Below are 67027 nucleotides of genomic sequence, written 5' to 3' on the forward strand. Positions count from 1 at the left end.
AGCGGCGACGCGTCGCCGGTAATGAGTCGCCAGTACTGACTCGTCGCTATTGATCAATTTGTCGCCGCTAAAGATAATAGTCGCCGCTATTACTATGTCGCCGCTACTGACAATTCTCGCCGCTAATAATGTTGTCGCCGGTAATGAACTATGTCGCCGCTAATAGTGTCGCCGGCAAAAGTGTCGCCGGTAATGATAACTGTCGCCGGTAAAAGTGTCGCCGGTAATTTGTTTTTCAATTTTTTTTTTAAATAACGATTTTCGTTGCCGGTGATAATATCGCAGGTAAAAGTGTTGCCGGTGATAATATCGCAGGTAAAAGTGTCGCCGGTAATAACAATATTCGATTAAATATCAAAACCAATAGTGTCGACACTAATTACAAAACAAACATCCTATTAAATATCAAACATAATAGTGTCAAACAAACATCCTATTACAAACAAACATCCAATATACAATTAAATATCAAAAGTCATACTATCCGAGTAGCAAAACAACAAAATTTTTACATTCTACTAAGTAGCAAAACGAGACAACATATGCAAATAAAACCCATTCTTTACATACCCTCATCGCTGTTCCCATCGTTTCCTTGATTGTTTTGGGATTGAAAAAACGAATAAAGCTCATCCCTACATGCCGGGTCGGCGAGCATTGCACGAAGATTTTCCAACTACATAATTAATAACAATATATATAAAATTATAAGTTAGATCGTCAAACATAAACAAAGTACATTGCTATATTTTCCAACTACATAATTAATAACATAAACTATCAAAATACATTGTTATTTTTAAAGTAAGATAGAAAACCAAAGTACATTGCTATATTTTGCACTTGGGACAAAAACTAAATTACCAAACTTTTTAGCAAATAACCACCACAAAACCAAAACTACCAAATCAACATGCATTTTACGATGCTAAAGTAGATTGCTATTTTACCTGTGATGGTTGTGATGGTGGTTGTGATGGTTGCGAAGGCTGTGGAATCGTCGGGAGACCAGAAGGTTTGCGGCCAATGCCTCTAATGTGGCCACGTCGCTCTCCTAATACTTTCTCGAACGTAGCTCTTTCTTGAGTTGGCGTAAACTCACTTTCACCTTGAGTTTGTTCTAGCAGCTCTTCAACTAACCGATTCTGTAACTCCCAAAAGTGAGTAACAATTAAGTATAAATAAACATTTAAATATATGATAAAATTATAATTAAATACTTACATATTGCTGTTCCGATTCAGCAGTAACAAATACACCATTCTTATCGGTGTGAGCTTTGCGAAATGTTTCCACTCTCTTAAGGTTCTGTTTAAGTTTAAAAATTAGATTATATTTTAAATAAATAATTACATGTATCGTACGGTACCTTCTTATAGCAAGTACTGCTATACGAGCTCGAACCCCCACGATTCACAATTGTTTGCTTTTCACGGATTTTTTTGTTCCTTTCTGAAGCAATTTTGTGTTCGTCAGTTTGAAAATACTCAACTGTCTTCTCCCAGTTATCAACAAGCATACCATCCGGAGGATTTGCCAATGCTCTCGGGATATCTTCATACCCTCCGACCATGTTGAAATATTCTTTTGCGTCGGCTTTACGCTCTCGAAAACCTCTTAACAAGGCTGCTTGAAAACTCTCTGTCAATAAAGTAGCTTGTGCATCCTGGTACATTTGATTGAGATCAAACTTTGTCTACAATTAAAAAAAAAAAGTTAACCAAGTAAGAAACAATTATAGTTAAACCTATAAAATATATTTAAATAAATAATTACCGCTAAATGTTGTAATACAGTTTCCTTTATTTCAGGGGAAACTCTTTTCCAACTCCATTTGTCGAAAGGGACCATCTGCCACATTGTTTTCCCAACTTCTCGGGAAAACATGTCTCCCGCCTCTCCTACGGGATTAAATGTGATATCTCTATCAAATTGCATGGCTATTGGTTTCCCCTGGTTCTGCAAGATTGCTTTTTCAAGCTTTATATTTTTTGCTTTTCCTCGAGCTTTCCTTCGGGCACGTCCCTCAACTACAAATGTAATTAAAAATTATTAGAAACGACATTTAATTTATGATAATTGAACAAAAATAGTAAATAAAAATTCATTATAAGACTTACCGTCCTGCTCGTGCTGGCCAGGACCTCTACCACCTGGGAAAGGTGGGTCCTCAGCTCCGTCTCCCCCATGTCCACGACCCATGACAGCAGCCATGGTAAACATAAACAACAGCCACACTCTCATCATTTCCTGAAAAATTATAAGATATACAAATACAATTTTTATTATAGATACACATTACATAGGAATAAACATTTAGATAGGAATAAACATTTCCCAAGCAGAATGAAGAAAAAGCTAATCTCACTCAGACACATGAGGAAGAAGCAGCTCTGTTGTTGACAGTTTGAGGAGAAGAATCTGATGATTGGGTGTTACTCAATGAAGACAAAGTCTTTCTGGTATCAAAAGGAAATGAAGAAGACACGTGGTACCTAGACAATGGCGCAAGCAACCACATGACGGGGGTACGGGAATACTTTGCTGAGTTGGATGAAAATGTAACCGGTCTGGTACGTTTTGGAGATGGGTCCAGAGTTCAAATCAAAGGCAAAGGAACAATTTTGGTGGAATGCAAAAATAAGGAGCAATTGGTCATTCCTGAGGTATATTACATCCCTGCTTTCCGTAGTAATATACTTAGCTTAGGACAAATGACTGAGGAAGGTTATAGGTTTGAGATGTTGCATGAATTCCTACGCATGCATGATGAAAGGAACAGGTTAATAATGAAGGTACAATGATCAAAAAATCGCTTGTACAAGATAGTTCTACACACCACACAACCTGTTTGTCTTAGTTCAAGGTTAGATGACACATCATGGTTGTAGCATGCAAGATTGGGGCATGTGAATTCCGTGTTATTGAAGCAATGGTTGAGAAGGGGATGGTACAAGGAGTACCCAAAATTCATCATCCCACACAGGTGTGTGAGGGATGCTTGATCACCAAGCAGACACGCCAATCTTACCCACAAGAAGCACAATGGCAAGCTGGTAATCCATTGGAATTGGTGCATGCGGATCTCTGTGGTCCCATAACACCACAAACTTCCGCAAGAAATCGATATTTTCTTTTATTTGTCGATGATTACAGTAGGTACATGTGGGTGTTCATGATTAAAACCAAGGATGAGGTGTTTCAAACCTTCAAGAAATTCAAGATGCAAGTTGAAAGTGAAGGTCAATACAAACTAAAGGCGTTACGTATAGATCGTGGGGGTGAACTCACGTCTACACAATTCACAAATTACTGCAACAATGAGGGAATCAAAAGGCAGTTAACGTCTCCTTACTCACCTCAGCAAAACGGGGTAGTAGAACGATGTAACCGGACGATCCTTGGAGTTACTAGATCACTTTTGAAAGCCATGAGTGTCCCAGAAAGATTGTGGGGGGAAGCTGTTCGACATGCAGTTCAAATTCTAAACCGAGTTCCAACAAAAGGAGTGAAAGATATGACTCCATATGAAGGGATACACGGAAGAAAGCCAGCACTGGGACATTTTCAGGTCTTCGGATGTGTTGCGCATGCAAAGATCCCCTCAAATCAGCTGACAAAACTGAGCGACAACCCTAAAACTAATCAAATATGTGTAGCTAGGGAGTTGGTGTTTGAAGAAAACGTTAAATGGAATTGGGCTGAGGTCCAAGAGTTAGGGCCAATCCTAAGCAACACCTGGACAAAATTTCCAAGTGTGATAACTGAGCAAAATAATGTGGGTTTCAACGACCCAGTCCAAGATGAAAATCTGAGCCCTACATCACAACAGAATGAAAACGACCCGCAATCACCTCCATCACTCCCATCACAGCAGTACAGGTGGACCATCAAATACCCTTCGTTATGCAGGGAGTATAATGACTCCAACAACAGAAGAAAGTCCAGAAGTAGATAGGTCCACATACGACGACACACCTGTACGTGGGTTTAGGTTATTGTCAGATATATACCATGAAACCCAACATTTAGAAGATGAATCAGATGAACTGATGTACGCTGGTGAAGAACCAACGACGTTTGAAGAAGCAACAGGTAAACATGAATGGAGAGATGCAATGAAGAATGAACTGGAGTCAATAAAGAAAAACAATACATGGCGGCTGACGAACCTTCCAAAGGGTCAAAAAGCAATTGGATTGAAGTGGGTATTTAAGTTAAAAAATAATGCAGAAGGAAGAGTCACAAAACACAAGGCTAGAATTGTTGCAAAAGGGTATGTGCAACGGAAAGGCATCGATTTTGATGAAGTATTTGCACCGGTGGCTTGGTTGGAAACTATTCGAATGTTGTTGGCATTAGCAGCAAACGAAGGATGGAAAGTTCATCACTTGGATGTAAAATCTGCGATCTTAAATGGATTTTTACAGGAAGATGTCTATGTCTCTCAACCAGATGGGTTTGTCATTGCAGGAAAAGAGCATATGGTGTACAAGCTAAACAAAGCCCTGTATGGATTACGCCAGGCCCCGAGAGCCTGGAATGTGCGCCTTGATAAAACACTCAAGGAACTAGGGTTTCATAGATGCCCACAAGAATATGCAGTATACAAACGCCAAAAGCTTGACTCGGTACTGATAGTCGGTGTGTACGTAGATGATTTAATTGTAACAGGTACAAATGAAGAACAAGTAGCCGTTTTTAAGAAGCAAATGCAAAAGGTGTTTGATATGACTGACCTAGGAAAACTATCTTATTACCTTGGGATAGAGGTACTGCAAGACAACGAAATCATCACGATCAGTCAGTCCGTTTATGCAAAGAAGATACTACAAGCAACTGGAACGGGAGATTGCAACTCTGCAAAATATCCCATGGAACCAGGTTTTGGTTTAACAAAGGACGAGGGTGGTGTCCCGGTAAATGCTACTGAATACCGGAGTCTTATTGGTAGCTTACGCTACTTAACCCACACGAGACCAGACCTGGGGTACTCGGTTGGAGTAGTTAGCAGGTATATGGAGTCACCCAAAGAAAGTCATCTCAAAGCAGTGAAGCACATTCTCAGATACATAAAGGGTACAATCAAATATGGATTGGTGTACAGAAAAGGTGGAGATAGAAAGCTGGTTGGGTTCAGTGACAGTAGCAATGGCATGGATCTAGATGATCGAAAGGGTACAACATGAACAATATTCTATTTTTCTGGAAAACCCATCACATGGTCATCACAGAAAAGGTGGAGATAGAAAGCTGGTTGTGTCACTTTCCTCTTGTGAAGCTGAATTCATAGCAGCAACTATGGCGGCGTGCCAAGCACTGTGGTTGAGAAGCCTGCTAAAGGAATTGACTGGTTGGAAGCAAGAAAGAGTCAAGTTATATGTGGATAACAGTGCAGCAATAGCTCTCATGCAGAACCCTGTATTCCACGGAAGAAGCAAACATATTGACACAAGATACCATTTCATACGAGAATGCATTGAGAGAGAACAAATTGAAGTGGAGCACATCAGAGGAGAAGAGCAGAGAGCTGACCCCCTGACAAAAGCATTGCCAAGAGTTAAGTTCATTAAGATGAGAGATCTTCTGGGAATCGAGAGGCTTGAAGACACAATTCAGAATTAAGGGGGAAAATGTAGGTTCTGACTTGGTCATGTGCTGACCAAGTTTGGAGGAATAAGTGACTTAGTGGTCACCCGTTTTGTGGAGCACATGCAGATGCTAATTTTTCGCTTATTTAGTTACTTCCTTTCTTTTAAATTGATGTACGTTGTTCTCTTTTAATGAGTCAGTGAATAAAAGGATAAACAAGGAAGATTATTCCTCCATCTCTAAACTCTCTATACTGTGTGTTTGTGTGTTTATTGAAGAGTCTGAACCAACAGACTATTGCACCCACATCAAATATCTTTCGGATTTGCTTGAAAATCTGGACAATCCGATCCCGAAAAAGAATCTCGTCGCCTACACTATTAACGGCTTGTCACCAAAGTTTCACTATATCGCTACCACAATTCGTCACCGCAACCCCTTAACCACCTTCATGGAAACTCGTTCCATGTAACTTGTCAAAGAACAACATATGCTTCAGGATCAACAAAATCATGTGCCTCAAACTCATTCTGATTACTCTTCCTCTCCAATAATTCTTGCCACTAAAGGAACAACACAACAGTCAATCAATCGATATCGAGGTGATGGTCGTGGTGGAGGCCGGAATGGTCGTGGGGGTCGGGGAGGCAAAAACGGCGGTGGCCGTTTTGGTGGTGGTCAACGAAATCAACACTCGTCGGCACCCCATGGATGGGGGTTCGAATGGTATCCTCTACCGAATTCACAACATCAACAAGTAGGCCTATTGCCTACCCCTATCACGGGATCCTATCAACATGCGCCAACCCAAATGTCTGTTGGTGGGTCTATTCAAGCAAGCCTCCAACTGTTTAATTTTTTTGTCCTACCAGCTGGGTCCAGTCAACAAGAGCAGCAAGCTTTCATTAATCCTTCTCACCTTCATCAACATTCGTAGACTTTTCCCTCACTCTCAAATGTTCAGCAACCTACTGCCATTCCATAAGCATTTCAAACTACCTCAATGAGTGATCCCGACAATGGAGGATGGTATATGGACATTGACGCAACATTTAACCTACATACGGATGCCGGTATCCTTAACACAGTTCATGATAAAAATATATTCTCATCTGTTTTAATTGGAGACATATCTTTAATTCCTATAAGTAAAGTCGATAACTCCACTCTTCCACATCGAAACCTGTATCGCACTTTGTTCTTGAAAAACGTTTTGATCACTCCTCAAATCATTAAAAATCTTATTTATGTTTGTCGTTTTACTCATGAAAATAGATGCACTATTGAATTTGACCCGTTTGGTTTTTCTGTGAAAGATTTTCGCACCAAACAAACTCTCATGCGATTTGACAGCACATGTGACTTATATCCAATCACTACTCCAACACCTCAAGCTTTTCTTTCCACTACTCAACGTGTTTGGCATCAACGTCTCGGTCACCCCTACATCACATTTTCAAGCATGTAGTTGATAGTCATTTTATTCATTATTCTACTAATAAAATTTCAAGTCTTTGTGAACCTTGTCGGTTAGGCAAACGTTTTAAACTATCATTTAGTTTGTCCAATTCTGTCTCTCATTTTCCTTTTCATATTGTTCATTCGGATGTTTGGACATCACCGGTCATGAGTTGTAGTGGGCTTAAATGCTATGTTATCTTTCTTCATAATTATTCTCATTTTGTATGGATTTTGTAACATACCAAAAATACAACCTAAAATTTTTTGTTTTAATATTACTAAAAACCATAATATCAAATATTATATAATAAAACCATGAATCATATGTCTCAAAATGCCATAGAAAATGTATCAATTCAAAACTGAAGTAAATATCATATCAAAATATCTAAATAAAACTCCCAGGATAAAACTGTAGCTGTGGTGTGTGCCATGCCATCAACCCGAGCTCTTCCCCTTGCTAGCGGAAGTACCTGAAACCAAAACTGAAACTGTAAGCACAAAGCTTAGTGAGATCCCCCAGACAACCACATACCATTCATCAACATAATAAACACATACAACAATTACTGGGCCCCGCCCGACATCAGACCGAAGTCCGGAATAACTTGGGCCCTGCCCACTGCATCGGACCGATGTCCGGAGTAACTTGGGGCCTGCCGACTTCATCGGGCCCCACCCGGCATCAGACCGGAGTCCGGAGTGAACTGGATATAACATATCAAGAACATATAGCATAATCACATACTGTATCGGCTTGTCCGACATACTACACATAGAAACACATGCGTGAATCACAAAGACATCAAGCATACATACTACTGCTATCTGAACGGGCCGACATTGTGGCCGTAGACCCGTTCCTACTGGAAGAGAACTCAACTCGGAGAATTGACTGCTGAAAACCTACGTGAAAGATCCTTGATTGTTGTCGCGGCTACTCTCCGTCTATCATGACAAATCTAACACTTAATCAGAATGAGGATCCTTCTATGGGTAAAATGACTCTTCTACCCTTGCTATGGTGAGGGTCATAAGCATGGCCCCAAACCCTTTAATTCCTTCTAAGTTCACCAATGGCCCATAAAAGGCCCACTAATAGCCTAGTTATTCTACATTGGGCCTACTTCACATATGGTCCTACTTAAGCCCAAAACTACCCTTGGCGCATAATCTGACTCGTGTTGGCCCACTAAGACTCAAAGTCCAAAATACAGCCTACATCGAGGCCCAAATACTCAAAGTCCAATTGACTGGGTTACGCGGGGCATAATCCAAAGTACGCTTAGTGTAACTTCTTGATGGTGAGTACGTTGGGCGTACCATAATACCCTGTTAAGTCCTTTCTCTATTAAGTGCTTAATATTCCGATTCAGAAGCTACAAACTTAGATCCAAGTCTTATTCCATGCATTAAACCATAAAGTTGCTTACTTGATGGCTTACATGACTCACACAAGTTCAAAACTCTCAAAACATTAATCTATATCCAAGGAAGTAGCTAGATCTCATGCATGGATTCATGAAAGCTCTAAAGATTGAAACTTTATTCCTAAGAATGTGTTCTGAGCCTCAAGGATGGCAACCTAATCTCTAAAATGGATTCACAAGGTCAAGGTCCAACCTTTGGACCTAAAGAGGTCCAAAACTTCCATAACCATAGATCTAGATCATGAGGAAGAAATTTCAGTGCTTTATACCTTCCTCTGATGACGAAGAGTGAGTTTAGTCCAGATCTCTGAGCTCAAGCTTTTTCTCCAACCTTTGCCTTCCTTCTCCATAACTTTCTTTCACTAAAAACACTCATAAAATCAACTTCACACAAAGGAGAGGGTAAGAATGAGTTAGGGTTTTCTTGAAGGTGAGGAGGCTGATAAGAAACCAGGGAGTGAGGATATAATAGGGTTTATATAACTCTTAAACCCCGAAATTAGGGTTTAGTGCCTTATCGCGTACGCTGGCCATACCTTATGGTACGCTGGCCATACCTTATGGTACGCTGCGCGTATGCCTCCCACAACTTGCACATCCAATGACACTACGCCCCACGTACAACGGGTTATGCTCCGCGTACGACTTATGGGCAACCTACAACTCGGACCAAAAAGTCTAAAGGTCCAATACAAGATGTCAAATACAACATAGTCCAATTATAACTTAAGAAAATAAATTAATTAATACCTTGAAAGCCGATCGTTACAATTCTTCCCCACTTAAATCAGACTTCATCCTCGAAGTCTGCTGCTACTGAATCTGAAAACAACTTTGGATAATGCTCCCTCATCTCCTCCTCGGACTCCCACGTCCACTCTGAACCCTTTCGGTGCTGCCACTGCACCTTTACTAACTAAACTGTCTTGTTCCTCAAGGTCGTCGTCTTCCAATCTAAGATCGCAACTGGTCTCTCAATATAATTCAGGCTGCCATCAACCTGGATATCTTCCAAGGGTACAACTGCTGACTCATCCACCAAACACTTCCTCAACTGAGAAACATGGAAGGTGTTGTGGGTCTGGCTAAGCTCCGCTGGAAGATCCAATCGATAAGCAACTCGACCCACCTCGGCCAAAACCCTAAAAGGACCAATGAACCTGGGGCCCAACTTGCCCCTCTTCCGAAACCTGATAACACCCTTCTAGGGTGATACCTTCAGGAGGACCATATCGCCCACCTGAAACTCCAAGTTCGAACGACTCCTATCTGCGTAACTCTTTTGTTGACTCTGCGCAGTCTACAGTCTGCTACGAACCTGTTGGATCAACTCTGTGATCTTGAGCACCACCTCGGTGCTCCTGATGACTCATTGACCGACCTCACCTCAACAAATCGGGGTCCTACACTTCCTCCCATAGAGCATCTCGAAATGAGGGTGGTCAATACTAGCGTGGTAACTGTTGTTATACGAAAATTCCGATAATGGAGGATATGTATCCCAAGTGCCACCGAAATCTAAGAAACATGCCCGAAGCATGTCCTCGAGAGTCTGAATCGTCCTCTCGCTCTGCCCGTCCGTCTGAGGGTGGAAATTGGTGCTAAAATGAAGACGAGTCCCCATGTCGTCATGAAACCGCTTCCAAAACCTGGAAGTGAACCGGACGTCACGATCTGATACTACTGATACAGGCACTCCATGTCGTGCCGCTACCTCGCGCACATAAATATCGGCTAGCTTCTCAGCCGATATACTCTCCTGGATCGGTATGAAATGCGCTCTCTTGGTCAGCCGATCCACCATGACCCAAATCGAATCAACTCCACGTGTGGTCCTGGGAATCTTAGTAATGAAATCCATAGTGATATCCTCCCATTTCCACACGGGAATTTCTAATGGCTACATCTTGTCGTGGGGCCTCTGGTGCTCCACCTTGACCTTCCTGCAGGTCAGGCATCTCTCCACGTACCAAGCTACATCCCGCTTCATGCAGGGCCACCAATAATCAAGTCGAAGATCTCTGTACATCTTCGTCGCCCCTGGGTGGATGGAGAAACGAGACTTATGAGCCTCATCCATCAACACCTGCCGTACTCTACCCTAGTACGATACCCATACTCTCCCATGAAGGGTCAACAATCCTCGACTGTCATAGTCAAAAGAAGCTACTCGGCCCATAATTCTCTCACACTTCTGCCTCTCCTCCTTCAGTCCCTCAACCTGAGCCTTCCTAATTTGCTCCAACAAGGGAATAATCACCGTCATCCTTAAACAAATATCTCTAATCGGGGCTGCAATCGCCTTGCGGCTCAGGGCGTCGGCCACTACATTGGCCTTACCTAGATGATAAAGGATCTCACAATCATAATCCTTTACCACGTCTAACCATCTGCGCTGCCTCATGTTCAAATTCGGCTTATCCATGAAGTACCTCAAAATTTTGTGATCTGTGTAAATGGTAAAACGGACCCCATAGAGGTAATGTCTCCAAATCTTGAGGGCAAACACCACCACCCCCAGCTCTAAATCGTGCGTTGGATAATTAGCCTCGTGAGGCTTCAACTGTCTGGAGGCATACGTTATCACATGCCATTGCTGCATCAACACTGCTCCCATCCCTGTGATAAAAGCGTCACAATAGACTACAAAGTCATCCACTCCCTTTGGCAGGGTAAGAATCGGTACCTCACACAATCGATGTTAGAGGGTCTCAAATGCTGCCTGCTGCTTAGGCCCCCAGCGAAACACTACCGACTTCCTAGTCAGTCGGGTGAGCGGAACTGCTATCTTGGAGAAATCCTGAATGAATCTCCTATAGTACCCTACCAAACCTAGGAAGCTCTGAATCTCAGATGGAGACCTCGGGACCTCCCACTGCATCACGGCCTCTATCTTGGCTGGATTTACCGGTATACCCTTCTGGTTGACGATGTGCCCAAGGAACTGCACTTCGCGCAACCCGAACTCACACTTGGAGAACTTCGTGAAAAGTATCTCCCTCATCAAGGTCTCTAGCACCTCCCTCAGGTGCTCCTCGTGCTGCTCCTGAGTCTTGGAATATACCAAGATGTCGTCGACAAACACTATTACATACCGATCCAACATCGTCTTGCACACACAGTTCATGAGATCCATGAACATAGCTGGAGTGTTAGTGAGCCCAAACGGCATCACCAGAAACTCATAATGACCATAGCGGTTCCTACAAGCAGTCTTCTGCACATCTTTACCTCTAACCCGCATCTGATGACACCCGTAGTGCAAATCAATCTTTGAGAACCAAGATGCTCCCTGAAGCTGATCAAATAAGTCGTCTATCCTCGGAAGTGGGTAACGGTTCTTCACCATCACCTTATTCAACTCCCGGTAATCTACGCACATACGATGCGACCCATCCTTCTTCTTCACAAACAGGATCGGGGCTCCCCAGGGTGAACTACTCGGCCTGATAAAACCCTTGTCCAACAGCTCCTGCAACTGTGTAGACAACTCCTACATCTCTAGAGGAGCCAATTGATATGGTTCCTTGGCTATCGGAGCCATACCAGGGACTAAATCAATCCCGAACTCAACCTCTCTCTCCGGAGGTATCCAAGGCAAATCCTCTGGGAATACGTCAGGGTAGTCTCGCACTACTAGTACATCATCGACAGTCGCCTTTCCCTCCTCTCGGGCATCTAAAACATAGGTGACGAACCCCACGCAACCCTGCTAAAAGTAGCGCCTCACACTCACTGTTGAACAAAGAATCGGTCCGCGTTGTGGCCTCTCGCCCTGAATCACTAAATCTCCCCCATTGGGAGTGCGAACCCTCACTAACTGCAGTTCAAAATCAGTCATTGCCCCATTGGGGATCAGCCAATCCATGCCTACTACAACCTTGTTCCCTCGCAGAGGAATAGGAAATAGGCCTACCGAAAACTGCTCATCGAATAACCGAAGCGAACACCCCTTATGCACTCTCGCGACCATGTCGGTCCTGTCATCAACTATCTCAACTTCAAGTGGACAATCCAGCTTCCTGGAGCTTTGCTAAACCTCTTGCTAAGCGCAAGCGAAACAAATGATCGGGTATCCCCCTAATCAAACAAGATTGTAGCTGAAATGCCGTTCACTAAGAACGATCCTATATAAAACATATAACCATAAGAAACAATTCATAACAAATAAAGAGATGAAAGAAAGATACATACCCGTCACCACATCAGGAGTTGCCCGTGCCTCCTCTGCTGTCATCTGAAAAACTCTACTCTTCGCCACTGGCACCTCACTCCGGCTATGACGACCATTTGTAATCCTCAATGTTGTAGGGGCAGGTGCTACCACCTTCCCTGTTGCTATCAAACTCGGACACTGGGACTTTTTATGTCCCTTCTGATTGCAATGGAAGCACATCAGATCAGATGTTGTGGTGGTGGTAGTAGTTGTACAATCTCTGCTCATATGCCCGGTCCGGCTGCATTTGAAGCACCCATGACTCCCTGCTTTGCACGCCCCATCGTGCAATCTCCCATACTTGCCATACCAACCATGGCTCTGCAGTCCCCTGGACCTATGATCCGATACCTTGGTCCTTTTGCCCAAACTCCCCGTAGCAGAAGCCACCTTTGGCTTTCTCTTCTTCTCCATCTCCAGATCTATCTCCCTCTCACGAGCCCTTGCAATCATATCATCCAGCGTTTTACAGCTGGACCGGCTCACAAACTGGTGGATATCACTCCGCAACATCTCATGATATCGGGCCTTCTTCATTTCTTCATTAGTTACATACTGAGGAACGAGAAGAGGCCTCTTCCGAACTTGGCGGTAATCTCCGCCACTGTCTCTATAGTGTGAGTAAGATCCTGAAACTCCATGACTAACTGTTACATCTCAATAACTGGTGCAAACTCGGCTCTGAACCTGGTAGAAAAATCAGCCCAAGTCATCACATCAAGAGTTGCGTCATCCCCAATGACATGTACGATCTCCTCCCACCATTCTCGTGCCCTATCCTTCAGAAGACAGGATGCTAGTCTGACCTTGTCCCCCTCGAGACATCTGCTGGTGCAGAATGCATTGGTGACATCTGCCAACCATGTGGTACTCGCAATGGGCTCCCACGCCCCATGATAGTCAGGAGCTCCATAAGCTTTGAACTCCCTAAAAGTGAGTGTGCGCGACCCCATCATGGTCGCCACCTCAGCACGGAATGTGCTCAACCTCTCATCCATCAGCTCCAAAATACCCTCCTTGATCGAACCAAAGATCACAGGAGTCTGCTCAAGTATGATACGGGTAATCTCTGGAGAGAAAAACTCCCTCATCTGCTCATCCAAATGCTTGGCCCCCGAGCCTGATCCCGATCCTTTACTGGCACCTGAACTGCCGCCTGCTGGTCTAGGGCGTAAAACAACCATTCTGAAAACACATCATATCAAACGTTAGAACACTGATAAATCTCGAGGGATCGCTACTACTACAAGGTTCCTGCTCTCGCCTTTGCCTTCCTTGATTCAAGTACGGATCCTCTGCTTCCAGTAGTACGGGCCCATACTACCTTCGACATTTATCCGTACTTTCCTCAAGAACTACCTTGACTCCACCAAGTCGCTTCTACTACTACTGATCTCTGATATTCTCATCCTAGGCTTACCCTAGGGAAATCTCCAACCCAAACCAGTCCTCAGCTGCTGAAGGCCTCCTTGTAATGCCAATTAGCCATCACCTAAATACCATCACATGTGACGAGGCTCGGATAATCCTTCGAGTAAAATACTCGTCCCCACAACCGTTAGACTCAAACGAGAGCTGCGCAATAGGGCCAAATCCAACACTCTGAGATTATTCAACCCTGATCACATGTGACGTCACGTATTCACCTAATGGCTAACTCCCATCACTCAGAGTCCTACAAAGCACAAAGCAAGCAACATTCGGACACAGGAACTACTCAGCAAATCTATTCTCATAACGAGAAACTGTACTAGCATACAATGCTAGGCTCATACTATCAGGCATAACCTATACAGGCTATCCTACTAATGTCTACTCAATACTAGCATGCAATTCTCATAAGGCTGAAACACACAAAGTAGGCACATAAGGCATCATTCCTAGATCCTTAGTCCTATTCTAGCACGTTGTTCTACTGAAACTGAAACTGGTAATCATAACATAAACTTGTATGGGTGATTTGGGAGTTCTTACTTGAGCTCGACTGATCGCATGCACCACACCCTTTTCTCTTTTTAAGAAAACTCTTTTTCTTTCTAATTTATTTTTCAAAAATTCTTTTTCAAAATGTTTCTCTTTTAAAAATATTTTACCATTTCCTTCTTTTGAGTTCAGACACACCCGAAAGTGTGCCCGAATCCCTCAAACCAAGGCTTTGATACCAACTTGTAACATCCCAAAAGTACAACCTAAAACCTTTTGTTTTAATATTACTAAAAACCATAATATCAAATATTATATAATAAAACCATGAATCATATGTCTGAAAATGCCATAGAAAATGTATCAATTCAAAACTGAAGTAAATATCATATCAAAATATCTGAATAAAACTCCCAGGATAAAATTGCAGCTGTGGTGTGTGCCATGCCATCAACATGAGCTCTTCCCCTTGCTAGCAGAAGTACCTGAAACCAAAACTGAAACTGTAAGCACAAAGCTTAGTGAGCTCCCCCAGACTACCACATACCATTCACCAGCATAATAAACAGATACAACAATTATTGGGCCCCACTCACTGCATCGAACCCCGCCCAACATCAGACCGAAGTCCGGAATAACTTGGGCCTCGCCTTACATCGAACCAAAGTCCGCAGTAATTTGGGCCCCACCCACTGCATCGGGGCCCGCCCGGCATCGGACCGAAGTCCGGAGTAAATTGGTCCCGCCTACTGCATTGAGCCTCGCCCGGCATCAGACCGAAGTTCGAAGTGAACTGGATATAACATATCAAGAACATATAGCATAATCAAATATTGTATCGGCTTGCCCGACATACTACACATAGCAACACATGCTTGAATCACGAAGACATCAAGCATACATACTACTGCTATCTAAACGGGCCGGTATTGTGGTCGTAGACTCGTTCCTACTGCAAGAGAACTCACCTCGGAGAACTGATTGCTGAAAACCTACGTGAAAGATCCCTGACTGTTGTCCCGGATGCTCTACGGCTATCATGACAAATCAAACACTTAATCAAAATGAGGATCCTTCTATGGGTAAAATGAATCTTCTACCCCTGCAATGGTGTGGGTTATAAACATGGCCCCACACCCTTTAATTCCTTCTAAGTTCACCGATGGCCCATAAAAGGCCCACTAATGGCCCGGTTATTCTACATTGGTCCGACTTCACATATGGTCCTACTTAAGCCCAAAACTGCCCTTGGCCCATAATCTGACTCCTATTGGCCCGCTAAGACTCAAAGTCCAAAATACAGCCCACATCGAGGCCCAAATACTCAAAGTCCAACTGACTGGGTTACGCGGGGCGTACTCCAAAGTACACTTAGCGTAACTGCTTGACGGCGAGTACGTTGGGCGTACCTACACGTACGCTTAGTGTAATACCCTGTTAAGTCCTTTCTCTATTAAGTGCTTAATATTTCGAGTCAGAAGCTACAAACTTAGATCCAAGTCTTATTGCATACCTTAAACCATAAAGTTGCTTACTTGATGGCTTACATGACTCACACAAGTTCAAAACTCTCAAAACATTAATCTATATCCAAGGAAGTGGCTAGATCTCATGCATGGCTTCATGAAAGCTCCAAAGATTGAAACTTTATTGCTAAGAATGTGTTCTAAGCCTCAAGGATGGCAACCCAAGCTCTAAAACGGATTCACAAGGTCAAGGTCCAACCTTTGGACCTAAAGAGGTCCAAAACTTCCATAACCCTAGATTTGGATCATGAGGAAGAAAGTTCAGTGCTTTATACATTCCTTTGATGACAAAGAGTGAGTTTCATCCAGATCTCTAAGCTCAAGCTTCTTCTCCAACCTTTGCCTTCCTTCTCCATAACTTTCTTACACTAAAAACACTCACAAAAGCAACTTCACACAAAGAAGAGGGTAAGAACGAGTTAGGGTTTTCTTGAAGGTGAGGAGACTGATAAGAAACCAGGGAGTGAGGCTATAATGTGGTTTATATAACTCTTAAACCCCAAAATTAGCGTTTAGTGTCTGATCGCGTACGTTGGGCGTACCTTATGGTACGTTGCGTGTATGCCTCCCACAACCCGTGCATCCAATGACACTACGCCCTGTGTACAACGGGTTACACCCCACGTATGGCTTATGGGCAGCCTACAACTTGGCCCAAAAAGTCTAAAGGTCCAATGCAAGATGTCAAATCCAACATAGTCCAATTATAACTTAAGAAAATAAATTAATTAATACCTCGAAAGCCAGTCGTTACAGATTTACCCATTACGTGCCATATACGAGGTATTTTCTAAATTTATGCACTTTCGTGCTTTCGTTAAGAATCACTTCAACACTGATATTAATTTTTTTTAGGTGAATTTGATAATCACTAATTTCATAATCTTTGTGGTCAACATGGTATTAAAATGCGATTTTCTTATCCTTATACCTCTAAAAAAATGGAAAATCGGAACGTATGTTACGTACAATTAATAACATCGTTCGTACCCTTCTCCTTCATGCTCGTCTCCCTCCCACATATTGGGTTAAGGTATTACATATGGCAGAACATCTCTTAAATATCCTTCCCTCCTCTACTCTAAACAACAATACTCCCTTTATAAACTTTATAATAAACTCCCTGCTTACACTCATCTTCGTGTCTTCGGGTGTCTCTGTTTCCTAACATAGTCTACCCTCATAAACATTCACCTCGATCAACACCATGCATTTTTCTCGGATATCCTTCACACCACAAGGGGTATCGATGTCTTAATCTTCGTACCAAGAAAATCATTATTTCCCGCCATGTCATTTTTGATGAAACCGTTTTCCATTTGGATCCATGACCCTATCTTCCGCTCCCTTGTATTCCTTTCTTCAAAACATTTCTCCTATACATCACATCCCCTCACTCACTACTAAATCACATGCTATCTGCTCTCCAACTCTACCTGACTCTCCTGTCTTTGGTGACTCTTCTATTCTTGACGATGTCACTACCAATGATACTTAATCTACCAAACCTCCTGCTACTGATGGCGTCAATTGTGATGTCACTACCCCTGCTCCTCCTACTATCATGACATCTCCTCCTCCTCCTCCTATCTCTCAAACCCAATCTCAACATCCTATGCTCACTCGTTTAAAAAAGGGCATTAAGAAACCTATCAACAAACTCAACCTCCATGTTAATCACTCTTCTCCTACTCCTTGATCTTACTTACAGGAGTTTCAAGATCCCAACTGGCTAAATGCAATGCAAGAAGAATATTTTGCTCTTATTGCCAACAAAACTTAGGTTTTGGTGCCACGACCTACTGTTGCAAATGTTATTAATTACATATGGATTTTTAAAAGGAAGTTGAATGTAGATGGCTCTTTATCTCGATATAAATCACGTCTGGTTGCCAACAGCCATAGTCAGAGACCTGGCATCGACTGTAATAAGACTTTCAGTCTGGTGGTTAAGCCGACCACTATTCGTACTATCTTAAGTATTGTCGTCATGCATAAGTGGCCTATTAGACAGTTAGATGTGAAAAACGCTTTTCTTCACGAGCACCTTTAGGATACTGTTTATATACAACAACCACCTGGATTTTGGGACTCTTCTCGACCAGGTCATGTTTGATTCCTTAAGAGATCTTTGTACGGTCTCAAGAAAGCCCCAAGGGCATGGTTCCAGCTGTTTACTATGTTTATTTCACGTATTGGTTTTGTTAACAACATATATGATTCTTCCTTGTTTATTTATAGGCATGGCCCTTATATTGCTTATATATTATTATATGTTGACGATATTGCCCTTACCAGAAAATCATCTCAACTTCTGACACATATCATCTCGGTTCTTGGGTACGTGTTTTCCATGTCAGACCTTGGTGATCTTCATTATTTTTGTGGTATATCTGCTACCAGAATTGTTGATGGCTTATTTTTGTCTCAACACAAATAAGCAAATGAGATTCTTGAACATGCTTCTATGATAAACTATAAACCTGCTACTACTCATGCTGATTTGTCTACAAAATTCGACGGCTCAGGACCTCCTATCACCAATCCTACTCTATATCGCAGTTTAGTCGGTGCTCTCCAGTATCTTACATTTACTAGACCAGGCATCTCATATGTTGTTCAATAAATATGTATCTACATGCATGATCCCCGAGAGCCTCATTTCACTGATTTGAAACTTATTCATAGATATATTCGTGGTACTACACATCATGGCTTGCAACTCTTTAGTTCTCATTTGTGTGATTTATTTCCTATTCCAATGCATACTGGGTGGTTGTCCGGTCACTAGGCATTTGTTAGCATATTATTATAAGTATTTTATAATTGGTTATGTAGCCTATATGTGGCCTTGCTTATTGTTGGCCCACATAATGTATTATATATATATATATATATATATATATATATATATATATATATATATATATTAATTGTTTAATGAAAGAGGGTTTCATGGGAAAATTCATACGCTTACACAAATAACCATGGCTAACTATATAAATAACATAATTTGAAGGTACTCATATTTGTATTTAACCACTCCTCATTCTAATGACCATTTCACCAAAATAAATATTGATATGTTGTTCATCGATTCCTAAATTAATTGGATCGGATGGTCAAGTCACTAATCTTATGATTCTAAGTTATCTACCAGCAATGATAGCTCCCCTAGACTCGATCTATTAATTCCTAGTATAAAAACTCAATTAGTATGATCAGCCCTAGGGTTAGTGGCGACTTCTCAAATTGGTTAAACTAATAACTCAATCATGGATATTAAATCGGTACTATTATGCTTATCATATGGATACGATCGACCACTATTCCAATAAATTGCAGATGCAAAGTGGTATTCATTTGATGTTGCAATAGTAACATAATGAATTAGTGTTCACGAATTCCTAATATTCAATGTTCAATTTTCAAATTATCTTCAAGTGATGATAAGAGACTAAGTTCAGTTGATAGCTTCTCCTGATTTATTGATCTATTTCCTTAGCTATGGTTGTTTAAACAGAGCCTTTATAGAGACCTTAAAGTATAAAAATAGGCTACTAAAGTACATTAACTATTCCCATTTCTTTTTCAGCTTTTGGAAAACTTCTAACTTCAAAGTTTTAGTCATCATGGTTGTGATCTGCTCCTTAGTTATACATTACACTAACTTGACCTTTTCGCCTTGGCTAAATTCGATTTGTTCTCTAGTTCCACAGTGCCGTAACATGACTTTTTTGTCTTTGCAATTTCTCTTGTGAAAGAAACGTACTTTGATATGTTTACTCCCTCCGTGAAGTAGTAAGTTTATAGAAAGTTCTGTTTTAGAGGTATTATCATACATGATATTGGTATTGCCCCTTTGATCATGAGTTAATTCCATTACTCTCATTAACTCAACTTTGAGCAATAGCAGCAGTAACCATTACGAGATTAGTTTCAATAGTTGAAAGGGTAACAATCGGTTGCTTATTGGATATCTATGACAATGACACTGGTCATAACTTAACATGAATACATAACACATAATCGAGGTACTTCTGGCTACATCTTTGTCTCCTACGTAGTCTAAGGCCAACAAATCGAAATCCACTCCTTGTTTTCTTATAGAGGGTCCTTGTACCCGGTAGTCCTTTCAAGTTCCTTAATATTCATGAAGCTTGTAACACCCCACTTTTTGTATCAAAGTACACCTATTGACCTTTAAATCTCAATTTATCCAAAGTGAACTTTTATATACACAAGTTTATTCTAATAAATGCCTAAATTTAATATTATAGAAAAAAATAAACATGGTATGAGTCAGGTACTACGTTGATCATTAGTATAAAGGATCTTCTACACGCACTCTCATCTCCTCGTGAGCTAATCTTCCAAAGAGTTGATCCCTTCTTTTACTTTCTCATGTGGAATATATGACACAAAACAACGTATGCTATGTAGTTGCATGTTTTTGAAAATTATATAATTACATAAAAGGACATGTGAAATAGATACACCATTCTTTCAAAGGCAACCTATTTATTTGTTACCATAAATGCTAGTGGAAATAGCTTTTGGATTAGAGATTTTTTTTTTGTTATAAATCTAAATTAAAGCTTTAACTTCTTACTTTCAAATGGAATTTTTTTAATTCATTTTTTTTAAAAGCTAAAAACTCAAGTCCTATGTTTTAAGTTGGAGGGTCAAAACTCAAGAAGCATACTAAAACCCTTGCTCGAATCCCCCAAATGGATCAAATCGCCGCATCGGAGGAACAAATTGTACCAGAGAAATTGAGGCAAAAGCTCAACAAGGTTAATTCCGTTGTTCAATCCCAACTCCACGTTGTTCAGGACCATGTCAATTTCACCCTCCAGGTTTCAACTCTCTCTCTCTCTCTCTCTCTCTCTCTCTCTCTATATATATATATATATATATATATATATATATATATATATATATATATATATATAGAGAGAGAGAGAGAGAGAGAGAGAGAGCTAGGCTCAAGTATTCTAACTAATTATTGTGTGGATGTAGAAATCAATATAAGCCAATCATTTGAAAACCTAAATAAGGTAAATTTTTAATGTTATCTATTAATTAATTTTAGTAAATAAATAAATATTTAACTAATCCCTTTAATTTAGGCAAAATAATTTAAGAATTAATTAAATAAGGTAAAATTTCCATGTTATCTATTAATTAATTTTAGTAATCAAATATATTTGTTCAATAATTGTATATTTAATGATGTTATTTAGACTATTATTCTGTAAGAATATGTATGAATCTATATTTGCATTATAATTTTTGAATATATATATATATATATATATATATATATATATATATATATATATATATATATATATAAGGATCATGTTATATTTCAACTAAATGTTCAAAAATGTTGTTTTCTATAAGAAGTTACTTCAATCAAAATATGTATTCTATCATAATATAATCTGCATTTTCATAGAATATCATTCTAATAGAATTGCATTCTAAAAGAATAAAATCGAGTAAAAATAATAATTATGTTAGAATTAAATATGAATTAATTAAAAAAATCATAATTCGAAATTAAAAGAATCAATATCCCTTAAAATCCGAAATTTTCATTAATTAAACATTTGTTTCCTAATTTAAACATGTGTCCACTAATTCAAAGATAGGTAAATAATTACTTAAAATAACTAAAAGCATTGGTCTACATTCATCCTTACATCCTTACATCTACATCGATTGTGAAAACCAGATCTTCTTAGCATTAGGCATCTTGATTTGTAGTGAATTCAGAGATCACAAACATATGTTTTGTGGAATACAGGAACGATTGAATTGATCACTGATGGTATGCCAAGATAAGTTTGAGTCTGCAAAGATGCAACAGATGAGGACTGATGCAATAAAGGATATGGAATCATGTGTTAATCAGATAGTTGAAGAGCATGTCAAGGGATTGCCACATTTGGTTGCAAAATTGAAGGCTTCCCTCAACATCAATCCCATAAACGAGTGAATATGCATTTACAATCTGTATTTTTTTGTAGCAACTCATAGAATAGTATGCATGGAGAGGTAAAGAAGGATAGGCTAATATACATTTACAATTTGCTGATGGAACTTGAATAATTGGGCAAGTTTTATTCTTGCTTTACTAATACCCCTCAAGTTAGGGGTGTCAAATTAGGTAATCGTGTTGTGTTTTTATTTGACACACGACACTACAATTCTTTTATATAACACGAAAACGATGCAACATTGTTCTGTTCTTTTTTTACTAACACAAAAAAGAACCAATTAAAAAAAATGACAAATTTAACATAAAATAACGATTATGCATTAGTGTACTTGATTCATGATTAATCATAGAAAACATGAGAAACATGTGTTAATATCCTATCAAATTGTGAAAATAAACACAACTGGACCCACGTCTGTGCTTTTACACTAGACACAAATACAAACCCATGTGTCATATCATGAATTGAAATTGCAGCAATTAGTTTTGGATAACAGATTTAAAAAAGTAGCTAATGAGTTGTAAGAAAATTACTTGTCAAGGAGAAATGCAAATTACTTAAGAATCGTAAGTTTAGGATAATGATTTTTTTCTTAAGATCACATTATCGTTTTGAAACGTGAAATTTCATAAAAGACTTTACATTTTCAATCTTCACCTGAAAATCGGTTTTAACAAAGAAAACATTTGATAATTTGAATATTTTCATTTAAGTTGTTGTTTAGCTATTAATAATGGTTAGGTGTTAGAAATACGAATGTAATCTAATCTGAATGAAACAAGTTTAATCTAAAATGGTCCACTCCAAAATATGCCGATGTTCACTCCAAACAGACCAATATGATATACCCAAGGTTCCAAACAATTTAAGGCGTGACGGAAATGTCAAAGTCTCAAGTTTTATGAGCCATGATGAGACATATCGATTGGTACAATTATATAGACCAAAGAGTAAATTTAAGGGTGTGGAGTTAGTCATTAGAAACACATAATTATAGATCTATATCAAATATATCAAGTTTTTAGGGTTTATTATATCAACAACTAATAACAAAAGATTAACAAAAACACAATGGTTTGATGCCCGTTAAAAAAACGATAAAAATGTGCCGTATGAAAAACTCTTGCTATAATGTACCATCACGTGCCTTACTTTGTCTTGGCTTGCGCAATACCTCAAAGGTTTTCGAAATAGCGGGTTGACATGTTGTCATGACATACTTTTTAGAACATTTTATATATTTGATGTTGGTCACACAAAATTTAGTAGATAATAATAATAGCTTAAATGATAAAAATTATCATTGGGTATTCTTGGCTGAAAAAAAAAATTTAGATAGATGACTGAAAATACGTTTTTGAAATTTAAAGTGTTGTTGATTTTGAAAATATTACCCCATAATTTGATTTGGATTATATGAACATTGAACAAATCACCACTTCATTGTTCATATATATATATATATATATATATATATATATATATATATATATATATATATATATATATATATATATATATATATATATATATATTGTAATAAATGAAGGTTTTCTTGTCATATGTCACATTCTCATTCAATTTACCAAATGTCATTTTGTGGTTATTTAGAATTTATTTCTTTTCCAAATATCATTTTATGGGTTTTTCTATTTTAATAGTTTCCACATGATATTTTAATGTAATAATTATAATAAATATAGTAATAAATGAATATAAATTTCATTAATGGACTTACCTTTTTATTTTAAAATTCTTAAATTAAAGTTTATTAGTTTATTTTGTTTATTTATTGAAATTTAAAAGAAAAATCAATTTTAATAATTTATTATTTTTATTATTTTCTTATAAGTTCAAAGTTTTTAAATATTTAGACTTTTATATTTAATTTTTTTAATTAACTCATGTAATACATAGGTCTTACACATAGTACTCTGATAAATAAATATCTATTTGTCACATATCAATCTTTCATAAGTTTTAACACTTGTCATTTTGTGATATTTTTGAAATAAATAATATCTACATGTCAATTTGTAGGTTTTTTTTTTAATTTTTAAAATTAAAAAACGACATAATACATATAGTTATATAAGTAAAGTATCAAATGTAATAAATATTATCATAAAATGCAATAAATATGTTTTTCCTTCCTTATTTTAAAATTTAATTTTAAAAAATACTTAATGTTTAAATTTTGATATTTAATTTTTTACTTAACCCATTTAATACATGGGTCTCACACCTAATATATATATATATATATATATATATATATATATATATATATATATATATATATATATATATATATATATATATATATATATATATATATATTCAGATTCATTTGATACCATTCTAATTTTGTGAGACCGTAAGAACAAATCTAAAAATAATTTTAAAATGCAAAATAAATGGAAAAATCCAAAATTTTGTTTTTTAAATATTATTTTTGGAACTTGAATTAACTAAAAAATAAAAAAAAAACAATAAAAAAATTAAAAAAATTAAAAAAAAATCCCGTTTTTTTTTTTAAATACGTGAAATATTCTAAATAGAATATTACACTGACATATTCTAAAAAATAATTTTAAAATCCAAAATAAATGGGAAAATCTAAAAATTCTTTTTTTAAATATTATTTTCGGAACTTGAATTAACTAAAAAAAATATAAAAAATATAAAAAAATCTTTTTTTTTTTGAAAAATACATGAAATATTCTAAATAGAATATTACACTGTACATATTCTAAAAATAATTTTAAAATGCAAAATAAATGGAAAAATCAAAAAAATCTTTTTTTAAATATTATTTTCGGAACTTGAAATAACTAAAAAAAATAAAAAAAAATGCGTCTCACGGTCTCACAAAATTAGGCCGTCTCACATGAACTTAACCCTATATATATATATATATATATATATATATATATATATGTGTGTGTGTGTGTGTATATATATATATATGTGTATATATATATATATATATAGAGAGAGAGAGAGAGAAAGAGAGAGAGAGAGAAAATCAAATAAGAACCCAAAAAAATTAAAAACCCAAAAAACCATTATTTTTAGTAGTAACTCCTAGTGTAGACTCATAAAGATCTAATATGAGATCTACGACATATTCTCACTCAACAACTAGAAACCCTAACCATTTTCTCTCTCTATCAAAAATACGACAACCGTTTTTCCGGCCAACATTATCCCGTCGTGCACTGCCGCCTTACACTACATCTACATATATTTTCTCTAATTTCCGTTAAAAAACCACCAAATCTACCACCTTCTTTGATTTCTCCCCCATTTATCTCTTCATCTCCACAAAACTCTACCAAATCATATGCAAATATGATGTGTAATAGTTAGATCTACGTCGTCCTACTCCATATTCACTCGTAACCATTGTTTTCGTCCACCGCAAAAGACCTAACCACTGTTGATCTGAAAAATATAGTAGATCGAAAACACTTTGGCGAGATTGACAAACTTCAGACAGAATTTGACAAAGTTGCGACGAACATCCACCTAAAGCGTCGTTCGATCCACATCATATCTGTTATTGCTGTAATTTTTGTTGCCATTGGAGCATCACAAAGCTTAAATCTCAGATTTCATCATCGTAACATACAGGTGTTGATCTTACTTACTTTTACGCAAAAACTCGTTTTTTTTTATTTCTCGGATTTGTTTCAAACTTGTTATTTTGTTCATTAGATATGCTCTCGTCATCCCTTGATATATTTCTCCCAGATTTGTTCTCTGGTGGTATAGATTAAAAGGTGAAGTTATGGAATAAAAAAGATACATATAAGGTGTTTGATGAAATGTTACAATGAAGTTTTCTTTTAGAGTCTAAATAGTGAATATTGTAAATTAAGCTATGAATAAAATGTGCATGAAACTATGAATATAATCTAAATTAAACTGTGAATGAATGGATTAAATTGTGAAACGTGTAAACTAAATTGTGTTTTTTTTATAGTTTTTACTTTCTGTACTTTTATGTGCATTTTAAAAAACATGTAAATACTTTTTAATTTTCTGAATGTTTTGTCTGAAATTGTGAAAGGTGTATGATTGGATGAATTAAACTATAAATGACTCTACTATGTTGTGAATTTACTCTGAACGAGTTGTGATTATACTGTATTAAGTTGTGAATTTTATATGGATTTTATTTAAATTGTGAACGTGTAAATTAGTATGTTTATTGACTTTTGAATATAGTATTTATGTTTTGAATATGTCTTGGTGAAACATAAAAATTTTGTTTTTGTTGTTTATTAAAAAAAACTGTTACATCCTGTTTCAGATCGTTCGTGATTAGTGGGCTGCAACCCGGGCATGAGGAAGTCTCGGGGTTGCGACGAGTTGCTAGAAGCGTAGGGCATCTCGTCACCTTTTCATGGATATAAGGTTCATTGGAAACAGAGTTTTATCGAGGAAGTAATGGAAGTTTGATGTTTTGGCAGGATAAGTCCCTTATTTGAGAAAGGTGGCAGCCGAGTACGCTGGGCGTACGTGTGTGTACGCTTAGCGTACTGATGTGCATGATTTTTAAGCGGGGCCACCTAGTACGTTGGGCGTACTAGGCACTGAATGACAAACCCTAGTTAAGGGGTGTCCCTATATAAAGAATGAGATGGCCTCATTCCTAGCCACCATCCATAGATTGCAAACCCTCTTAAACCCTAAACCTTCGTTCATAGAGCTTGTGAGTGCATTTGAGAGCCTTTGGGTGATTTTGTGTGTTCTTGGAGTGAAGAAGAAGCTTTGGAGAAGGAGTGAGAGTCCAGACCCTTGGACCTGAGCGTATTTGAGTTGGGAGCTTCATATAGAGGTATAAAGCTTCAAGCTTTCTCACTCTTTTGAATTGTGCATCTTAGTAGAGTATTGTAGGGTTTTATCCCAAAATTTGGAGACTTTATGATATATTGAGCTCCAAAGACTTTGATCAGCCCCTTTGAGTGTATTTAGTGGTGCAATGTCATAAAAATCAAGACTTGGACGTTGGAATCAAGCCATGCATGAGATATGAGCATTTTGTGATAGAAAAAGTGAGAGTTTTGTGTGTTTGTGACCTTTTCAGCCATGCCAAGGCTTAAAGTCACTGGCTTTATGGAGTAAGAGCTATTAGGGAGTCCATATCTGTGATATGAGCCAAGGTCTTAATTGATTAAGACCAAATGAGTAGAAAGAGTGAATCTGGGAAGTATGTTGAACGTAATTCTAGTACGCCCCGCGTACTGACCCAGTGTCCCCGATGTCTAATCTTGATTCGTGAGTACGCTGAGTGTACCAAGGGAGGTACGCCCCGCGTAACCTCACTGTGGACTTTTGGGCTAAGTCTCATATTTGGGCCTTGAGTGTTGGCCCTGGAGTTTGGGCTTGTTGCAACAGAGTTTTGGACCAGAGGATTATATATGTGCTTTGGCCCTTGAGTTGGGCTTGCCATTTAGATTTGAGAGTTGGGCCTCGGGAGAGCCCATTTATTATTGGGCCTTAGTGAGCCCAATGAGTTTTAGGTTATTAATGAACTGGTTAGTGGACTACCTTTAGACCTAAGGAGTGAGTGTTTGGACTTAGTTCCTAATTGGGTTAATTGTGGGTTTGGCTCAGAGTTAGAGGTCGATGCGTAGCAGCAACGTTTATGGGGGATGTTCAGCATTCGAGGTAAGTCTTCTCACTATAATTACCATGAGTGGTATCTTTGTGTGACTGAGATGTCTTATGTGCTTATCTGTGTATTGTGATATTTTGCATTATGTCTTTGTGATTTATGTTGAGTATTATTATTATGAGCTTATTGAGTGAGGACTAGAGGGTCCACCCGAGTTTTGGGACCGGAGGGCCCCACTGAGACACATTGACCGCAACGTCTTATCGGAGTATAGCCATAAGAGGCTATTGGGATATGTGTGGTATTTTGGGGAACTCACTAAACTCCGTGCTTACCGTGCTATGTGATATGTGTTTCAAGTTTTTCTCAGTATCGCAGGAAGGCACCGGCTCGATTGTACACACCAGAGAAAGAGTTATGTTTTGAGGATCTTGGATTATTAATCAAACAATTATGGAGATGCGTTTTGTAAATTAAATAAATAAGATTTTTGTGAAATGTGTTATGAGAATTATGTGATTTAAAAATGAAAATTTTGTTTAAAAATTTACGGTGTTACAAAAACAAAAAGAAAAAAAGTAAGATTTTTATAATTGAATCGGATCATCATATTATTTGTAACATCCCAAAATTACAGGCCAAAAATTCCGTTTTAATTAAGTTATTACATAAAACCATCAGTATAAAAAAAATCATAATAATATCTCATGTCAAGACCCAAAGTGTCAATAACCAAAACATAGTATCGTAAAACCATATCAGAGTGAAATCCCAAAGACCCCGTGTGCGGAAAACATGGTGTTATGCGCTGCGATCAAGCCGACTCCTTTCCTTTAAAAACGAGTACCTGAAATCAAAACTGTAAACCATAAGCATCAAGCTTAGTGAGTTGCCCCATCATACCACATACCATATAATCACATAGCATACATACTGTCGGGCAATTCTGGGGAGCCCGTCCTACCCATGCCAAGCCATTTTGGGGTGCAGACCTACCCATGTCAAGCCATTATGGGGTACTGACCTACCCATGTCAAGTTGTTCTGGGGTGCTGACCTACCCATGTCAAGCTATTATGGGGTGCCGATCTACCCATGTCAAGCCATTCTGGGGTGCCAACCTACCCTCCGGTCTATCTCAACAGAACACAGGGACTATTTCACCCCTACTACTAACACATAATATCATATCATAATCATGTTGTCAGACATATCTGGGGTGTCCGACCTACCCATTGGTCCTAGCGACTGAATCGGGGACTAGTCCCCTTCTACTGATACTATCTCACATAACATAGCAACTAGCAAACTAGCATATCCACATATCTAGCAATCTAGCATACTCACATATCCAATAATAACAGACTAGACAATTATCAAAAAGATAATCATCCTAACTAACAATTACTAGTGGGCCAACCTTAGTGTCTTAGACCCACTTCTACTGGAAGGTAACTCACCTCTCACTACTGAAGTCCCGTAGACTCAACCCCACACTGCTGAAGTCCCGCAGACCCAACCTCAACTGCTGGATGACAGATTCCCAAACTGTCAATATCAAAACATCACCCAATTAATAATTGGGTTCCAACACATAACCATAAATACATACTTGGGTAAATACTACTTTACCCCTAACTCAGCTTTATTCAAGCCCGAGGCCCAATCCAAAGGCCTAAAAGTCAACTATGAGTCAAAGCCCAACATATGGCCCAATTTTCCAAATTAGGCCCAAACCTTTACAAGTTCTTACCATAAGGCCCAACCATTTATTCCAGTCCAACCTTTGACAGGCAAATGGACCAATATTATATAATCATTAAGGCCCGACTATGATCCATCTATGGCCTAATTTTCCAAATTGGGCCCAACTCCTCATATGGGCCTTACCTCAAAGCCCATTAATTATTCTAGTCCATTTTCTTGATCTTGGATGGCCCATTAATAACCCAATCATCAAGTCCCAATAAAAGGCCCAACAATAAACCCAAGTGAAATAAGGGTTTTCACATAAAATGACAATTAGGGTTAAGTGTTTCTTATTTAACCCATTAAGGACTTAATCTATTAAGTCCATCACTCTACATGATAAATCATATGGTATGATTGGGCTTAATACAAAATTTTATTCCCATGGCCCAAATATGGGTCCCGATAAGTCCAAGCCTATAAATCCAATATTATGGTTAATAAAACCCTAATTAGGTTTCCAACCCCATCTTAGCCAAATAGGACCAATTGATTTGTCTTTTGATTAATTAAGGTTCATTAGGCCCATTAAGGTTTCACTAGGCCCATTAAGCCTAATTGGGCCTATTAGGGTTTGTTAGTCCCTTTGTCCAAACATCCAAACAAGTCACGATCCAACAAGTCACATCGCTACCCGACACGGCGGAGGGTGGCGGCAGCCACCACCCTAAGGTGGTGGTTTTCAGTTTCTTTCCATTAATTAATTTGTAATTACACTTTAGAATGTTGAATCTAAAATAAACACACACCTACTAACACACACATACAAACGGTGGTGCATGGTGGCAGCCACCACCTCACGGTGGTGGTAGTGGCTATTCTAGGTTTTCCGGCCAAAATAGATCAGACACAACACACACATGACCGGAACACACACACACATGCTTCTGCTTGCAAACGGATTCAACCACTAATCTAGCGGTGTAAAACGGTGGTAGCGTACTCACGAATGGCGGTAGCAGCCACCATGGCCGACTGCCATGGTGGTTCTTTACAACTACACTCGACCAAAACCTCACAAGCACCATAAGGCCTTTAACAGTAGGTCCCAAAAACTAACGCAAGTAGAATCCCGGAGATGAGGAAGGTGCAACCTCCGACGGGAAACCCCAGCAGCGACGTCGTGGCGTCAATGGCGAAGGAGCGGCGGCGGAAGGCCCATGCACGCAACAGCGGTTGGATTTGGCGGTTCACATCGGCACCTCTGACTGCCCTGCTCCTCTTCTAATGTAGAACGAATTACTCCGGTGGTCTCCGACCTCAATCGCGACTGAAAGGTGGTGGAGAAAGGATGGTGGCGGTGGGGAGACATAACGTTGACAACTCTTCTTCTACAGTAACAGCAACAGCATTATGGTGGCGTCTGGTGGTTGAAGACCTCCACAGAGGTGGCATTTCCTTGATGATTCAGTGGCGATAAGGAAGCTGGAGGTAGAGGTCGGATAGAGGGGATACAAGATGGTGTTGGCGGCTAACTTCCCGTTCCTAGGGTTAGGGTTTTGAACCCTTAAATACCCGCTCCATCAAAATGTTTTCCATATTGACAATAACGGTCCCTCCCTTCACATTTTCTTTCAAAGCAAGGCCAATATTTACCATTTAAACCCTGAATCCATAAATTTCTTTCACAATAAGTCCATATTTACTAAACAGCCCCTATCTTCTAAAATCTTCACAAAACTAATCCAGAATTTACAACCCCCCCCCCCCCCCCCCTTTCTTGACAATTTCTTTTCAATTAAGGTCCAGAATTTATCCTTCAATCCTCAACTTCTAAGTCTATGACAATTAGCCCCTCGAGACCATCCATTGATATATAATTATTTATTTTAGGGCTACTATTCGCTCATTAATTTATTTATTTATCTAATAAATAAACGGGGTGTTACATTATTATTGTGAATTATTAGTTGTGGATATATTGTATTAAGTTATGAATTATATGTATTAAGTTGTGAATTATGTGTATCAAGTTGTGAATAAATTGAAAATTAAACTGTGAATAAACTGAATTAAATTGTTTTTACTGTATTAGATTGTGAATTCTATATAAATTTTTATATTAAATAGTAAACGAATGAATTGATTGTCCAAATAATATTCTAGATTTTTACTTCTATCTTCTAGGTTGTTATCGGTTGTAAAAGAAAAAAAAAATTTAGTAGGAGGGTATTAATTATGAGTGGGTGAAACCATGTCTCTCAAATTGTTTTCAATAAACATTTGCACAACTTTTTTTTCTTATGCTTAACAAGAAAGGACAAAGGAGAAGAAAAAGTTAATTTTGTTTCACCTTTCTTTTTCTTGGTTCAAGACATAATAAATATGACAAGAATAAATTATTGTTATAAGTTAAAGCTGCAAAAAGTTGTATTGTAGAAAGGTTGTTGGTGTTTAAATACAAATGTTTTTTTGCTTCACTACTACTTAATTCAAAAAGTTGTCTTGTAGAAAGGTTGTTGGTGTTTAAATAGGGAATAAGACTAATTAAGGTAATTAACTTTTCAGTTTGTTCACATGTAGGTAACTATCTTTTTTTTGTACACATCTAGGTAACAAACTTTTTGAAACTGTTCACATATGACCATTATGACCTACTGTAGCAGGCTACCTCCAGCTACAGTAGGTCATAATGGTTACATGTGAAGACTTTCAACAAGTTCGTTACCTATATGTGTACAAAAGAAAAATAGTTATCCAAATATGAACAAAACCAAAAGTAAGAATAAATTACACGAATGGTCCTTGTGGGTTGGGGGAATATATGCATTTGGTCCCTAACTTATTTTTTTAATTCGGATGGTCCCTACTGTTTTGTTTTGTTGCGTTTGGTCCATGTATTACCTAAAAAGACTAGTGTGTCCTTATTAATTTATTTATTTTAATTAATTTTCTTATTTATGTATTTTTTTTATATGTTTAAAAAAACTAATAGACCTCACATATCTATATCTTCTCACCATCCTATCTTTCATCATCCTAAACTTTTATTTCTTTTCCATATTTAATAACAACGAAGTCTTCACCATCTATTCTTTTTCGGTCCTTCAACTTCAGCGAACCAACACCACAACCCAATAAAGTGAAGAGATCGTGGGTTATGGTGTTTGTTCGTCAGAGTTGAAGGACAAAAAAAAAGGATGGTGAAGACTTTCATGTCACTAAAGATTGAAAAAAATAGAGGTTGAAGAAGATGTGAGATGGGATGGTGACCGGTGGCACCCAAATTAAATTTCTCAAATATGGTTTCAGATTTATGGTGAGGAGATACAGATATGTGAGATCTATTAATTTTTTTAAACATATAAAAAAACATAAATAAGAAAATTAATTAAAAAAATAAATTAATAAGGGCATAATAGTCTTTTTAGGTAAAACAGGGACTAAGCGCGCAACAAAAATAAACAGTAGAGACCATCTGAGTTAAAAAGAATAAGTTATGGACCAAATGCACAAATTTTCCTGTACAATAGGGACAATTCATGTAATTTACCCTTACTTTTGGTTTTTGTTCATATTTAGGTAATTATTTTTTTTTGTACACATCTAGGTAACGAACTTGATAAAACTGTTCACATATAACCATTATGACCTGCTGTAGCTAGATGTAACCTACTACAGCAGGTCATAATGATCATATGTGAACAGTTCCAAAAAATTTGTTACCTAGATGTGTACAAAAAAAAAAAAAATAACTACCTATATGTGAAAAATCCAAAAATTAATTACCTTAACAAATCCTATTCCCGTTTAAATACAAATGTTTTTTGCTTCACCACTACTTAATTCAAGTGTTACTACAAATATTTTATTTTTGTACGTTGCATAATTACAAAATAGTCAAAGCAAAACATTAATGTGTTTTTTGTTTGTATTATATCAGCCACTTGTAAACGCAAGGTTTATGAGAATTTGTTTATTAATATTAACATTTGATTTGTTGAAAATGAAAGGAAAAAAAAATTAATTCTTAGAGTTGTTAATTTTTTTTTTCTCATTTGAACCATTCCATATATATATATATATATATATATATATATATATATATATATATATATATATATATATATATATATATATATATATATATCTTAGTCTTCAAACTTGAATTGAAGCTTCAGTTTCCATGTATCCATGATATTCTTGTACATTGTGTTTACACTTGTGAGAAGGAATATAGACAATATCTAAACATGTGAAGCAAATAAAAACCAAATGATTATATTGCATTTATTTTGAAAAAATAATTTTCACTAAAAAAACAAACGAAATTAACAAGTAACAGAATATAGCAACATTCGTTGTATCCCATCACGAGGCATTCATGAGTCATGACAATGACAGACACTATCAATTAAATTTCCTTAATCATAATATTTACAATTAATGTGTGGTCATTACTTGAGATTTTAAGGAAATCTTTCAATTAATGATTTCCCATAAACAACAAGATTTTAATATTATAATTTTGTCAAATCTGGCACCTGTTTTATATATATAGCAAAACTCATCTGCAACACACAACAAAACTACCATATTCCTATCGATTCTTTGCTTCATTAGCCATGACTAGGCAGAAAGTGAAGCTTGCTTTCATAACCAACGACTCAGCAAGGAAAGCAACATACAAGAAAAGGAAGAAAGGTTTGATGAAGAAGGTGAATGAGTTGAGTACCTTATGTGGCATTGATGCATGTGCCATCATATATAGCCCATATGAACCTCAACCCGAGATATGGCCCAACAACATCGGTGTCCAGCATGTGATTGCTCGATTTAAGAGGATACCAGAGATGGAGAGAAGCAAGAACATGCTGAATCAGGAGAGCTTCATCAGGAAACAGGTGACAAAAACCAATGAGCAGCTCAAGAAGCAGATGAAGGAGAATCGGGAGAAGGAGATGACTGAAGTCATGTATCAATGTTTGACTGGAAAGGGGTCAATAGAAAACTTGACCCTTCCAGATTTGAAAGATTTGGGGGAATTGGTGGACCAAACCCTTAAAGACATTTCAAGAAGGATCGAGTCTCTCAAGATAGCCAGTCCCAATGAAGCTGCAGCTGCTGCACCACCTCTACCACAGGCGGTTGTTGGTGGTAGCAGTTCAAGTATGGTGGTGGATAATGTGAGTGGTAGGGATGAGATGCAAAGGGGAACTCAAACTACTCAATGGTTCACAGATTGGATGAACAATCCGTCTGAACAAAATTTGGGTCTTGGCCCCAATCGCATATGGCCACATCCATTTTTCCCTGATTGTTAAGCTTATATATTTTCCTGTTTTGGATGTATTTTCTTGAAAGAAACCGATTCTATCAGCATCATTCATGTGTTAGAAATTTTGGACACACTTGATTGTTATAATTCAAACTCATGGAAACAAGAATTCTTGTGGAACATCATGTAACTTCATTTTTAAGTCATAGAGTCTGTAATGAATGGAAACCTCGCCTTCTAAATTCACTACAAAATCTGGTCTAATATGGTCAAGATATATCTTTTCAAAAATCCCTTTTCAAAAACTTGATTGCCAATTAGCAGAGAACAATTTTACATTTTACAAACCTGTTTGTCTTTGTCATACATTTTACACAGAAACACGAAGCGTTTGTGGCATATCATATCAGTGGGAAATTTCATACAACACTTGGTGTTTCTCTAATAGTATGAGATATCTTACACAATTTGTCGTGGCTAAAGAAGTGTTAAGCCTACGCACAAAAGCCCTTTATGCATTATATGTCAAGGTGATAATCATGTAGTCTAGACTACAAATGCTACTTCCCGTATGTAATATTTGACTTATAGTTACAATTATGAATTCGGAAGAAAATACATGAATCACTCTTAAAGTACAAACTAATTCACTCTTAAGGCCCAATTGTTACACAAGATAGGACATAACAGGTTGTACTACATTTGGCATGCACTTGACAGGGATTGATGTCTGTCAGTAGGACAAAAGTTGTAATTAATTTCATTGGCTCTTAGCACATATATATATATATATATATATATATATATATATATATATATATATATATATATATATATATATATAGAGAGAGAGAGAGAGAGAGAGAGAGAGATTCCCTGGAGTTGGTTATTTTTGTAACTTTGGCAATCATTCCATAATATCAAATCTTCTTCTTCCCTGAATCCATTGTTCTTTAATTTTATTCACTGTTACATTGAGTCACTAGTCACTACATTTACAATTCCCCATCAACATACCTCTCATGCCAAAAAAAATCACAGGAAACAGGAAAGTCCCTCACTAACGAAAACCATATTATCTCCAATGTAGCCCAAAAATACTTTTTACTAAAAAAAAAACAAACAAATTAACAGGTGAGAACTATAACAGAATGGTAACAACATTCTTGTATTCCATCACAAGACATTCATTACTAACAACGCTAGCAATTAAAAATCTTGGATTGTAATATTCACAATTAATCTGTGGTCATTACTTGAGATTTTGTGGAAATCTTTGAATAAATGGTTTCCCATAAAAGAATAAGATTTTAATATCATGATTTTGCCAAATCTGTACCTGCAATATGTATATACCAATGTCCATTAGCAACCCACACACAAAAATACCATATTTCTATCGATTCTTTGCTTCTGTGGCCATGACTAGAAAGAAAGTGAAGCTTGCTTTCATAACCAACGACTCATCAAGGAAAGCAACATACAAGAAAAGGAAGAAAGGTTTGATGAAGAAGGTGAATGAGTTGAGTACCTTATGTGGCATCGATGCATGTGCCATCATATATAGCCCATATGAATCTCAACCCGAGATATGGCCCAACAATATCAGTATCCAACATGTTCTTGCTCAGTTTAAGAGGATACCAGAGATGGAGAGAAGCAAGAACATGATGACTCAGGAGAGCTTCATCAGGAAACAGATCACCAAATCCAATCAGCAGCTCAAGAAGCAGATGAAGGAGAATCGAGAGAAAGAGATGACTGAGGTCATGTATCAATGTTTGACTGGAAAAGGTTCAATAGAAAACTTGACCATGCCAGATTTGAATGACCTGGGTGCGTTAGTTGACCAAACCCTCAAAGACATTTGCAGGAGGATTGACTCTCTCAAAGTAACCATTCCCGGTAAAGCTCCACCACCACCACCACCACAGGCCACTGGTGTTGGTAAAAGTTCAAATGCTACTAATGAAATGAAGAAAAGAGGAGTTGTGATGCATGCACTAGATAAACAAGCTATGGTGGTGGATAAGGTGAGTGGTTATATGGATGGGATGCAAAGGGGGATTCAAACTCAATGGTTCACAGATTGGATCAATAATCCATCTCAACATAACTTGAGTCTTGCTCCTGGGTATGAGTTGACTCAGTTTGTTAGTAACCCAAATCCCATATGGCCAAGTCCATTTTTTCCATGAAAGCTAAACTATTTATGATATATTATATATTCCTTACAATCTCTACCATCCTCCGACTCTATCACGCTTAATCCTGTCACTTTGGCTGCACCCTTGGCTTCCATAAGATCCCTCATCATTCTTGCATCATCCCAGTTTTTTGCTTCAGCATATATGTTTGAAAGAAGTATGTATCTGAAATATATATGTTTCAATCATCAATTTCTATACGTATTAATGATATTATATATATATATATATGAAAAAGATTTAATAGTAACAGAAAAATCTCCATACCTTCCACCATGTTGTGGTTCTAAATCTAGGAGGTGCTTTCCCACTTCCTCTGCCACCTGTGCATTCCCATGAATCTTGCAACCACCAAGCAATGCACCCCATATGTAAGCATTGGGCTCTACAGGCATTTTCCTTATGAGATCCAAAGCCTCCTCCAATCTTCCACCTCGAGATAGTGAGTCGATAACACATCCATAATGCTCAACTTTTGGTTCAACACCATAAGCACCTTCCATGGAAGACAATAGTTCTTGACCCTCCTTTATCATTCCAGCATGACAGAAAGCAATAAGCATACCAACAAAAGTCATGTCATTTGGTGCCATGCTTTCTTTCTGCATCTGTTTGAATAGATTTTGAGCATCCTTGGAATAACCATGCATCCCCATGCCAATTAACATGGTATTCCAAGCTAGAATGTCTTTAGTTTGCATTGAGTTAAATATCTTTGAAGCTTCTGTAATGTTACCACATTTGATATACATATCTATCAATGCAGTACCAACAATTAGGTTAATATTGATGCCTTGTTCGCTTATGTAGAAATGCAAGTGTAAACCTTTATCTAAAACACCCAATTGACCAATGGCAGATAATACACTAACAACTGTAGTTTCATCCACCCTTATTCCTGCTAATTTCATTGCATCAAATAATGCAAGTGTCTCATTTGGCTTTCCATTCTGTGCATAGCAAGCCAACATGGCGTTCCATGAAACCACATCTCTGTAAGGCATGTGGTGGAAAATTCTAAGTGCATCTTCTACGTTGCCACATTTCACATACCCAGCTAACATTGAATTCCAAGAGACTATGTTTCTCTCAGGCATTTGATCGAACAGCCTCTTTGCTTCACCAAGATTCCCAACAATTCCATAGCCATTGATCATACTGTTCCAAGAAATCACATCCCTGTGTGGCATTTGATCAAACACTTGCCTTGCAAGGTCCATCTGGCCGGATTTTACATATGCATCGACCATAGAATTCCAACAAACAATATCTCTCTCTGGATGCGCATCGAACAACTTCTTTGCAGAAGGCAAACGTTTAGCATCCGCATAAAACTTAATCAACGAACTTTGTACATAAAAGTCAGACTCAAAGCCACATTTCAAAATATGGGTATGAACCAAAATCCCAAACCCAATACTTGAAGACAACGTACATGCCTTAATTACAAACGGGAAAGTCATATTATTGGGTCCTACACCATTACGTAGCATTTGACGGAACAAGAAGAAGGCTTCTTGAGGCTGGGTAGTGGATGCCGAAAACCCTCTAACGAGCGCGTTATAGAGTTGCACAGTGGGGTTTGGTTGCTGATCGAATATGGTTTTAGCATAAAGTAAGTTTCCATGAGGTGAAATCGCACAAAAAGACGCCAGCCTACACAATTCTGGAAGTGAGGTTTCATGAGGAAGAAAGCCTTCATGAACGATTATTTGAGCATGTACTTGTTTGAATTGCCTAATGCTTTTGCATTTGATTACAAGGTTATCAAATTGGGGCTTCAACGATGAGTATCTGATGGTGAATTGCTTGTTAATCATGGAAACTAACTGGTTATGATATAACCGTTTTGAGAGTGTAATAAGAAGAAATGAGAAGAAATTTTTGATGTTTATTCCCAACAAATGCTGAACGTTCAAACTGTACATGAACCGTTGGGAAGTTCGTAGATGTTACTTTATATCGTTAGTTCAATTATATACTTCAACATTATGGTTCGTTCAAATTTTTTTATATTATACTAAATAGAATTATATATTTAAAATAATAATTTTTATCAAATTATTATTTAATATTTTTAAGGAAGTTAGCAAACATATAGTTAATATATTAATTTTATTAAATATTATAGTTTAATTTTTAAATCATTGTGATATATATAATTATTTGATAATTTTATAAACCATTTAAAATTGTGTAAATTATATATCAAATGAATGATAATATAACGGATAACAAAACGTATGAACAAAAATATGAACTGCAACTTTTAGTAACACAAATAGAAAAACATCAATTATAACATTTAGATAAAACTGCAAAAATGGTCCCTGTGGTATGCATTTTTTTGGGGTTTTGGTCCAAACCCCAACTTTTTTGGATTGACAGTCCTTTTGAGCTACTTTGTTTGTGGTTTTGGTCCCTCATAAAATTAAAAAGACAAAAATACCATTCTGATACATTTTCTATGCTTTTTTCTATTTAATATAAAGTTTTATTAATAAAAATTATGGGACCCACCTATCTCCCCCCCCCCCCTCTCTTTCTATTTCTCTCTCTCTCTCTCTCTCTCTCTCTCTCTCTCTCTCTCTCTCTCTCTCTCTCTCTCTCTCTCTCTCGTATCTCACCATTTGAAGAAAGAAAGCACTGGTGATTGTAACAACGGTCTAGGCTGCTCACCACCACGACTGCCGCCATAGACCACAACAACCCCACTGAAAACCATCCTCGTCTGTCTTGGTCGAGCCCCACCACCATTCCTTACTGTTTCTGTCGAGCAAGCTGCCAGGCACCACCCTACACCACCATGTTCTTCCCCTTTCTTGCTACTGATCAGAGGAAACAACCACCACCATCTTAACCCACTTAATTTTTCGAACACCTCCTCCACCTCCCCATGTCGTGACCCACCACCAGCAAACACCCTTCCCAAATACCTACGGACCATAACCTTGCTCCTCCCAGCCCTCTCTCTCGTTGAGCTCTTCTGAAAAGAAATGAAACAAAGGTAGTGAAGTTGCCACCTTTATCTTAATATTTTGGCCTTATTTATTCTATTTTAGAACTAAAGAGTACTCATAATGCTTTGAATTATATTTTGCAGCTATTTGTTGTCAATAAAGCACAAGAGAAAAGACTGAAGCGGAAACCGAGCTTAGAAGCTAAAAGAAAGAAATGGGGGCTGAGGACGCGGTTACGCCCCGCGTACCTGCTTGAACTGGATATACATGATCGCGTAGTTATCTTGAGTACGCGCCGCGTAATCCTAAGTACGCCCAGCGTACATAGGTCGGCCACAAAGATTATAAATGTCGATTTTTAGCCAACCAGGAGGGGGGATTCGACTTCTAACCTAATTTAGTCGACAATTAACTTCTGTTAAGCCGTTTTGAGGGTCTAGAAGGTGGCCGGAAGGCCGTTAAGCTAACGGGAGCAGAGATCTGAAGGATTAGAGAGCGGATACATGTTGGTAATCATATGGATTGCTAACGTGACCATGTTTAGCACTTCCTTATGGTACTTTTTGTATTTAGTTTCTGATTTGGGTGTAAAAACCTTTTACCTTGTGTTTATGATTGAATGAAGTTTTGATTCCTAGACTAATTGTGATGTTAAATAATTTATTTGTGTTTAATTTATCTTGCCAAGCTTGTTCAAAGATCCTCATGTGTTAATGATGATTATTTGCTGTTAATTGTTAAGTGAATTGAGTTGTATGAAAACCTGCTTGATTTGCTTGTCTCTTATGATTTTTGATGACCATTGAGATTATAAGACTAGAAATAACGAATGTGAAACTAGGATTAACATGGGAATAAATAAGTTAATGTGTGAGCCTTGTTTGATGACCATCAACAAGAGGTTAATTAAATGTTTAAATTAACTAAGTTTACAAGTCTTGCTTGATACGAACTGAACACTAGGAAGCATGTTAGTTTAACCAATTGATCACTGTTTGAATTAACTTGTTTGCTAAAGGATTAGTTATAGTGAACATGAATCTAATCAATTTAGGAATCGGTGAACATGAATAAATGAATTTGTGCATGCGATTGTTTATGTCTTCAAGGTGGAATTTGTCTAAACCAAAGTACCTAAAGAGATTTGTTTTTCCTGTTAGTTTATCGAGAATGGTTAATTAGTTGTTAGTTTGAGATTTATTAAATTATTCTTTTCGTGTGACCTGTAACCTATAATCAAATATATTAAATTAATCCACCATTCCCTGTGATCGACACCCGACTTACCTAAGCTATGCTGTAATCTGACTAGGTACACTGCCTATAAGTGCATAGTTAGTCTAAGTTTGTTAGGTTATAAATATTAAAATTAATGGGTACTTTCGTGCACATCACCCACCAAACGCCTCGATCTTGTCGTAACCCAGCACCACCAAACGCCATCGTCATTTCTGCTTCGTCTTGGTCCCTCATCGAGCATCCACCAACAGAAATTAAGCAGCAAGGCTGCCCACAACCACCAACTACAGCCACCTATCGTTGCCCTTCCACCGTCGGATCAGGTAGAAGAAGAAGAAAAGGTGGGGTTAGGATCGTTTCTTCTTATCCTGACGCAGACTAAGTCGGAGGAGGAGCGGTCATCGTCTGAAATCTTTGAGCTTCCTTTTGATGCGTTGTTGAATGAAATCGATGGTGGGAGGATCGAGCGGAGTCATTGAAGGCTAATAAGTGGCGACTGCTTGTATATGTCGAGTGTGTGTATGTATATGTGTGTAGATTCTTTATGGTGATCTGGGGGAGGACGAAGAGAGAGAGAGAGAGAGAGAGAGAGAGAGAGAGAGAGGGAGAGAGAGAGAGAAAAGAGTTTGAGAGAGAGAGAGAGGGAGTGGTAGGGAGGTGGGCCTAGTTTTATATTTAATAATAATAATAATTTTAAAAAGTGAAAGAAAATGAAAATTAAATTCATTAAGGGTATAATAGTCTTTTTAGTTTGGACAGGGACCAAAACTGCATGTAAATTAGCTCAAAAGGACCACCAATCCAAAAAAGTCGAAGTTTGGACTTAAACCCCAAAAAAATGCATACCACAGGGACCATTTTTGCAATTTTGTCTAACATTTATATTAAAAATGATATATTTACAACGAATAATAAAAAATATGAAAAATAAACACTATAACTTTTAATAACATAAAAACACTAAAACATCTATTATAACATTTATATTAACTTTTCATATTTAAATCACAAATCTTCTCAAATATATTAATGTTTTTAATGAGCAAAATTTTACAACTTTATAAAAGAAAGAAAAATAAAAATTATTAATAATTACTAATTAATAATCATAAGTTAAAAACTCTTGAATTGTAACTATTAAATATACATAAATTAAAAAACTCTTGAGTTGTAATATGAGTTTCAAATGAATGTGATACTTGGAAATGTATATTTATTATTATTATTATTATTATTATTATTATTATTATTATTATTATTATTACTATTATTATAATTATTATTATTATTATTATTATTATTATTATTCTAAATAATTGGTTTTGATGAATCATTTTAATTCCTTCAATTATTAAACATAAAAATATTTAATTATAAATTATACATAGATGCACATACATGTTAAACAAATCACATATAATATATACATTTTCTAAATGTCATATGTTTGTCGTAGTAATATGGATAAATTACTTTCATATGAAGAAAATATCATGATAAGTCTATCATAATTACATATCAAATGTTCAAAATTATGTTATCTTTTAAATATTATCTTTTAAATATGTTGTGTAGGATAACCTAACAAAAAAATAATAGAAAATAAACATAATCAAAATAGAAAAACTACAATCAAATAAATAAGAGCATTGGATGGTTTAATATATAAATAAAGATGTTACATAAACATACATTTAAATTAAAAGAAAAAACTAACATTCGTCAACTTTGCTCAAACAAAAAAACTTATATCCATTTTATGAATCTTCTTTCTTCATTTAATCATTTAACACCATTCAACCATAGAAACTTGATGACAATTCTTCACTAACCTGCAATCAAAATATTTTTATTGAAAAAGAAGAAGCAGAAAGATATTCCAAGCAAAACATTAATGTTTGGAGAGTCACATTCAGATTGAGTAATACACACAAATCACATATAAAGATTAAATGAGAAACTGAATATGAAGAAAGAACAGAAAAGCTTCATTTGTTTTGGTTGAAAGAAAAAATTATATTAAAATTACCATCGATGTGACAGAACTCATTTCTATAAATCATCATATTTGGATCGTGAATGCTTCAATATTATAGGAATAATATATTAATAGGAGAAATCATATTTGTTTAATTAATATTGGTCAATAATTAATTAAGAATTAATTTTGTGATCAAATGTAATTAATTAAACTGTAGGGACTGAATTGTAATTATGTGATAGTTGCAAACTAGGGCAATGGATGCCCTATGGGAGAGGTGGAAGAATTCAAGGGAATAAGGCCCTTGAAATCGTCCAATGATAAAGGTTATCAAGGCTTATCTTTTGGTTACTTGGTGGGCAAGCAACTAGATAAGGATAAGGATTGAAACCCTAATATCTACCCCATATAAAGACCCCTAAGGCTATAGAAATCGGCCACTTGATTTCCTATGGTTCCTAGAGCCGATTTCTAACCTCTTTCCTCTCTCTCTCTCTTGCTTCTCCATTTGCTTATGGTGTTTGTGAGCCATTAGAGGTACTACACTTGTGGTACTTGCTTTCAAGACTAAGAGATTGAAGATTAGTGTTGTTATTGCAATATAATAACCAGAGGTATGTGATCTACTCTTCTATATAAATTTTGAAATATATACCTGCTATCTAGGGTTCTTATTGTATTCATAAAGTTGTGTATCTAATAGAGACAACATAGATCCAAATCTAGGGTTGCATGCACACATATGATTGTTTGTACAAAACCTATCAGTGGTATCAGAGCCTTTGGTTGGATTGCTTTCAATTAGTATTATACAATTGTATGAATTTGACACTTTAGGGTTTATGGCTAATAAACCCTAGGAGGCTTGGATTTCGAGTTTTAGGGTTTCTTGAACCCTTGTGTTCGAAATTTTGAAGGGTTTTTCAAACCCTTACCTAGTTGCCCAAGATTTTGAGATCTAGGGTTCGCAAACCCTAGATTTTCGAGATTATGCCTCCTCCCTAAGATAAGTCCCTAAAATCTAGGGATTTGGATAATCCCATATCTTGTAATTATCTTTTAATTGTTAAATTTGGTAATTAAAGATTTTGAACTATCCCCTCCCTAATTTCGAAATTTAGTGGGATATAAGGGATTAGGATAAATTTAATTGTTTAATTTATAATAATCTTTTATGATTTAGTAATTAAAAATAATTGTTTAATTTAGATAATTATTAAATCTAAGCCCGTAACTATATTTGGTAAGTACTTGACCCGGTTGTGCATGGTCCTTTTGGGTTGCCTTCACCAAAGTAACTTGATTGGAGAAATAATAGAGAAAGAGGTTATTATGATTTATTAATATATTATAGGAATAATATATTAATATGAGAAATCATATTTGTTTAATTAATATTGGTCAATAATTAATTAAGAATTAATTTTGTGATCAAATGTAATTAATTAAACTGCAGGGACTGAATTGTAATTATGTGATAGTATTTAGATCCAAATCTAGGGTTTCATGCACACATATGATTGTTTGTACAAAACCCATCAGTATATGAAAACTTTTGAATCACAATATCTTCAAATCCTTTTTACATGTAAGATTTTATATAACACAAAAGATTGACATTTTTATAGTAAACTTTTCACTAAATACTAATTAAATATAATATAAGTTATAAAAGTTTTGAGTGTTAAATCATAATTAAGAAAACTTTTGAATTGCATTAGTTAAAAAAAGAGGGTTTCAAATGAATGTAGTTTGAGAAAGTTAAAAAATGGGTTTTCAAATGAATGAGCTTCAAGAAAAAATGATAGTTTTATAAGAATGTATGATACTCGTTGATACCGAGGAACCCGTTATAAAATCAATCAAACATATATAGTAAAAATTCAAAATTAGTAATCAATTATTTTAAATAAATTATTAATTAAGAAATTTTTTTAGTTATATAAAATTATGATCATTTATTTAAATAAATATGTGAAATTATATCACTTTATAATTTATATTAATTTTATTTTAATTTTATTCTAATGTTATTAATTTAATGTAATTAAAGTGGAAATTTATAATTAGAAATTTGAAAAGGAGAACCAATATGTTTCTAAGTGGTATGATTAATTAGGAGATATAATAGGGTGACATATGATAAATATAGAATAAAATATGCATTAATTATGAAACATAATATGTTAACACATATCAAAAGAAGAATAAAACTATTTTTTAATTAGAATAATAATATGTCTAATCATGTTTGATTACTTTAGTGTATTATATGTTCATTATGTTCATATATCTACGGTTATCGTTTGTTTATTTTCGTTTAGCATGTTCGCGAACATGAACAATGTAATTTGTTAAACGAACGAACATGAACAAGAAAATTCATTCGTTTATTCATTCGTGTTCGTTTATTTGTTCGGCTAACTTAAATGAATGAACATGGACAAGCTCCGTTCGTGTTCGTCCGGGTCATTTACAGCCCTACCACTACCTACTAATCTTTATTTCATTGGTTATACCCACCACTAATCACTTTAGTGGTGGGTATCACATCATCACCACTAAACACATCATTTCACTTTATTTTTTTAATTAAATTTAAATAAAAAATACATAAAAATCATATAAGTTTTTTTTAAATACTAGTTTTTCATTAAATTTAAATACCAAATTACATTAAATAAAAACTACATTAATTAAAATAAAAAAATTGCATTAAAAATAAAAATTACATTAGTTAAAATAAAAAACCTAAAAATACCAAACTTATGATTTGTGTTTTTAATAAGGTTATTCCATTTTGGGAAATTCTTTAATTTTTGTCAAGCTTTGACATGTCCAAAACGTTTATGATTTGTGTTTTCATATTGCTCCATAGCCATATTAACCGGATCAATATCGACTTTGTGTACGTTGTTTATAACAAAGTTGTAAATTCTATTGAACTCACAACATTTGACCCTTATATCACGCCACTTCGAGCATATTTCATCAACATTTTGAATTGCACAACATATTAAACCATGAAAAACACTTTCAACAATTCTCCAAAAAGAACCAAACATTTGACCAGCGCCTTTTTCCGAAACCGTCACAAATGCTTATGTTAATTTCTCTTCTTCTTCTTCTGATCATTTCTTATTTTTGGGAGGCATAGCTTTTAAAATATCAAACAACCAAAATGTATGAATATGACTAAAGGGAAAGAAGAAATGTGTGAAAATTAAGAAGATTTGTAGTAATATTTATAGGTAAATATCGAAGGAAAAAAATAAATGAAAGTAGTCATTAGAGGTCAAAGGAGGAAATGAATTGATTGGGCATTTGAGATCGTTTTCCGGAGCACGAAAGTCCACGACCACGACCCACGGCGAGCCATCGGGATGATGTGCATGGTTGTGGTTCGTGGCTACCATATCGGAAGGCCTTAGGAGCAATAAAAGAAAAGAATTGAAATCATGGTCTATTGGTCCTAGAAAAATGGAAATGTAAATGTGAACACATTAGGAAACTTGGTCCATCTAGTCTTTAGGAACGACTTATTGGTTAAGGATCCGGTTGGATATGGATTGGATTTGGGTCGGACGTTATGTAATCACCTTATTTATTAAATGTAAAAATAAGATAAATTCATAAAACTAGTTAAATCGACAATCGTTTGTGTTTATGACATAAGGCTATTGGTTATCGTCACATATAAAAAAGTAATGAAGAACATGTCACATCATCAAGGTAGCTACTCCACAACACCTTTACTAGCCTTGGGGGTGGTGTTCACCGGTGAATGCGTAGTGAACAATAGAGAGAAAGAGGTAAAAGAAGAGAGAAAGATAGAAAGAATGGTGTCTCCACCAATCAAATGGTATGTGATCATCCGTGAAGGTAGCCCCTCCACAAGACAATTACTCCTCGTTGGGATGGTGCTTACGGGTAAGAATATGTGTCACATAAGCTTTCATGTGTAAACTTCCCTCACATACAGTGTAGCCTAATGTAAGTTTTTAAAGTTTTTGTTACATTGATTTGCTTTTGACAAAAAGAAAAAAAAATTGTGATAGACACTGACTACTCATTTTTAAATAATTGATTGTTGTTATAATCTCGTGTGAATTCATTAACATGTTAAAGATCTATCATTTGTAACACCTTCGTTTTGCCATAAAAGAGAAAGCAGTGTATAGGATCCCATGATTAAATCGACCTCATTTACAGTAAAAACTTGATTATATGTTTGGAATATGAGTATTTTCTCGTGATTATGTTACTGTAGATATAGGATGTTGTGATTAAATCGACCTCATTTCAGTTTACATGTATGTTGAATTGTTAAATATCCTAGGCATTGTTTTTTATTTGCATTAAAAAAAATTATAATTGATTTATTTAAGTAAAATGCATGATTTACTAACCATCTAAGTAACATTGGTATCATTTTCATCTTCAAATCAAGACAATATTACTCAAACGGATTTCTAGATAGAAGGTTTAGTGTTAAAAATAAAAGAAAAACAATATATTTATCAAAAAGTGTTTATTGTCGGTACAATACTAGAACGAGTTGGTTTAAAAATGTTTATTATCGATGTCAAACTCAAATCTCCTATAATAAATGAAGGTTTTTTTGCCATATGTTATCTTCTCATTCATTTGGACACATGACATGTTCTAGAATTTTTAAAATTTTTATTTTCCACTTGTCATTTTATTGTATTTTTTATTTTATTAAATTAAAATTCCACATTTAATGTGTAAAGTTATATATATATATATATATATATATATATATATATATATATATATATAAAGTATTTATTAAAAAGAGTTTATATATGTAATGTATTCAATATATTAAAGTCTTATTTGTTTTAATAATTCATTTTTTTTCATTTTTCTTATAAATTCAAACTTTTCAAATTGTTAAAATTTTATATTTGTTTTTTTTTAATTGAACCCATGTAATACATGAGTCTCACACCTAGTAAACTAATAAACATATTACATAAGCAATCACACCCTCCGTAAACTTCGTACATTTTATAAATCTATCATCACTATCTATAAAGATTTCCAAATGTTTATAAATGGGTCTCACCTACTTATTTATATTCTAACCTATGCTTTTATATTAAATAATAAAACAAAAGCAAAATATATTATTTATAAGAACTAAGAATTTAGGGATGAATAAAAGAAAACCAAAAGGAAAGTTTTTAAATTTCTTAGTTTTCTATAAAATCAAATATAGAAATTAATATTAACATTATCCAATATTGGTCTCAATGGGGAAGAAATGTGAATAGAAATCAATTAAATTAAATATGGTGGCCAGGATCATTTATGAAACGATCCATGCTCTTTAACGTTTATTAAACAATGTTCTATAAAAAAAATCTTTTTTTTATAACATTTCATATATATTTTGGACTTTTAAGGCTAAAAGGTACGACCGCATCAAATCTTTTCAAAAACTGATGTCACATCAACGGCATATCATCTCCGCTACAAACTCACTATCAACTCATTAATCTTTGGAAATAGTTACCATTTCACATCATTTTTTCTTTTTTGACAATATTAGATTAAATTAAAAAAAATAATCCAAATAAATCACACATTAAAAACATTAAATTAAAACACATTGCATTAATTTTAAAACACACAAATTCAAATCCTAAAATATTTAAAAAAACAACAAAAAAATCATAAATTACTTATTTATCTTAAAATACTTTAAAAAAAAGTCTTAAATTACTTATTTATCCTAAATTACTTAAAAAAACAAACAACATAACAACTAAAACATAAATATTAGAACCTAATCCTCATACTTAGCACAGACATGTTGGATTTTGAGAAATGTCGCGAGATTTTCGGGGTCTAGATCCGGTAGGGGCTTCGAGATTATGATTTGAAGATCGGTAAGAGCGATTTTTTGGCGACGAGATTCATCCGTTGATTCGTATTTTCTTTACAGAAAAGTTAAAGTTTTATCTATGGATTCCACAAGTTCATCGTCGTTGGTTGCGGTTGCTTTACCGCTTGAAGATGCCCGTTTTGCTTTGTCCCTTCCGGGTGGTCAACGAAGTCAGACTTCAAGTGGACCCTCTCCCTCGACAACATTGACGTCATCATTGAAGTCTAACCCAAAACCCGCATCCGAATCAGAAGTTATTGGTCTTTTATTGGAGCCGGTAGTCGAGTCCGAATGTGATGTCTCTGGATTAAGGACCCATTTTGGACCTTGACAGCAAACTTCCCACGTTTTTTGGTGACCAAATGGTTTACCGTTGTTGGTCACTTTGAATTGGTAGTACGCGTTTGATAAAATGTTGAAATCTTTGGAACCAGTTTTATGCATATTTTTTAGATTTTCAAATATACCATTAAACTTTGTGCAAATCGTACGAAGATCACGCCATTTTCTGTTGACCGCGTCGTACGACCGATCCATTTTCCTTCCAAAGAGCGTGTGAAAGTGGTCCAAAACACAATTCCAAAAACTTTCTCCAGATTTCGCGTTGCCTCTTCTCGAGTCACAGGATATGAAAATCCAAGCTTTTGCTAAAGCTTCTTCTTCTTCGTTCCAAGTCGTTGCTTTCTTTTTCCCTTTTCCTTTCGGTTGCCTTCTTCGAGATGGTTGTTGTGTTTCTTGGACCAGTTCATCGTCGTTATTGAGGTTGACGGTTTGGGATTGAGTTAATGGGACTTGAGATGATTATCTTTGGAGTTGTGGAGAAACTTGTTGTTGAAAACCTTGGAATTAGGGAATGAATTGAGGTTGAGTGAATTGTTGTTGTGGTCATTATGGGTTGTATGGAAGGTTAGTGAATAAATGTTGTTGTTGGATTGAAGAATTCAACAATTGCATATATGTTTGATAATCACTTGGAGTGTTTGGGGTGTTTGGACTGGGTGGAGTATTTTGGTTTGGATCCATTTCTTTGAAGAAAAGTAAAAGAAAGTAGGAGTATTTTTTGATTTAGAAGTGTAAAATAAAGAGTGAAAGTGTAGTTAGTGTGTGTGTGTGTGTATATAAGATGTTATTTAAATTTAAAATTAATTTGTTTTGTAAACTCCAAACGGTCAAAAAAGTAGTCGTTACCCTCTCTCTCTCGATTTCATTCGGCGTCTTCGTCCGTGGTAGACACTACGTCATTAGGCACCTACGCGCAACTGGGGCGCGGTGTTCACGTGTATGTGACCTTGCCACGTACGCCCCAAACGTAGCCACCAACATACCATACCGCAAAGCCTAAGGGGTCGTTTGGTTCGGTGGAATCGGAAGGAATCAGAAGGAATTGGAATTTAAATCCATCACTTTCTTATGTTTGGTTTAAGTTTTGAGAAGGAATTAGATTCTTAAATGTGTCCAACTTTCCTTCCATTAAGGGAAAATAAATTTCATCTCAAAGATAAGGAAATTCAAATTCCTTCAAGTGAGAATGTTAAAGATTACCATATTACCCTTTTCATTTTTAAAATTAAATATGAAAAAACATTTGTCACTACTCATGACCACCTCCACCACAACCTTCACCACCACTACCCACCACTTCTACTATCACCCACCACCTCCACTTCGTTACCATCACACATTGTCGCCATCACCACAATCGTCGCTTCTGCCACCATCGCCACCGCCACCACCACCATTTACTAATTTTATAATTTATATATTATATATTTACATATAATTATAAAACAAAGTAAAAGTACGCAAAAACCAAGAAGAGTAGTTTTGTCATTTTATATTATTCCAATTCCATTTTCCGCCAATCAAACAAAATATAAAATTGGATTCAAATCTCATTTACTGCTAACCAAACAGAATATTAAATAGGATACCAATTCAAGACAGATTCCAATTCCTTAACAAATTCTAATTTTTTCAAAAACATTTTGTGAACCAAATACCACCTAAGGGTTCCACTATACTGGAATAGTGGATACTTCTGTCTTTCTTGCTGACTTGCTCCTCCTCTCGCTCTAATAACAAAACCTAAAATACACCAAAATGAATTCCCCAGTAACCCAAGTCAGCTTTTAATAACACTTAGGTGATGTTTATTTTTGTATAAAATATATATCTCATCTTTTTGTATTCGTGGACGGGTGTACTTTATAGCGGAAAAAAACGTTTGTTTTCTAAGTGGCAATAAACATAAAAATATTTTTTTAAATATTTTTTTTTTGTAAAAGATAAAATGATATTTGGGAGAATTTCAAATATACCATTATACACGTCAAAATATTATATTTGCTCAATCTAATTTCTAAATATCACATCTATCTTTTTTAACTTTTCAAAATATCAAATTTGCCGAAATCTTTTTCTTTAATATTTTTTAATCATTTTTAATTCTTTTTTTATCAATTGACTATAATATCCCTCTTATAAATATAATTTTAAATATCATTTATATATTCTTCATAAACTTTCAAAATATCATATTTATCCAAAATACCAAAAACTATTTTTAATTGTAATTGTCTCTTTTCAAAATATGGCTATCATCTTGATTCTTTTAGACGACATAAGTTTACCGACAAGCTCATTGATGAAGTCTCACTATCCCAAACCACTAATGCATTACCTACTTGTACATTATACAAAAAAACACTTGCATGTCTTCACAAACTAGAAGATACAATCTTGTTCATGTGGGGTGCTTAAGAACGATTATAACTCTAATTAAGACCATTTGTAAGAGTACGACGTTAAACACAGGTATATCAATTATCAAACTAACATCATATTAATGCAATATTCTCCAGATTACATATGTATCCCCGATACGTCAATAATCTAAGATAATTGTAAGGCATAACAATATGGAAATTTTGAAGTCTAAAGACCAATGCAACTAGAATCAATAAAAAAAAATTGTTCAATAATATAAGTTCAAACTACTTTATTTGATGAAATTTTCTCATAGTTTATGAATTATTTCACATTGTAAAATATTATACAAAATCACCACGTAATAAGCATGACTTTAGAAATCTTGAAACAAAAACTGATGACATGCAAATAAGGATTTAAAAGCTTTTATAAAGTGATTGATTCTTTTGTTGATTTAACCAGTAGTTCAAAAAATGTGATTTAGATGGCATGCAGATCAGGGGAAAAACTGATTACCTTTCCACTAAATTCGTTTCATTTCACAACAGTAAAGTCAAAAAAAAATCTCATGCCTCATTATACAAGTCTAACTCACCAAGTAAAACCAAACCAATAGGCAATGGCATAGCTAGATATTTATTTTAGAGTAGGCCAAAAAATTTACAATGTATGAACCAGATATGGAATCTAAAGTTTTGAATTAAGAAAGACCAAATAATTTACGGAGTATGAGCCGGATATAGGATCTAAAGTTTTTAACGAGATGCATTGATTTTTGTGGGGTAAGTCAAGGCCCACCTTTACCTCTATGTGGCTACGCCATTGCCACTAGGAATTCCAAAAACTATTTTTTTATAGTTTCATTTTCTCCTTGTCTCTAATTAAGATTGATCAAGATCACAACCACCGTTCAAATTATTAATCTGTGTTTGAATCTATCTAACTTTATTTCATATAAAACCATGATATGTTGCAGCTATTTTCTTTTCAAAACTTTAGAAGATCAATCGGTTGGTTCTCTTTTTTTTTCTTTTTCATTTTTGGATCCTCCAAGATAGAATATCAATTCTTAAATAATACTAATTGCTTGATGCAATATTAATATTATGGATAAAAAAACCTGATCATCCAAGTCTTTCATTTAAGAATAACTCACTGCAAAGTATTTATGATAGTATGATGATGGACGTGTTCGGCAAAACTAGCTGGTAGCGGGTAGCTTGCAGCTTGTAGCATTTTGTTAAACGCCACATGAAGTAGCATTTGGATTTCGAGCGTTTTGATTAAAGTAAACGCTAGAAGCTTGTAGTGTCAAACGAGACTTTTTGTTTTAAGCAGAGCGTTTTGTCAAACGCTAGAAACTATAAGGTCTCAAACGCTCTGTGCCGAACACGTCCGATATCAACAACTCATGTAAGCTAAAACCCAATGGAAGTGATGCAATCAACAACTCATCTTAGATATTAAGAACAAACTTGATCAAAAGAGCAGATATAGATTGATTGCATTCACATATTGAAATAGATCAAAAGCTCATACAGTGATATATAAATTCACAAAGAAATCCCTAAAATTCTGAGATGTTAACACCAGAATTACCTAGAATTGCTTTATTCTTATAGATGTCTACAAGAAGGAAGACGGAGTGGGGTAAGAGGTAAGACGACGAGAGGTTAACACTTGAATTTCAGGTTCAAATGGCGAAGTTGATCCTGTACATATATTGCATAAAGAGCTCCTATGATTTAGAAGAAAGGGCAATATAGTCCATTCAAATTTCTTTTTCACTTTGAATGATTTTAAAATACAAGAAATGATTAAAAAATGTTAAAGAAAAAGATTTTGGGCAAATTTGATATTTTGACAACTTAAGATGGGTAAACATGATATTTAAAAAATAGGTTGGACAAATATGATATTTTGATGTTTATTAAGGGTATATACAAAATTCTATATTTCTTTTTGTAGAAGATAAAATGATATATTTTTGGTTCTGGATGACCTTTTCTAACCCTAAACAAGCCACTGAGATTTCATATCCTAACATAAAAGTCGACTACGTCCTACCTCCCACATCGTCTCTAACCGACCAGCGACCCAAATTCTGATCACCATATCTTTGCTAAACAATTTCAACCACTTTCACATAAGTTTCATTTTTTACTTTTGTCCTTCAACTCTTCATGACGATGATGGTTACGATGCTCGTCGTCGACCAGCATCATTTCACTCCTTCTGATGTCTTTTGCTACATTTGCTATATTTTTTTTGTGTAATTACATTTTTATGTCATCCTTTTTTACATTTTTTCTATTTTTTGTTACTCTTTTGTGTAATAAATTTTTATTTATTAAAACCAGCCATCTCTTTGTCATCACTTGTGTAGTTGAGTTATTGTGTTCAATTTTTTAGGATCGTTTATTAAGATTTTTGTACAATGTGTAGTTATAAAAAATCTTGTTAGATTATTTGTCCAAATCATACTACAGACTTCATAAATTAAAAAGAATAAAAAGTTCTTTTTTGTTGGTCGTAGACTTCTGGTTCACATCTTTTTCGACATATATGGATAAAAACTATTTGTTCACATTTTTTCTATGGATATGGATAAAGAATAAATACATTTTAACTTTTTAAAAACAAATGATACGTTAATAACTTTAGTTCTCTTGAACTTTTGTTGACTAGACCATTCGAAAAAACCAAATTGACCTGTTGGAAAATTTGGATTGCATTGTATGGTTTGGAGTTTTGTATTGGTTTTAGGCATGGAATTGAGATGGGTATGGGACGAGTATTAGTGATCTAAATCCCATGTCATCCAAAACTCGGTTTCGTCTTATCAGGTATCTTCTAGTTAAATACACATGTCAGATTTACAGCATTTGTTACCTCATATATGATCCTAAATAGGTCAATGTGTATCCATTTGAATTTTCATTTCCTAAAACGCAATCACAATCTCATCCACAAAAGTTTTTAATAATTACATTGCATGTTAAACATGAAGAAGTTTAATATATAACAAATGTTACACAAATTTATAATATTTGATTTCTTGATAAACTAGTCAAAATCATAGCATAAATTAAAAAAAAAAAATCACCAAATTCTATTCTAAGAATTAAATAGTAATTGCGTAACAAACTTTTTATTTCTACTATCATATATAATATTATAATATAACTTTAACACCATATATATTAATAATAAAATTATAAGTATTCTAAAAATATAAATGGTTACGGAACAGGTACATAGATAGAGACAAATGGAATTGCATACGAGATCTAGAATCATAATACCTTAACTATTCTAAACAATGACCAAATCTGCCTCCAATAGGATAGGGTGATGCAAAAAAGTATAGTGCAAGAGCGCTCATACTTTTTGGCTGACTCTTGCACTTGAATTTAAAAATCTGGTTCGTTCTGATCTTTAGACTTGAATCTAGAAATTTTTTTATAAGGTATGTAGTGTTTACACTTGGTAGAGTAAAGGATCAAAAAAACATAATTCAAGGATTTCACAATAATAACATTACATAATAATTTAAAGTTAGTAAAATTGATATGATAGGACAACTTGTATTTCTATATTCCATTATCTATTTCTCTAATGAAATTTAAAACTTTAAAAATGAACACATCAAGTTTATGTATTCAAAATTTTATAAACAACGTATATTCTACGTATATTCTATAATGAAATTAACAACCCTAAAAATGATCGTATCAAGGTTTTGTATTTTAAAATTCATAAATAACTTAGTATTGCCTACATAGCCATTTTTCCGGATGAAGTCGGTAAGTAACAAGGATTGTTAGGATTTTTGATTGTTTGAGATTTGAATTATTATCTCTTAAGTTATGGGTTATGATAGATTTTTTAAAGTCTAAAAAATCATTCATATTTATTTAATGAAAGTTCTAAACCAAATATTTGCTTCCTTTTCTTTAATAATAATTCTCCTCTTGCATGCTTACATGAGTTGTCACTAATATATGTATACATAGTCTAAGACCAAAGGTATGCATCAATAATATTTAATACGCAATAACTTTTTATTTTGAATAATTAACCCTTATAGAAGAAAGTTAAGGGTATGCAATTGCATACCCTTGTCATGCTATAAAAAAAACCTTGTATTAACTATCTATCCTACCAAAAACTCATCCCGAACGTTTCAAGGTAGATATATGTGCTATCCATGATTGGTTTGGAGTTTGGACATATGTGTTAGTGTGTGGGGGTTGGGGGGTGGGGGGAGGGGGTTGTAGTAGGTGGGGTTGGGTGGTTGAGTGGATTGGTATGATGTGGGAAAATGTTGATAATATGTTTTAATTTAATGAATTATGACTAAAAAAAAATATAAGAAGACAATATTGTATTTCCAATAAAACATAAAAAAATAAAATCTAAAATGTGTCTTTTAACTCAAAACAGAAAATTTAATGGAATTTAAATAATTCCAATTTGATTGATTTTCTCAACCAAACCATTTTTAATGCATTCTAATTCCTTCAAACTCCTTTTAAATCCGTGAACTAAAACATGCCTTTAATTTGACTTTTTTTTTTTTTTTTTTTTTTTTTGGTTATCCTGCCATCAATATAATATAATCGCAGTGAAAACATTTTTTAATAATTTTTTTGGCGTCAACTCAACAAATAAAAAAAACTCAAATATCGTTATAGTAACGCTTTTTTATAGAGCTTATTTATGACTCTTGTCGAGATTTTTTTTAAAATAACTATGCAAAACGAACTGAGTAGCATTATAATTGTGAAGGAAATAAAAAAACTCTACGTTAGAGCTTGTAAATTCAAGCAACGAAAAGGCTTTGTGAAAAAAAAACTCTAATTAGAGCTTGTAAATTAAGGCACAAATGTCATTATTCCATCAGCTACTTGGTCAGCTTCTATTTTCTATAGAACTCTATAGAACCGAGTCGGGAAGTGTTGACCAGGTCAGAAGCATATTCAGCATGTATCAAACCGAGTCAGCCTTACAGGACAAAACTCTCCAATAAGTTCATACCATGAATGCTCTAACTCATCTTCATATGAATTGTTTTAAATTTCCACATCTACTTATTTCATACAGGCATTCCAAAACATCCACAAAGTACGGGCTCATAGAGCATCAATAAGAATAGGTTGGTTTAAGTTCAGTAAATTAATTATAATACAAAAGAATATATATAATTGACATGTTCTTTTTTTTTTATATATATAAAAAAATACTCTAATGAAAGTAAAAACCAAAATCCATTTGCGATTTTGTTTAATTTACCTAAATATTATTAAGAAAATGTGCAAGAGAAATTGAAGATCTGTAATACGTTTAAATTTACACCTTTATACAATTCCCCTGCTGCTCATAAATTGTGAGAAAAACAAGTGATGATTCATGGAGTTAAGCAACTGATACCGATTTCAATAGTGCATCAATGTACTCCTTCAGCTTTGCTTTTGTAATTGCACCTTCCCTTCTGCTTTGTGGAATTTCTTGCCCATCTTTGAACAAAATCAAAGCAGGCAATCCATACACCTTGTATTCTTGGATTAGCTTTGGATTCGAGTCGTGATCAATCTTTACAACCAATAGTTTATCTTCGTATTCCTGAATTTCAGCAAACATGTTTAGCAAAAATAACTGAAACCCTAACTAATCATCAAAGGTCGAAAAACTAATTGAACAATGTGATTGTAGTATACAATACAGTAGATAAGCTAAAATCCCTAAATTAGGGTTTCTTCGCTCCATATCAACCAAGTAATTCATGATTCGATTTGAGAACACAATTCATGCCAGTAGGGTTTCAGAAAAGGTAAAACGAGAAGCGATGTGAACCTTTGCTATGGATTCAATGGCGGGAGCGATCAATCGACAAGGTCCGCACCAACCGGCAATAAACTCAACAAGAACAGGACGGTCGGATTTCAATACTACCTCCGGGAATTGGCTCTCGTTAATCTCGGTAACTCCACATTTAATCGGCACTTTCACACTCGACGACGAAGATTGAGATGAAGAATTTTGGAACGAGTGAATTAGTTTTCTCTGAGCACCATGATTGCCGAATAAGGGCTTTCGGAAGAACGCCGCCGTACCTGTTGAGCAAGAACCGGTGTAGAATAAGGAATTGGAGGACCGGAGGGGAAGGGGCGGCGGACGGTGGAGAATGGCTGCAGTAGAAGAGGATGATGCCATTAGCGTATCCATGATTGGGTAATGAAATGCTGAGACGTTATCGACGATAAGAGGACTCAGACGAAAGTGAAGATGACATGTACAAGCCACGTTCTCCAATCAATTTAAGTTATAAAAAAAATACTATAAAATATTCTTTGCCACAAAATTACTAGCAAATATTTAAGATAATATTTAAATACCGATTGGATAATATTGCTAAATTATGAAATTTTAATTTTAATAAATATATTGTTGATACAGATTATTCCACTCATATTAATTATTAAAATAATAATTATCATATACTCCTAAATTAATATAAGTATAAAATTACAACAACTTTGAGTAATATTATTCAATTAATCTTACTCACAACTTGACATAGTAATAAAGTTAATATAAAACTAGGGAAGAACTCCATTTTGCGGGAATGGAATGCCAAAGAAGATGGATAAAACGAGAATATTTATAATAATAATATCTGACAATAAATTTATTTTCATTTCTGCTTTACAGGTCCCCTTCGCAAATGGGACACAAGTTCTTCATAGACAACCATTTCTTGATACAATCAATATGAAAACCGTGGCCACGAGCTTTTAACATCAATATCATCCATATTTGTATACTCTTCCTGAAAATTTTAAACCAAATCACAAAATTGAATTCTTATAATGCAAATGACACATGTGGCCTCATCTCGTATTTGATCTGAAGAACAATAAATGGATTTTTGTATGTATTTTGCTTAAAATCTATAACTAAAATATCAAAAATGGATGCCTGAAATGTCTTTAAATCTTAAAGTCTTCCCGATGCTAATTTTGTAACATGTAAAAGTTATCAATGTGTCTAAAAATTCTAACAAAACAATTTAAGAATAACTTCATAAAACTTCCTAAAAGCAAAATTTATTCCATTTCAGACCTTGTTACCATGTGCATGTATGCTTATAACTTCATCTTACTGCTTTTTTGGAAACTGATGAAACCATCTGTTGCAAATAAACAGAGACATATACATTATTTATTCGCAATTTTAGCTTGTGAACTAAACATATTCTGAAGATGATTAGGTAATCTTTAGCATTATTATTTTGAACATAGACAAATATTCACCACAAAGAGCGTTGCAATGAACCCAAACTTCATAATGACTAAAAACAAAATGAGAATATAATGCTACAAAACACAATGCAGTGGAGAAATATACCTTTAAGCGCTGCAAGATTGACGGAATAATCATAGTCTTTAAGATCATCTGCTAAAAAAGTTGTATCAAGCTCAAAATATCCAAGTGGCACACCAGCTCTTTCTGCTCCAGTCAGTTTTTTTTTATGGGATTCGATGAGAGAATCTTAAAGCTTCATTTCTAGGGATTTTCGGTCATTTAGTCCTCTCGAAGCTGTTTTCTTAAAAAGACTTACAAACCCTTTGAATTTGACTAATAAAGTAACAGATACACTGCCATTAGCATGTACATCAAGAATTTCCACAATATTATATTAGAATTTAGGGATTACTGATTTCTAAATTGGGGCAGTATACAACCATTGGTTCTGAATCAGATTGATTATCATCATCAAGATTCACATGGTTGGCATTTTCCATGCTTCCATCTGCTTCCTTGTCAGACACCACACAATATCAAAAACATTTTATTTCTGAATTTAGATTGTTGTTAATAAATATTGTTATTTAATTTTCACCCAATAAACATTACCAATTAATCTAAGTGATAAAGGAAGTTCAGCCTTGAGAAGCTTTGAAGCATGTTTTAGTATATCTTTAATTGATCTTATATAACTCTGCAAAGTTATGGCTCGACTTCTCACCTAAAAACATTTGGCAACCAAACAACATAGAAAATGGAATCTCAAATTTCAATGCTGTCAGATTTTATCAGAACTCGGGAACCAAACAGGCTTACAAAAAAACATCCAAACAATCAAGTCTATAGTTTGGAATAAACTTACCGCATCTTCGAATCAAAGAGCATGTTCACATGAGAAATCTGGATCATTGGTTTCAAAAGGGACCATTCTACCCCCAACATCAAGTGGATCTTCATTATTTACATATTTGTGTTTAGCAAGGACTCTAATATATGCTTCTGATGCACCTCCCTGTGTATAATTAACATAGATTTCAAAATTAGACAGCGATCAAGCTAAACCAAACAAACATGCACTCACTCACAGCAAAGTTGAACTGAATCTGTGAAAATCCTAAGTCAGAGCATGTAAGACACTTGCACAAGCAGTACACATATTTGAACATGTTCTCCAAATAAAACAATGTCAATCAATAATAGATAAAGAGCATGTAAGCATTACTACGAAATTTCCATTGTTTCCAAAATATTTCCAAGATACGTCTTCAAATTGTGATAATATCAAAACAACACAAAACCCTAAATTATGTTCTTAATTTGCTACGCAGATTCCAACCTCACAAGAGTCTATTTGTCTTCTCCGATGGGTTTATCACAATCGATAATGAGAAAAAAACAGAACGAATAGGAGTTCAATTATGGGAACTTACACCTCCAGCCTTGGTTGATTCAATACCATCGGTCATGACACCATCACCGCTTCCACTGTCCATCCTATCCACCCCAAATTCATGGTTTTTTTTTTCAGCAATTAATGAAGAAAAATGAAGAAATAGCTAGAGAATCTCTGTGTAAGAATCGAATTGAAGAAGTTATTTGATTGATCAATAAATGATAACCTAAGAAAGGAAATTCATTACCTGTCGATTACCTATCAGTATCGGTGGAAATCATTAGAACAACACCAACTTATCAGACAGTTATTTGACGAAGTGGAAGTTGTAGTAGATGCAGACAATGGATCGATGGTAACCCTGGTGGCTACTCCGAAATGCGACGGAAGCGCAAGTAAAAGGAAGAAAAAAGGGAGAAGCCGTTTGAGAAATCTATGACAGTGGATATGAGGCAATCGGTGGCTAGTTAACGGTGTTGGAGTCGGTGGTGGTGTGGTGGAGTAATTTAATTGGGGAATGAAACGGTGGAGGACACCATAGTATTGAAGAGAGCATGACACGAATGAAGCAAAAGCGAAGGAGGAAAACACGTATATAATGGACAGTATGTATGATAACACGTGGAAATCTCTATCTCAAATGTATAGAAACCATTAAAAAAAGTCCACCAACAAAAAGAAAAAAATCTGTGACAGAAGAGTACTGTTTATGTGGTAATTCAAAATTAGTATGTATATATAATTTGATTTAATGTTTACATTTAAATTATCAATAACTAGCTTCAAAATTACTTAGATAAAATTGCAAAAATTGTTCCTATGCTATGATATTTTTTGGGTTCTAGTCAAAACCTCGACTTTTTTTTGGTTTCATGGTCCTTTTGAACTAGTTTCATTGTGTTTTTGGTACTTCTGAATAGTGTAATGACCGTAATACCATTGGGGTATTTATTTTCCATTTTTCTTTTATTTCTCTTTAAATCTAATACTAATTTATTTATTTTAATAATTAATAAAATAAGAGGAGGCCCACCTTTTCTCTCTCTCTCTCTCTCTCTCTCTCTCTCTCTCTCTCTCTCTCTCTCTCTCTCTCTCTCTCGGCATTAAGAGCATAATTCCTCTTTTTGTGATCGTAACAAGAAAGAATCACAATTTTGAAGAAAAACCCTAAACCACTTTCGACCACCATTAACAAACTGCTTATGGAAACCACTGAATCGTCGCTCAGCTTCAGCCTCCGACACCATAGCACGTTCGATCCTACCCCCACACATTGTATCATTACAAGTTCACCATCAACAAGTTCATCAAGGATTTGGAGCTTGGTTGACTGATTTCAGGGACAAAACCTTAAGGATTTGGAGCTCCAAAGGGTGGTTACATCAATGACGAGTGAAATCAATTTATGTAAACAAGTTGAAGATCTACATGTATGCTTTGCTTTTTCCAACCCTTATACGTGAATTTTTGTTGGTTTAGAGTAAAAGACTACAAAAACCATCTGATTTCCCTTTTGATTTTAGGTTTCGGGTCTGAATGAGAAGAGTACAAGGGGTCGAAGATGAAGAGATGGGGTTTGAAAATTTCAGACAATGACCTCTCCTCCTCCGAATTAGTCTCCGTCAAGATGAGAAGAAACAATCGTAACCCCACCCTCTCTTCTTCTTCTACCTAACACACTCTTTGATCTCCACCATTTGACGAGGAGCATCGGGAACCAAATGACGATGACGAAGAATTAAACCCAAATCATTAGTGGGTGTATTGTCATTTGTAAATTATCAAAGAAGGAAGTGAGAACAGTTAGAATGTTCTCTGATGTTTTTGAGAATGTATTGACAGAAGTTTGGGAAAGTCTTGACTGGAAAAAAAAATTGTTACCGGAGTCAATGGCCGGAAATGAAGAAGAAGAAGAAGGAAGTGGGAACAGGAGTGATTTTTTTTTTTGCTTTTTTTTCTGCAAGTGATGTGATGAAGATGAAAATGAGGAGGTGGGGTTTTTTTGTGTTTGGGTGTGTGGTTGATGCCCACCAAGTGTTTGATCTTTTGTTTGAATGATCTTTTGATGTTGCATGTAGTTCTTAGTTGTGTTCATTGATTTTCAGTAATTTTGCTTTACAAATGTTTGTTTAAGCCATCAATTTGGCATTTAAATTCCGTGAAGCAATCTTAAATTCCCTAAATCAAAACTGGGTGGTGATGCCATGAGAATGGCTTCTGTGAGAGAGAGAGAGAGAAAGAGAGAGAGAGAGAGAGAGAGATGTGGCCCCAAATTAATTAATTATTTTCTTTTTCATTTAAATTAAATAGAAAAAACATAAAAAATATATAAGAAGGGCATTACAGTCATTTTAATTTTACGAGGGACCAAATTTACGTACAAACATGATCAAAAGGACCACGAAGCCAAAAAAATCGGGGTTTAGACTAAAACCCCAAAAAAAATGCATATCACAGGGACCATTTTTGCAGTTTTGTCAATTACTTATTTGACATATTTATTAGGGTTACTATCATAGTAGTTCAATAATGTTTTGTATACTATTTTAATTTGTCCTGTTTTTTTTTTTTTTTTTTTTGAAGGGCACAAACTTGTGTTTTACCGGTTAATTACGTATCTTTACTCATTTTTTAATGTTACACTACCTTGTCAACTGCCAACTAAATATGTTAGTCAACAATGGCTTACTAGTGAGTCAACTCATCGTTGACACGTAAGCAATACTTATTACACTCATTTAGTCAACTGCAACAACCGCCCCCCCCCCTCTCTCTCACACACAATTTTTTTTTTTTTTGCTTCTCATTACATAGATCTTCAGTTATTCAGCATATTTTGCACCTATTATCGTCTGCTTTTGTCGAGAAGTATTTCGAAAAAGACAATAACAAAAAAACAACAGTTGTTCTCAAGAACAAATATGTTGTTGAATGGAGTATCAAATACGTGAAAATCAAAGACAAATACTACTTCATGGATGGATGGTTCAAGTTCATTAAAGAAAATTATCATCAAATTTGAGACTTGCTTGTCTTTTTCGCTTCTCTCTCCTCCTCTAAATTCAATCTTTCAGGTCATTTTCTATGCACCAAATGGATGCTTCAAACACTCAGTTTGTTCTTCAAGTGTAACGCCCATAGATCCCGACTAGTCAATTTAGAGACAATAAGCATCAAAAATGACTTTTTGATGGAAGATTATTTAGAAGGAGTAATTTGTAACTAAGTTGTAGTATAGGTTACAAGGATTTTGTACATATAAAGAACGCCGAAATCCGAGTTATAACAAAAGAAGTTATGACCTGTCGAAGTTTCGCGACAGAACCGGCACGACACAGCGCGACGTAAATAGTGAATTTACGATAGATCGATATTTAGCCTTGGTGATCTAAACAAAAGTCGTAGAATACGTTAAATCGTGACCGTGCATAAAAAGAACGTCCAAATCTAACTTCGTATGAGGAAGTTATGATTTTTCTAAGTTTCGACTTAGCGATATGCAACCCGAATACTCGATTTAAGATCGAGCGGTTTTTAGCCGAAACAATCTAAACGAAAATCAAAGATCTCGTCGATAGTAGTCCAACGGTAAAAAGACAGACGAAAACAAACGTCGAATGAAGAAGTTATGATTTTATAGCGGAGTTTTCCCGTCCCGGCCTACTAAAAATAATATAATAAAAATAAATTAAAAATTCACCAACAGAGTCTAAATGAAAGTTTTAGAGCATTGTCTCACCTACGCGTGGATATAAAGAACGTCGAAAACAGAGCTCGTATGCGAAAGTTATGAATTTTTGAAGTTCGAGGCACGCATACTAAAGCTTATCCGAAGCGTACGCCGAGCGTAAGGCTTAGTACGCCCAGCGTACCTGGATTTACGCCTAGTGTAATCGAGGTTTCAACACCCTATAAATAGATGTTAAGGGCTACCAATTTATTTTGTTCAAACTCTTCTCTTTCTCTCATTTTTGTATCGTTTCTCGTGCAAGAACTATCCCGAAGCCCCGGTACCATTCCCGAGCCCTGAAGCAAGTTCCGAAACCCCGAGGATCCCGAGAAGTGAGATTTCCGAGCTGAAGCTCTGCCCCACGTGTAGCCCGATTTTGGAGGAAAGCATCCCAATTTCGTCGCAAAAAGATTATTTTAAGAGACAAGGCGTTGTCCGATCATCTTCTGATCAGGTGAGTGTGTAGTTACTTTCTTCTTACACATAAATATTAAGTATTTTCTATGAAATACGTGCTATATGTGTATATATTGTTGTTTATTTAAGATGATTGTGGAATGGATGAATTATGTAGGTTTTAATGAGTTAAACTGTATATGTATTTGTATCTACAAATATGCTGGGTAGAACATGGGTAGATGAGATTGAAGATAAAGGGAAAAAAAGGGGGTAAAGAGATAAACTTGTTTTAGATCTGGGAGTATGAATCAGATCAAGAGGTTAGTTTTAGATCCGAGAATATGGATTAAGCAATGAGGTAAATTTTAGATCCGGGAGTACGGATTATGTATTTTTGAACTATGTGTTCATTCGATAAGGTATCATGTGTATAGTCCCTTTTAGGAACGTGATTTTAATACGAGTATTGATTAAAGTATGAAATATACATATGTATGTGAAGTATTTGTCATTGTCCGAAATACGTGTTAGATATACTTGATAATATACAACGTGCGAATCAAATATGGTTCAATATGTGTTAAGATGTGCATATATGATATTATTACTTAAAACCTTGTGTTAAGCATACACTGGTTGGCGTTGCCTAAACGGAGATAGTATCAAAAATTGATTATAAACATTGTAGGTTTGCCTAGTGATGGGTTAAGACTTAAATGGGATGTTTAGTTCAATTAAGATTGGACTTTGGGTACTCTCTTATTAAGAGTATGTGTGGGGTGAGATTGATGATCGGTGGAGTACGTCCTACATACAGAAGTACATTTTATGTACGAAGTCCTTTTCAAAGCTATGTGTCTTGGGTGCTGCTTGGGCCAGGGTACTATTATGTTCTCGGGTACGAGTCTTTCACATACCAGAGTTCTATAATGTGCCAGAAGTACTATCATGTACAAAGTCTTTTTGACAATTTGGTGTGTCCATTACGGGAGCATACGGGAGTACTCTAATAGTATTTCCCCATACTTTTATTTTGAGAGAGCTTTCGAGTCAGCGTTTCTTTTATGAAGTGATCGACCGAGCTTCATATGTCAGAGTTTTCTTTCACGAAGTAATTAAGGGGACTTCGTAGACTGCCTAATAAGGTGTGTCGGTAATAAACCACTGCTAGGTATGTATGGTATTATATTACTGGATAGGGTGCGTCTGGGGGTGAAATACCTCATGATATTTAGGCCATTGCAAGGCAAAGTTCGATGCTGGATAGGGAGAGTCTGGGGGTAAAATACCTCACGATAGTCAGACCACGCTTAAGCATTGTTATCTAGATAACTACCCATGACTTAATTGTCTTGTGGTTCTTTCTTTTACGAACGAAGGTTCGTGGTGAAACTTATTCCATTCCCCTCATTTGATGTCATTATTGATCCTCGTTTCCTGCTAGGAAATTTTCGAACCAACTTTGTCAATTTGTGGTTTATATCGATTCCTTAGGCTAAATCTCATAAGATCATTGTATAGGGTCAGTATGTGGGGATCGACGGGATGGGATAGATTGTTTTATCAATATGATTTATATGTGTTTATAATATTAGTGGTTCTGCAGGATCGAGATATACTTTATTATCACATTGTTTGAACTAAGAGCTTTCGTGCTCTGTGTTCCTTAGGTGACTGGGTTCACCAGGGATATTCGAACTAAGTGTTCATTAGATATTTGAACTTAGTGTTCATCAGGGATGTTTGAACTAAGTGTTCATTAAGTGTTTGTGAGCTAGGTGTTCATTGGGTAATATTGGAACTAAGTGTTCATTAGGTGTTCTTGAACTAGGTGTTCATTAATTATTCTGAACCGCGTGTTCACCAGAGGTAATCAAAGAACCTTGGCAGCACTATATTTTGTGTCAGTTCCTTAGGGAAATCCTTAGGAATGAATGGGAGAAGGGTAATCGGTTCTTAGGATAAATCTTTAAGAAATAAATGGAGATAATGGGGGTGGGTAATTGAATTGATTGTTTGATAATTGAATATAATAATTATATTATTGTGGGTTGAAAACCCTATATGCTCACCAGACTCCCAAGCCTGACCCACTCAATTTTCTTTGTATCACAGGTATCAATACAGAGACATATTTCACTGAGAGATTAAAGGAGATGTAAATCATTAGTGTAAATAAATGTAAGTTTCTATTTATGCTTATGTGTCGATATCGGAACATGACATCCCGAGATTTTGTTACATAATGAAAATACTTTTCTTTAAGTAATGCTTTGATAAATTCTTATCATATTTTGTTTTGGGAATAAATTCCGCAACAGTTTTCTTTAAACGATTACTCTGATTTATAAAATAAAGCATAAACAAATCAGTCTTTTCTGACCGTAAAATTGGGGATGTCACATTAAGTAATTACAGAGCTCAAGATACAAA

The 67027-nt window shown here is 35.5% G+C and overlaps 3 protein-coding genes, 2 long non-coding RNA genes and 2 pseudogenes across 5 annotated transcripts; 3 read left to right on the forward strand and 4 right to left on the reverse strand.

Annotated features, from left to right (window-relative positions):
- Window positions 1–379: 379 nt before the first annotated feature.
- Window positions 380–1139, reverse strand: LOC145033521 (uncharacterized). Its single transcript, XR_013677599.1, has 2 exons — window positions 951–1139; window positions 380–676 (listed from the first exon to the last, which is right to left on the reverse strand). It is a non-coding gene; the product is annotated as an uncharacterized LOC145033521 (long non-coding RNA).
- Window positions 1140–20878: 19739 nt separating this feature from the next.
- LOC145035339 (uncharacterized) lies at window positions 20879–22155 on the forward strand (annotated as a pseudogene).
- An 11883-nt stretch (window positions 22156–34038) lies between these two features.
- Window positions 34039–34882, forward strand: LOC145033522 (agamous-like MADS-box protein AGL80). Its single transcript, XM_078982117.1, has one exon. The coding sequence runs from the start codon at window positions 34099–34101 to the stop codon at window positions 34795–34797; it is 699 nt and encodes a 232-aa protein (XP_078838243.1). The 5' UTR covers window positions 34039–34098; the 3' UTR covers window positions 34798–34882.
- Window positions 34883–35614: 732 nt separating this feature from the next.
- LOC145035100 (pentatricopeptide repeat-containing protein At3g29230-like) lies at window positions 35615–38873 on the reverse strand. Its single transcript, XM_078983692.1, has 3 exons — window positions 37226–38873; window positions 36283–37123; window positions 35615–36090 (listed from the first exon to the last, which is right to left on the reverse strand). The coding sequence occupies exons 1-2, from the start codon at window positions 38776–38778 to the stop codon at window positions 36958–36960; spliced, it is 1719 nt and encodes a 572-aa protein (XP_078839818.1). The 5' UTR covers window positions 38779–38873; the 3' UTR covers window positions 35615–36090; window positions 36283–36957.
- Window positions 36161–36949, forward strand: LOC145035341 (agamous-like MADS-box protein AGL80 pseudogene; annotated as a pseudogene).
- Window positions 38874–57012: 18139 nt separating the features above from the next.
- Window positions 57013–58061, reverse strand: THX (thioredoxin X). Its single transcript, XM_078983693.1, has 2 exons — window positions 57618–58061; window positions 57013–57386 (listed from the first exon to the last, which is right to left on the reverse strand). The coding sequence occupies exons 1-2, from the start codon at window positions 57987–57989 to the stop codon at window positions 57180–57182; spliced, it is 579 nt and encodes a 192-aa protein (XP_078839819.1). The 5' UTR covers window positions 57990–58061; the 3' UTR covers window positions 57013–57179.
- A 538-nt stretch (window positions 58062–58599) lies between these two features.
- Window positions 58600–60844, reverse strand: LOC145035102 (uncharacterized). Its single transcript, XR_013678309.1, has 4 exons — window positions 60724–60844; window positions 60503–60639; window positions 59172–60084; window positions 58600–58953 (listed from the first exon to the last, which is right to left on the reverse strand). It is a non-coding gene; the product is annotated as an uncharacterized LOC145035102 (long non-coding RNA).
- Between the last annotated feature and the right edge of the window lie 6183 nt (window positions 60845–67027).

The sequence above is a fragment of the Lactuca saligna genome, chromosome 3 (assembly GCF_052625555.1).
Source record: "Lactuca saligna cultivar CGN05327 chromosome 3, ASM5262555v1, whole genome shotgun sequence".
Lineage (NCBI taxonomy): Eukaryota > Viridiplantae > Streptophyta > Magnoliopsida > Asterales > Asteraceae > Lactuca > Lactuca saligna.

Excerpts from the sequence above, each read along its gene's own strand:
- THX (XM_078983693.1), bottom strand. The coding sequence starts at position 57,989 with ATGGATACGCTAATGGCATCATCCTCTTCTACTGCAGCCATTCTCCAC. Across the intron at positions 57,387-57,617 it reads CCATTGAATCCATAGCAAAG|GAATACGAAGATAAACTATT; the intron begins GTTCACATCGCT and ends GCTGAAATTCAG.
- LOC145033522 (XM_078982117.1), top strand. The coding sequence starts at position 34,099 with ATGACTAGGCAGAAAGTGAAGCTTGCTTTCATAACCAACGACTCAGCA.
- LOC145035100 (XM_078983692.1), bottom strand. The coding sequence starts at position 38,778 with ATGATTAACAAGCAATTCACCATCAGATACTCATCGTTGAAGCCCCAA. Across the intron at positions 37,124-37,225 it reads GAACCACAACATGGTGGAAG|ATACATACTTCTTTCAAACA; the intron begins GTATGGAGATTT and ends TATATATTTCAG.